This window comes from Hippopotamus amphibius, chromosome 5 (assembly GCF_030028045.1).
Source record: "Hippopotamus amphibius kiboko isolate mHipAmp2 chromosome 5, mHipAmp2.hap2, whole genome shotgun sequence".
Taxonomy (NCBI): domain Eukaryota; kingdom Metazoa; phylum Chordata; class Mammalia; order Artiodactyla; family Hippopotamidae; genus Hippopotamus; species Hippopotamus amphibius.
Genome location: NC_080190.1, coordinates 223,357 through 286,405, shown reverse-complemented (window position 1 = coordinate 286,405; position 63,049 = coordinate 223,357). Strand labels below are relative to the sequence as shown.

The following is a 63,049-nucleotide window of genomic DNA, read 5'->3' as shown; positions in this document are numbered from 1 at the left end:
GCAGGAAACAGCCGCCCGCGGGGGTCTTGCAGGAGCAACTATTCCTGGGAGGCTTGGGCCGGGGTGGGGGTGGGGGCTGTCTGTGGTTTGTGGGGTGTCATCGCCCCATTTACAGAGGGGAACCGGAGGCACAGGGCGTCTGCCAAGGGCACCGAGTGTCCAGCGAGCCCAGCGACGGGCTGGACCCTGAGGCAGGTGCAGCTGGGCTGCGGGTGAGACGCGGCTCCCAGGTAGAGCCCCAGGGCAGGAGGCCCCTCAGGACGCTGGAGGCCACCCGGGGTCACCTGGGGCCCCTCCCCAGCCCCCAGGGCCCGGCTCTTGCCGGCTGCATGATTGGCTAGAGGGTCTTTGCAGGCCTGAGCCCCAGGGAGGCCGGGTGGAGGCAGAAGTTACGCGAGAGCGCGAGGCCTGGGCGCGGGGCTCTCCTCCCTGCTGTCCCCGGGCGGCCCAGCGTGGGGCATCCTCCTCCCCGCCCTGAGCCGGGCTTGCTGTCCGAGCTATGAGCTGGAGTGCCAGTGGTCTTGCCCCCGGGCTCCTGGCCCGCATGTGCGCCGACGGCCAGCGGGGCTCCGCGGAGACACTGCTCGGGGAGAGGCGGGGTGGCCGGCGCCCTTGGCCGTGCTTTGAGTCACGGACGGCAGCCTGAGGGGCCGGACCACGGCAGGGACGCCGCCGCCTTCCTCCCCTCAAGCCTGGGGCCGGGCCCGTGCTGGTCACCCTGAGTGACCGGCGTCAGGGGGGCGTGGGCAGAGCCGTCTCGCAGACGTGGGGCCCAGGCAGTGGGCCCGGTGTGGGGGGTGGTCAGGGCGCCTTCCCTGGCAGCCGAGACCCACCTCCCGGCCGTTGCCGTGGACGTGCGGGGGCAGCGTGGACGTGCTGGCTGCTCCCTGGGGGTCCGGGGCAGCCCGCGACCCCCGTTCCTCTCGCCGCGTGCCCAGAGCAGGGGGCAGCGGGAAGCAAGCGGCTCAGCCCACAGGGGACCCTCGCAGGCAGGTCCGCTCCAGCCTGCCAGAGGCGACCCCCAGCCCGGGACTGTGGCCCCCCGGAGGGTCCTCAGTGTCCTCCTGGTCTCCAGGTGGCTTCAGGGGAACGTGTCCTGGAGCCTCCTCAGACCCTGGGTGAGTGACCCCACATCACCCCTCGTCTCTCCTGCGGGGAGACCCCCCCGTGGCGGACTCACAGTGGGACCCCTCCCCCCCACGTAGTCCCATCTTCCGAGCCCCGGGGACCCTTGCCGGACAGGGAGGCGCCGCAGGCGCGGGGGGTCCTCGCTGCGTCCACCACACGCACAGACGGTGGGGGAAGCAGGCCAGCTGTCCGCACGTCCAGGGCACAGGAGCGGCTGCCCACAGGTCACGGCGCCTGGAGACATTCCGGGCTGGAGGGTTCTCAGAGGCCCAGGCAGCGTGGGGCTTGCCGAGGTGTCTTCTCTCGGTCTCTCAGTGGTCACCTTCAACAGAGGACGCCTCCCTAAATGAGACGCTCGTCTGAAATCAGGGCTGAGAAAAACAGGAGAGGGTAGCGCCACTTCCCCAGGGCCAGGACCCCGCACTACAGGCGGGCTGCAGCGGTCGGTGCTCAGGGAGCACTCTGGCCCTCCGGAGACCTTGTCACGCCCGGGGGTGGGGGGCCCTGTCCTCCCAGGATGCGGCCCGTGGTGGTCCCGCTCCCGGGACCTGGCGGGGGCGCTGGCCTCGTCTGCACGGCTGCAGACGTGCCCCTGGAGGTCTGCTCCTGTCTGAGTGCCCACCGCACGGCTCTCGGCCGCAGCACGTGTCTGCGGGTGTGGCTGGAACACAGGCCATTCTGTTGGGCTCTGATGGAGGCCAGCTGCCCTGGCTACACCGTGCGGCCGGGGAGGGGAGCACAGCCCAGCGTGTCAGGGCCGTGGCTGGTGCGTTACGCGTGCGCAGCGTGTGCCCTGCTGGCCGAGGGGGCCCAAGCACCCTGGCCTGGCAGGTGGCTCTCCCAGTATGCGAGCCCCCACCGTGGGGATGTGAAAACCCTGCGCCTTTGTGATGAAGGCGCAGCTTCCATACCTCACACAGAGGAAGCAGAGGCACAGGGCTTACTGCTTTCGCACCCCAGACCGGGGGGCAGGGAGCCGGGGCTGGGCCGTCCCCGTCCAGGCTGCCGGTAGCGTTAGGCCCCTGCTCCTCAGCAGGCGGCTGGGGCAGGCGCGAGGCCAGCGCGCGGTTATTCATGTATGTAAAGGTGCCCCGGAAAAGCAAAGCTGGGTGTGCGTCCAGACCCCGGGTGAGCAGGGCCATCACACTGTGAAATGGTCACGTCGGCCGTCTCCTCGCCACACCGAGGGCCTCCAAGTCCGTCAGCAATGGCGTGCGTGCTCCGGAGGCAGAGGGCCGGGCCCGGTGGTGCGCGTGTGCGCTGTGTGTGCAGCGTGCGTGTGGGGTGTGCAGGGGCGGGGGAAAACCTCCACCCGAGGCTGTGGCTCCTGCGGCCGCCCCGCCCCCAGCCGTCCAGCATGTGCACACGTCGGGTGAAGCCTGGACCGGCCGGCCCACCTGCCTCGCCGCAGCCGCGGCTGCTGGGCTCTGGGCTCGTGCGGGTGGGGTCGCGCCCCGCCGGGTTCTGAGAAGGGGGGGCAGCGCCGAGGGACCCTTGGAGCCTTCTCCCCTGCCTTGGCCCCCACCCAGCGACCTCCAGCTGCTGGCGGGGAGGCGGTGCTGGTGACAGAGCTGTTCGCAAGCCCACGTGTCGGGCGCCTGGACTCCCAGCTATGGAAGAATCGGGGCGTCCGGCGAGAACAGGGCTCCCCGTGGGCTGCCTCGGAGGTTGTCGTCCTGTGTCGGGGTTGGGGGGCGCTTTACCAGGCACAGCAACAGGGATGCTTTGCTAGGAATCAGTCTGGCTGTTGGCTGAAATGCTAAGAATCGAGCCGTACGTAATCTCATTTGTGACAACCTGACACTTACTGTCCTCTCCCAGGCTACTTGAGTCTAGGATGAGGAAGACTCCCCCCCCATGAGAAGTCCAGAACAAGGACACCCCACCCCCCCAAATCTAGAATAAGGATCCCCTCCCCCAGGTGACAAGAAGCCTAGAATGAGGACTCCAGGTGACACGTGGCTGGGAACACGCGCCCACACAGGGCTCCGCGCCGCTCGCGGTCGGGCCCCTCCCACAGGGATGTACGGCCGGCCTGGCGTCCTGGGATTATAGGACAAGGCGAGTAGGTCCCAAGGAGGCTGCGCGAGGGCAGCCTCCTTCCCTGAGCCCCCGGGGAGGGCTTCTGGTGGGAGGCCCCTCTCACTGGCCGCACAGTGGCCTGCGTCCCGACAGCACATCACGGTCTGGGGCCGCAGCCAGAATCTGTCCACGCAGGGGCCGTTCATCCTGCTGGGCTTCCCAGGGCCTCGGGGCCTGCACGTCAGGCTCTTCCTGCTCTTCCTGGTCATGTATGTGCTCACGGTGGCCGGAAACCTGGCCACCGTCTCCCTGGTGGGGGCTCACCGGCACCTGCGGACGCCCACGTACTTCTTCCTCTGCAGCCTCTCCTTCCTGGAGGTCCGGTTCACCATGGCCTGCGTGCCCAAGACCCTGGCCGCCTTCGCCTGGCGCAGCGGAGCCATCTCCTCCGAGGGCTGCGCCGTGCAGATGTACTTCATCTTCTCGCTGGGCTGCACCAGGTACTTCCCGCAGGCCGCGATGGCCTACGACCGCTACCTGGCCACCTGCCTGCCGCTGCGCCACGGCAGCATCAAGACGCCCGGCCTCTCCGCCCGCCTGGCCCTGGGCTCCTGGCTCTGCGGCTTCTCAGACATCACCGTGCCTGCCGCCCTCACCGCCCGCCTCTCCTCCTGCGGCTCGCGTGTCATCCACCGCTTCTTCTGCGACGTCACGCCCTGGGTCGTGCTGCCCTGTAGCGACACGCGGGCAGCGGAGCTGGCGTCTTTCGGCATCGCCTCCGGCGTCATCCTCGGCACCACGCTGGTCTCCTCCGCCCGCATGGTCGCCACCGTGGTCAGGATTCCCTCGGCCCCGGGCCGGCGCCAGGCCTCCTCCACCTGCTCGCCGCACCTCACGGTGGTCCTCCTCTGCTACGGCTCCACCCCCTTCCTGCACGTGAGGGCCTCGCTGGGGAGCTCACTGGACCTGACCAAGGCCGCCACCGTACTCGACGCCATCGTCACCCCGGTGCTGAGCCCCTTCACCTACACGCTGAGGAACAAGGATGTCGAGGACGCTCTGCGGAGGGGGGTGCAGGGGAAGTGAGCCCCTGGGGGCCACGCTGCACCGCTGAAAACGGCCCCCTGATGTCACCACGCGCAGGGACCCTCAGGCGGTCCGTGCAGGCAGCTTCCATCCTGGCCCCAGGCGCTCCTGTCACAGGCCTTGCCACGCGGTGCTCAGCCCCCTGGGCTTCCAGACACAGAACCCGAGAGAGAAGTGGGGCACGTGGTCCCCCAGAAGCAGCACATGGCCTTGCAGACCCACTGCCCGCCTAGTGCCGGGGCTGGGGCAGCCCAGCGCCCCTGCCCGCTCTGGCCCTCAGGGGCTGACGGCCGCTGTTAGGGAGGGGGCGGCCACCCCACGCTTCGGACTTCTCCCCGCTGCCGACGCCTGTGGTCCCCTGAGTCGTCCCTCGCTGGTGCCCTGGGGAGGGCATCCACCGAGAGGAGAACTCAGAGAAGTAGGCATACCCCTCTGCAGGAGCCAGGCAGCCAGTGGGGGCTGTTTGGGATCCGTGTGTGGGTTTGGGGAGCCTCAGAGCACACCCACCAGGTCTCACACCCTCCTGGGGTCTGGACAGGGGGACCTGCGGGCCTCAGAGGGAGGGGGCTTGGTGTGGTCACTGAGTGGGTAAGCCACGCGAGGTCCTGGGGGGTCCAGAGCCTCTGTGAGAGGCCTGGTCCGGCCCGGCAGCCCATCGTGACTTTTCCTGGGAGCGGCACATGTGGAGTTAGAAGCGGGCTCTGAAGCTGGGTGTTTGGATCTAACCCTCTGCTGGCATGACTTGGGCAACCGCTTGGGTAACCACTCTGAACCTCTGTGTCTTCATCGCTACTGGGGATTGTGAGGCTGCAATCCCATGCATCCCTTTGAATAGTAAAGGAGTTGACGTGTCTCAGGTACTGAGAACAGGGCCTGACAGGGAGCACATTGTTACTACTATGTTCATACTTAGTGGATGAAAGAGTGCAGGGCATCCCCTTGTGCCTGTCCTGTCACTTCACACACAGGTCAGGCAGAATGACGGACCGGTGCCCTCCCTCCTGCGTCCACCCTGATCGCCCAGCCACCAGGGACCCCTGAGAGGACAGGACTGTCCTGCCAACCGGACGGAGAGTGAGGGTGGCTGCCTGGACTTGGTGGCCCGGGTGGCACTGCGTGAGTTTCAGTCCTGAGCTGCCCAGGAGTTGTGGCCACAGTGTCCTCCCAGGGCCACAGGCCTGACGCAGTTGTCAGCCACGGAGGGCACGAGCGAGTTAGGCCAACCCCGCTCGGCGGCGGGCTGAGCCCAGCACCGCTGGGCAGCGTGTCCCGAGCCTGCCGGTGGTGCTGGTGTGCTCAGGGGCTCTGGGGGCGTTGGGGGTGCTGGAGCCCACCGCAGCGGGAGCGCACCAGGCCTTCCAGTGGGCCTGCTGCCCCTCAGTCTCGGCTGGGGCACTCCTCTGGAGCTCCAGAGGACCCCCCTGCTTAAAACTGCCCCCGGCCACCCACTCCTGGCCTGTGGGTGGGGAGCCAATGCCCGCGTCCCTCTTCACGGTTCACCATCTGTCCTCTCCTCCAGGAGGAGGCCCGGCCAGGGACTCTGATGGCTTCGTCTTGCTGCCATCCAGGGCCTACAACAGGTGGGCGCCCGCAGGAGGGGCTGACATCTGAGGAGCCATCTCCCACCCCTGGGAAGAAGCCGGGGTTCCCGGAGGCCCCCCTTCCCAGGGCCAGAGCGGAAGGACACGTTTCTCTGTCATCCGTGGCTACTGATGCGTGTGTGGTCTTTGTGCTTTTGTGAAGTTATTTTCCAAATAATGAGTTAAAGAGCATCCAAGTGGAATGGGTTCCTGTCCTTGTTAAGCTGATGGGGTAAGTTAGGGACATCCCCCCTTAGCGGGACGCGGCCCTCTCCGGGCCCCTGCCCTGGAGGGCCGTTCCTCCCCTGCCCCCTCGCGCCTCCCCGCACCCCCCAGTCCGTCCCCGTGCCCCCGCCCCCGCCCCGCCGCTCTCCCTTCGCGCGCGTCCTCAGCCACGCGTGCGGGATTTCTCTGCTCAGGGGCGTGGGCTCCGGCCCCTCACGTCCGCTCCCGGTGCGGCTCAGGGCCCCGGGGCGGCGGCCAGGCGCCCTTGTCTGCCGCCCGAGCCTGGCCTGGGGGCAGGTGTCACCGCCCACAGGGACCCGACCTGACCGAGCACCTCCAGGGGCTCGCGGGCCCTGAGGGGGGCTCCCCGCGTCCGAGGGCAGGCGAGTCCCGGGGGAGGATGCCTTCCGGCGCGGCGAGGGGCGCCTTCCCAGGTTTGGGAGGTCGGGGATTTGCGGCAGCGGAGGGGATGCTGAGAACCGCGCGTCTCAGGCCGCGGGCGGTGGGGGCGGCTTCGCCGCCGGGTCGGGAGGGCGTGAAGCCCCTTAGCGACCCCCGTCCCCGGGGCGCGAGGTCTGGGGGCCAGGGAGGGGGCCCCGCGTGCAGGCGTGTGAGGCAGCGCTTGGCGCGGAGGCGGGGCCCCTCGCGGACCTGGTGCCGCCCGCGCACCTTCCCGTGGCCACTCCGGGCTCCGCGGGGACCTGCGGGCCTGGCCGGACTTCCCGCCCCAGCCTGCGGAGGGAGGGTGGCCCAGGCCCTCTGCGCCCCAGCCCGCGTCCGGGGGGGCTTCTGGGTCTGCAGTAAGTCAACGCAGAGGAAGGAAACTTCAGCATTTTCTGTTTTTGGCCTTCTCTCTCCTTTCAGGTGAAAATAATTTTAATGATGTTTAAATTAATAGACTTTAAGAGCAGCTTTAGGTCTCTAGGAAAACTGAGCAGAAAGTGCAGAGGGTTCCCATGTGACACTCCTGCCAGTTCTCCTTCTCAAGGTCTTGCGTTGGTGTGGGATGCGCTTGTTACAGCTGGTGATCAAACACTGACACTCTGGCTAACGCACGTCCGTAATTTACATCGTCTCACTCTGAGTGACGTGCATCCCACGGGTTTTCTACAAATGCAGGTGTCATGTGTCCACCACCGCGACAACACACAGAATAGTTCCACTGCCCTAAAAATCCCCCGTGCTCCACCTGTGCATCCCCGCTCCTCCTCTTGCTGAGCCCTTGGCAGCCTCTCATCTTTTTACTGTCTCTATGGTTTCAAAAACTTTTTAATTTAAGTACAGTTGATTTACAATGTTTCAGGTATACAGCAAAGTGATATATATTTATGTATTCATATATATTTTCATATTCTTTCCATTATGATTTATTACAGGGTATTGAATATAGTTCCCTGTTGTATACAGTAGGTCCTTGCTGTTTGTTTTATATTTAGTAGTAAGTATCTGTTAATCCCAAATTCCCAGTTAATCCCTCCCGCCCTTTCCCTTTGGTAACCATACGTTTATTTTCTATGTCCCTGAGTCTGTTTTTTAAATAAGTCCATTTGTATCTTTTTTTTCAGATGCCACATATAAGTGATATCGTATATGCCTTTCTCTTTCTGACTTACCTCACTTAGTAGTATAATCTCTAGGTCCATCCATGTTGCTACAGATGGCATTATTTCATTCTTTTTTATGGCTGAGTAATAGTCCATTGCACATACACACACACACACACACACACACACACACACACGCCCCCACACCCACATATATATACATATGACACATCTTCTTTATCCAGTCACCTGTCTATGAACATTTAGATTGCTTCAATGTCTTCCTGTTGTAACTAGTGTTGCTATGAACATCACAGTGCATGCATCTTTTCAAATTAGAATTTTCATCTTTTCTGGATATATACCCAGGAGTGGGACTGCTGGATCATATGGTAGCTCTATTTTTACTTTTTAAAGGAACCTCTGTACTGTTCTCCATAGTGGCTGTGCCAGTTTACATTCCCACCGACAGTGTAGGAGGCTTCCCTTTTCTCCACACCCTCTCCAGCATTTTTAAAAAATAAATTAATTTATATATTTATCGGCTGTGTTGGGTCTTTGTTGCTGCACGCGGGCTTTCTCTAGTTGCAGTGAGCGGGGGTTACTCTTCATTGTGGTCTGCAGGTTCCTCATTGCTGTGGCTTCTCTTGTTGTGGAGCACGGGCTCTAGGTGTGTGGGCTTCAGTAGTTGCAGCACACAGGCTCAATAGTTGTGGCTCACAGGCTCTAGAGCGCAGGCTCAGTAGTTGTGGCACACGAGCTTAGTTGCTCCGCAGCATGTGGGATCTTCCTGGAGCAGGGCTCAAACCCGTGTCCCCTGCATTGGCAGGCAGATTCTTAACCACTGCGCCACCTAGGAAGCCCTTACTGTTGAAGTTTGAGAGTTCTTGGATATATTTTGGATAAAAGTCCTTTGTCAGATGTATGTTTTGCAAGTATTTTCTAGTTTGTAGGCTGTCTTTTCATTTTCTTAGCTGTGTCTTTTGCAGAGCAGAAAGTTTTAATTTTAATAAAGTCTGACATATCAACTATTTATTTCATGGATTGTGCTTTCAGTGTTGTATTTTAGAGAGTCACCACGAAACCCAAGGTCATCTTGATTTTCTCTTATTACCATGTGGAAATTTTATAGTTTTGCATTTTACATTTACTTCTGAGATTTCTTTCTTTCCTTCCTTCCTTCCTTCTTTCCGTGCTGTGTCAGATCTTAGTTGCAGCATGCAGGATCTTTCGTTGTGGTGCTCAAGCTTCTCTCTAGTTGTGGCGAGTGAGCTCCAGGGCATGTGGGCTCTGTAGTTGTGGCACATGGACTCCCTAGTTGTGGCACATGGGCTTAGTCGCCCTGCGGCATGTGGAATCTTTTTTCCCCGACCAGGGATAGAACTGGTGTCCCCTGCATTGCAAGACAGATTCTTAACCACTGGACCACCAGGGGAGTCCCCCGAGATCTCTTCTGAGTTAATTTTTTGGTGAAAGGTGTAAGGTCACTGTCTAGATTCTCTTTTCTTCTCCTCTCCTCTCCCCTACCTCCCCTCTCCCCCTTCTTTCTTTCTTTCTTTCTTTTTTTCGTTCGTTCGTTCATTTGTTCGTTCGTTCCTTTCTTTCTTTTTCTCTCCTTCCCCTCCCCCTCCTTCTCCCCCTCCTCCTCCTCCTTCTCCTTCTTGCATGTGGATGTCCAGTTGTTCCAGGACCATTTTTTGAAGAGATTATCTTTGCTCCATTGTATTTCCTTTGCCCCTGTATCAAAGAGCAGTTGACTACATTTATGTGGATCTATTTCTGGGCTCTCTATTCTGTTCCATTGATCTATTTGTCTCTTCTTTACCAATAATACCACACTGTTTTTTTAAAAATTAAGAGTCCCTTTTGGATATTTTATTTTATTTTGGCTGCATTGGGTCTTCGTTTCTGCACGCAGGCTTTCTCTAGTTGTGGCGAGTGGGGGCTACTCTTCGTTGCTGTGGTGTCTTGTTGCAGAGCATGGGCTCTAGGCACACGGGCTTCAGTAGTTGCAGCATGCAGGCTTCAGTAGTTGCAGCATGCGGGCTGCAGTAGTTGTGGCATGTGGGCTCAGTAGTCGTGGCTCGTGGGCTCTAGAGTGCAGGCTCAGTAGTTGTGACGCCTGTACTCAGTTGCTCCATGGCTTGTGGGATCTTCCCTGACCAGGGCTTGAACCCGTGTCCCCTGCATTGGCAGGCGGATTCTCAACCCCTGCGCCCCCAGGGAAGCCCCAATATCACACTGGCTTGATTACTGTAGCCTTATGATCAATCTTGACGTCGGCTAGAGTCATTCCTCCAACTTTGTTGTCTTTGCTGTTGTGACACTGAGCTTCAGAATCAGTTTGCTGATATGTACAAGTTAACTTGGGGTTTTGATTAGGACTTCACTGAACTTATACATAAAACCGGGAAGAGGTGACATCTTAACAATCTGAGTCTTCCTCTCCATGAATGTGGACGGTCTCTCCATTGAGTTAGATTTTCTTTGACTTCATTCACCAGAGTTTTCTGGTTTCCCCTCATATAGTTCTTGCACATATCATGTTATATTTATACCTCAGTATTTCAGTTTTTGTGTGTATGTAAACGGTATTGTTTTTCGTTTCCAATTCTAATTGTTTATTGCTGTTACATAGGCATTCATAAAAGCAACTGATCTTGTATGTTAACTTTGTATCCTGCAACCTTGCTGTAATTATTAGTTACAGAAGATTTTTGTCTTAAAAATATTTTTTCTACATAGACAATCATTTCATTTGAGAAAAAGCATTTTATTTCTTCCTTCCCAATTGATATACTTTTATTTCCTTTTCTTGTCTCAGTACATTGCTAGGACTTCATGTATCATGTTGAATATAAGTGGTAAGATGGGGCTTTTTGTCTTTTCTCCAGTCTCAGGATGGAAGGCATTTAGTTTTTCACAATTAAATATGACATTAACTGTAGGTTTTTGTTGATGTTATTTATCAAGTTGACGAGGCTCCCCTCTGTTCCTAGTTTGCTGAGAGTTTTGTTTTATTTTTAAATCATGAGTGGGTGTTGGACTTTGCCAAATGCTTTTTTTTTTTTACATCTAATGATATAATCATATGATTTTCCTTCTTTAGACTTTATAGATAGATTACATTAGTTGATTTTCAGATTTTCAGCCTTGTATACCTGGAATGAATCCCACTTGGTTGTGGTGTATACTTTTTTTAAAGACATCATTGGATTAGATTTGCTAATATTTTGTTTATGATTTTTGCATCTGTGTTCACGAGAGAGACTGATCTGTAGTTTTCCTTTCTTGTAATGTCTTTGTCTGGTTTTGGTATTAGGGTAGTGCTGACCTTGTAGAATGACGTAGGAAGAGTTAGGGACGTCATAAGATGGTGGCTGCAGAGATGGGGAGGAGACCTGGGGGTGAGGATGCTCTCTGGTTGCTGCCTGGGGGCTGGTGGGTGGCCCTGAGTGTCTCTCATCACCCTGGCCACGCTAGCACGCACTTGTACCATGATGTGTCTACCCCTAGTCCTGGCCTCTGGTGGCCTGTGTTTCCTCACCTCTCTGTGCCCTTATCATGCTGTTCCCACTCTTGAGAACACCTTTCCCGCTTCTACTGACTCCACTTCCTTTTTTTAACCTCAGCTTTTGGGTTGGCTCCCCTACCCTGTGCTCCTAGGAGTCCCATGTCCATTCCTGGGGCACCTGAGGCCCCCTACAGAGCTTCAGGGTCTCTCATGCTCATGACCTGCCCACTGCCTCCCCAGTGGGTAGCCTGTGGCTGCAGGACTCCACTGTCTTTCGAGGCACACTCTCCCCGCCGAGTGCAAGCTGGTGGCTTAGGTCTTGAACTGGACTCTTTGGCTGGTGGACTTGGCTATGTCTGGACTTGGTTTTGGTTTGGACCATCTGCAGGTGGCCATCTCTGTGCCTGTGATTAAGATGCCCCATCCCCTAGGCTGTTTTGGGTGACTCCTGACTATCCCAAGCTACCTATGGGGTGGGAAGCAATATGCAGTGCATCTTCTTGGCAAGAAGATGGCATAATATTTATCTGTCAGTGTCGATTCCCCCAGACTGTGAGTTCCTTGAGGGCAGAGGTCAGTGGCAAATATCTGTGTCCCTACCATCAGCACTGCCATCCACCTATCCATCCACCCATCCACCTGCCTACCCATTATCCATCCATCCATCCATCCATCCACCATCCATCCACCATCCATCCACCATCCATCCATCCATCCACCATCCATCCATCCATCCACTCATCCACCTGCCTACCCATTATCCATCCATCCATCCATCCATCCACCATCCATCCACCATCCACCATCCATCCATCCATCCATCCATCCACCATCCATCCATCCACCCACCTATCCATCCACCATCCATCCACCATCCATCCATCCATCCATCCACCATCCATCCATCCATCCACCCATCCACCTGCCTAACCATTATCCATCCATCCATCCATCCATCCATCCATCCATCCATCCACCCACCATCCATCCACCATCCACCATCCATCCATCCATCCATCCATCCACCCACCCATCCATCCACCATCCATCCACCATCCACCATCCATCCATCCACCCACCCATCCATCCACCATCCATCCACCATCCACCATCCACCATCCACCATCCACCATCCATCCATCCACCATCCATCTGTCCATGCATCTGTCTGTCCATCTACCCAGCCAATCATTCCCTCCTCTTCTTCTTTCTATTTCTTCGTGACTCCTTCCCCTCTCCCTTCTGCCGCTCCACACAGGGCAGGAGTATTTCTAGGGTGTTTGGGGAACAGCTGTGAAGCCTGTGTCTGGAGTGAGATGATTGAGGGGGTCCCGCAGGAGGAGGTGGGGTCCGAGGGGACCCAGGTTATGGGGGGACCTTGCAGGCTGGGATGAGGCTTTAGCTGTGCTCTGAGTGGGATGGGAGACTTTGAGGGCTGTGAGTGGAGGGTGATGTGATCCATCGGTGTTGGGAAGGCTCCTTCTGGCAGCTGCACTGAGAAGACAGTTGAACGGTGGAGGCCGTTGCCGTGACCCAAACGAGCAGTGATGGTGGGTGGGGCAGGAAGGCAGCAGTAGAGGGAGAAGCTGCCAGGTTCTGGATGTTTTCTGAGAGTGGATCCAGCGGGACTGCTGCTGGGCTGACGGGGATGTGAGAGAGAGACGAACCAAGGGTGATGTGGGTTTTGCTCAACTGGAAGGCTGGGCTCCGTTTATGGAGAAGGAAACAGCTGGGGATAGGAGCAGGTCTGGGGGTGTCTCAGGAGTTTCATGTTGGGCACATTAAGTCATTAAGTCATTAGGTGGAAGAGGTCAGGAGGCGCCTGAGTGCCCTGAGGGGAGGTGGTGAGGGAGCAGCTGGACACGGCTCGGGGCTTTAGGGGCACTTTCGGGGCAACGTCACAGTGAACACTACGGGACGGACAAGGCCCCAAAGGAGGGGTGTGGAGAGAAGAGAGACCTCGGGTGACAGGCCCGGTCCGATGCTAGGAGGCTGGAATGTGAGGGGACACCAGCCCAGGAGGCTGGAAGGAGCAGCCCCCAGGGATGGGACGAGCAGTGCTGCCCCTCCTCGGCCTGGCTGGGGGGTCACACGGCAGAGACGGAGAGGCTTTGGTGAGGCGGTGGGGCTGGGGGCCTGTGGGGAGGCGAGTAGCGAGAGCACATCAATACCGTCAAGGCGCCAGGAAGTGGTGAAGCTGGGGGAGTGGGGACACCTACGGGGACAGCCTCACACTTGATGGAAATGCCCCGGAACGAGGGCCGCCTCGGCACTTCAGGGACAGGAGGAATGACCTAGCGTCAGGTGAGAGCAGCCCTTGGACGAGGCCTCCGTGGTGCGTCTCAGAGTCACTGCACCCTGGGTTGAGGGGGAGGTGGTTGAGACTTTTGGGCTATGGCAGTCGTTCCTCCGGGGCCCGGGGGAAACATCTACGGACAGGAAGGTCCTGTGCTCACTCTCAGAGGGGTTTGGAGTGAGCCGCTTCAAGCCCACAGGCAGGAGCGCAGCTACGGCTTTCACCCCAGGTAGTTGCTGGCCAGGACACACCTGCTGAGGGGACACCTGCTGAGGAGATACCTGCTGAGGGGACGCTTGCTGAGGGGACACCTGCTGAAGGGACACCTGCTGAGGAGACACCTGCTGAGCAGACACCTACTGAGGAGATACCTGCTGAGGGGACACCTGCCGAGGGGACACCTGCCGAGGGGACACCTGCTGGGCCAGGAGGCACCAGCCCCTTGCTGGCAGCAGGGCCCTGGCCATGGCTGGGTCTCTGCCCAGCTTCCTGCAGACGTGTGTCCAGAGTGTTCCCACAGGCATCTCTGGGCACCAGGATGGCAGCGGTGTCCCTGTCAAGGGCCGAGGGCTGAGGGCAGGCTGTCCCCAGCCCAGCTCAGCAGCTTGTGCCGTTGTGTCAGGAATGTCTGCTCATCCGTTGCCTCTTCCCTGACCTGCTCCCCCCGAGGGAATGTCTTTGTTCTGAGTTCTGTTTCTGAGAAAAGTTTGTGTTCTTCAGGCACCTGGGGAATCCTTGATAACCCCCTTGGTACCCAATCAACTCGCAGTTGATGAAGGTTCCAGCCCGCGCTGACGGGAGGCGCTGTTAGAGCTGAGTGCTGAGGTGCTGCCCTCCCTGGGGCGTCATTAAAGAGGATGCAAGTGGGTCTCGGGGGCCGAGAGCCCGGGGCCAGCAGGTGGGGGCTTCCGGCCCGTTAGGCCTGGGCAGCGCTCCTGCGTGTCACCCTCAGGATGGTGAGAACCGTCCCAATTAAAAATGACATCACATCCCTCCAGGGCTCAGCTCGGAGGAGACAATTAATTTCAAACCAGCAATTGCGTTTTGGGCAGGCGCTGCACTTCCTGAGAGCCGGGGTGTCTGCAGGGAGGCAGAGCCATGGGAGGGGAAGGTTGTACAGAAACTTGGACCAGGTCTCCTCCTCCTCCCGGCTTCCCAGGCGTGGGGAGTGTCCCGGCCTCGGCAGCCACCTGCTCTCCTGGTCTCTGTGAAATTTTCCTGCAGAGTCTTGCTGCCCCTCCGAGTTCTGGCAGGTCTGCAGGCTGCCGCAGGGCACACCCGGGACGAGGACACGGAGACACCAGTGTGTGCAAATCACGTTTCCTCCACCTGTAACCTGAACACAGTCGAGTCGTTTGTAGTGTATTGACTTTCCTCCTTTCTGTCACTATCTATGTTTCAAAGGGATTAAATGCTTTTTTTTTGATGTGTAAATTTCAACAAATTTCTAGTAGGCTATTTTTTACAAGCCAGTATGTCACAACGTAAAACTTTAGGAGTCTTTTGCATTTTAATTAATTAATTGATGTTGAGATACAATTTACACATAACATTTTATTAGCTTTATGCGTAGCGCAGAATGATTTGACATTTGTATATACAGTGACATGGTCACCACAGGAAGTCTAGTTAACATCCATCACCGCACAGAGTCAAAAATTTCCTTTTGTGATGAGAACTTTTAAGACCTACTCTTGTAACAGCTTTCAAATCTACAGTGCAGTATTATTAACTGTAGTCACCATGTTGTACATGACATCGGGTGTGTAACCTTTTTCAAAAAAAAATTATTTATTTATTGGCTGCTTTGAGTCTTTGTTGCTGCGTGCAGGCTTTCTCTAGTTGCGGTGAGCAGGGATACTCTTTGTTGTGGTGAGCAGGCTTCTCATTGCAGTGGCTTTTCTTGTTGCAGAGCATGGGCTCTAGGTGTGTGGGCTTCAGTAGTTGTGGCACATGGGCTCAATAGTTGTGGCTCACGTGTTCTAGAGTGCAGGCTCAGTAGTTGTGGTGCACGGGCTTAGTTGCTCCGTGGCATGTGGAATCTTCCCAGAGCAGGGATTGAACCTGTGTCCCCTGCATTGGCAGGCAGATTCTTAACCACTGCGCCATCAGGGAAGTCCTAAACTTCTTATTAAAGTACGAAACACAGGTAGAAAAGCGGCCAAACCTTAAGCATATAACTTGATGAATTTTCATAAACTGCACGCACCTGACCAAGAAGCTGACGTGGCTGTAGCCCCAGATCCCAACCCCTTCTCGGCCACGATCTCGACCACCTAGCAGATTCATGTGCCTGTTTTTTATTTTTGTATAAGTGGAGTCACACGGAATGTGCTCTTTTGTGCCTGGCATTTTCCCCCGACTCCATGTTTGCGAGGCCCTCCCGTGGTGCTGTGTGTGGGGGTCCTTCACTAACCCTCCCCTGCACGGATAGGCCATGGTTGCTCCACTCAGCCGCTGAGGGTTGTCTCTGACGTTGGTTATTACAAATTATGCCACTCCGATAAGTCTCATGATGTCTTTGGGAAGAACATGCATGCAGTTCTGTTGGGGGTGTATCCAGGAGTGGAATTTCTGGGTCCCAGGTCGGTGTGTGTCCATCTTCACAGAGAACAGTCTTCCCCAGCGTGTGCCACGCGGTCCAGTCCCTTCAGGTGTTTGGTCATTTTTGTCATCCTCTCCAACGCTTAGTGTAGTCTGTCTTCATTTTGACCATCCCAGAGGGTGTGCATCGCATTGTGGTTTCAATGTGCATCTTCCTGACGACGAAGGAAGCAGGCATTACTTCTTGCTTGTTCGCCATTGGGATATAAGTGAGATGTCCCTTGATCTTGGATTCAGGACAGCAGAATGCAGCTTCTGTGGCCACCCGTTTATTCCCAGTGGCCCAAAGAATGGCCCTCGGCTGGTCCTGCCCGTGCTCAGCCCTGCCTGGGGCTGCGTGTCGCCTTGGAGATGGTGGACCAGGTGTCGCCCAACAGGCTGCCCCGGCCTCTCCATCTGAGGTGCGTGTGGTTGGCTGACAAGCACTCTCAGAGCGGAAGACGTTCTGGGTGGGCCTCACACCCCCGCAGTCACTGCTCCGCGGGACCACGTGAGGCACCACTGCCTGTGCCAGGAGCTGGGGTGGGGTCTTGCTCCTCCCCCAGGCCCCTCTCTGACCCTGTGCGCAGCGCCATCCACACAGTGGGTGTGGCCACCTCAGCCACCCCGTAGCACGGTGCAGACTTGGTGTGCTCTCTCTCTTGCCCTCTTGGCAGGACGAAGCAGGAGCAGAACCCACTTTGCAGAAGAGGCTCATGGCCACACGGTGAGCACAGCACAGACCCAGGGTCTGAGCCTCTGTGCTCCCACCTCCTCACTCGTGAATGAAAGCACTCAGCCTGGCCTCTGTGAGGCAGCCAGGCAGGTCCCTGTGGGGGAGGGGGCACCACACTGTAAAGCAGTTACACTGCAATAAAGATCTAAAGAAAAAAAAAAAATATTCCCTGCAGCTCCAAAAAAAAAAAAAAAAGAAAAATCACTGCATGATTGAATCCTATGCCATCTATGGAATCTTCTGTATTTGTTACCTATGACCCAGGCATTCTGTAGAAATTCATAACTTTTTTTTAATATATTGATATATACAACTTTCAAAAAAATTAACTAATTATTATTGAAGTATAGTTGATTTATGTTTTGGGTATACAGCAAAGTGATTCAGTTATACATACATACACGTATGTTCTTTTTCAGATTCTTTTCCATTATAGATTTTTACAAGATATCGAATATAGTTCCCTGTGCTATACAGTAGATCCTTGTTGTTCATCTATTTTTTTAAGATAAATAAATAAATTTATTTATTTATTGGCTGTGTTTGGTCTTCGTTGCTGCGCACGGGCTTTCTCTAGTTGTTGTGAGTGGGGGCTACTCTTCGTTGTGGTTTGCAGGCTTCTCAGTGTGGTGGCTTCTCTTGTTGCGGAGCATGGGCTCTAGGTGAGCATGAGCTTCAATAGTTGTGGCACTGAGGCTCAGTAGTTGTGGCTCGCGGGTTTGGTTGCTCTGCGGTATGTGGGATCTTCCTGGACCAGGGATGGAACCCATGTCCCCTGCATTGGCAGGCGGATTCTTAACCACTGCGCCACCAAGGAAGCCCCGTTTATCTATTTTATATACAGTCGTGTGTACCTGTTAATTCCAAACTCTTAATTTATCCCTCCCCCTGCTTCCCCTTTGGTAACCATATGTTTATTTTCCATGTGTGTGACTCTATTTCTGTTTTGTAAATAAGTTCATTTGTATCATTTTTTAGATTCCACATGTAAGTGATATGATATGATATTTATCTTTCTCTGTCTGATTTACTTCACATTGTGTGACAATCTCTAGGTCCATCCATGCTGCTGCAAATGGTATTATTTCAGTCTTTCTTACGGCTGAGTGATATTCATATATATCTATATCTATATCTATATCTATATCTATATCTATATCTATATCTATATCTATATATGCGCCACATCTTTTTTGTCCACGCATCTGTCAGTGGACATGTATGTTGCCCCCACGTCTTGCCTGTTGTAAACAGGGCTGCTATGAGCAGCGTGGTGCACATATCTTTTCGAATTTGTGTTTTCGTTTTCTTTGGATATGTGCCGAGACCAGCTCGGCGACTCGAGGTGAGTGACGGGTGCCGCAAGCTTGAAGAAGACACAGACACAGACTGAAGAGAAAAGTGGGACCGGGGGGCTCAAGACCTCTGGGATCAAGAGCCCTGCTGACTCATCCCAGGTTGCTTTTATTGAGTTCGTGGGCTAACATTCTCAGGTTACACCCATAAACAATCAAAGGCCTCACATGACTGAGGCAATTATCTTTGCTTCCTGGGTCCAGTTGAGCAGGTGTGGGTTTGAGCTGGGCCTGGAGAGCAAAACAGCCCTGGGGGCAGGAGACCTCTCTCAGACATTGGGGGTCTGTGCCCCACCCCTGCTGGCCCCTCTGCGACTGTGCCTGTCTTAGGTTGTTCCTCCCTTGAGGAATCATACCCGTCTCTGGCTAACCAGTCATCCTCCAGGGCCAAACAGGGTGATATAAGGAAGGCTCTATGCACCACCCCTGTTGGCCCCTCTGCGGCTGTGCCTGTCTTAGGTTGTTCCTCCTCTGAGGAATCTTACCCGTCTTTGGCTAACCAGCCATCCTTCAGGGCCAAACAGGGTGATATTAGTCTCCACGCCCCGCACCCTCAGCTCCTCCACTGCTCAAGCAGGACATTCTGAATCCCATCGCTCGGCCCACATACTTTAACATTTTCAAGGTTTCAGAAAGGTTCCCGAATGTCTTCCCACAGATATGTACTCAGGAGTGGAATTTCTGGATCACATGGTAGGTCTGCTTTCTGTCACTGTTGGTCAGTTAACATCTTCGAGAATTTTATATACGTGAAATCATATGGTATATACTCTTTCAAACCAGACTTTTATGTATTTATTAAGAATTTTTTTGGGGGGCCTCCCCATGTGGCATGTGGGACCAGGGATCGGACCAGCATCCCCTGCAGTGGAAGCGTGGGGTCTAAACCACTGGACCACCAGGGAAGTCCCCAAATCAGACTTTAAAAATTCAACCTAATCATTCCGAGATTCGTCTATGTTGTTGCAGGTGTTGAGAGGTCATCCTTCTCGCTGCCGATCATCAAGTATGTGGATACAACATCATTTGTTTATCTATTCACCTGTTGGTGGGTATTTGAGCTGTTCCCAGTTCTGGGCCATTACAGATAAAGCTGCTCTGAACACACACTCACAAGTCTTTGCAAGGATATATACTTTCCTTTCTCTTGGGTTAATACTTAAGAGTGAAGTGGCTGGGTAGGTACGTGTTTAACTTTTTACCAAATTCCCAACGTGTGTTCCAGAGCAGTTGTGCCTTTTGCGTGTCCAGCAGTTGTGTGGGAGAGGTCCAGCTCCTGTGCATCTTTGCCCAGATCTGTGGTCAGTTCCGTCAGGTGTGCGGTGGCATCTACCTGGGGTTTGATCTGCACCACCACTTCCTGACGTTCAGCATCTTTTCACGTGTCACTCGTCACTCCTGTAAGTTCTTTGGTAAGGAGTCTGTTCAAATCGTTTGCCCACTGAAAAAATCTAAGCTCTTTGTTTCATTATTGGGCTTTGGATACAAGTTACTGAGCTAAAGGCTATGAGGTTGGAGAACATTTTCTCTGTACAGTCTGGCTTCTAACTGCCTTTTGAAGAGCAGATTTTAATTTTGATGAAGTTCAATGGATGAATTTTTTTTCTTTTATGGATTTTGGTGTTGCTTTCTAATCAAAGAAAAATTTTGCCTGTCCCAAGGTAAACAATTTTTTCATGTTGTTTTTCCTAGAAGTTTCCAATTTTATATTTAGGTCTATGATCTATTTTGAGTTTATTTTTGTATAGTGTAGGTATGGATCAAAGCCCATTTTGAGGAATCTGGGTTTCCAATTTTCCCAGCACTATTTACTGTAAAGACTCTTTTTCCTCCTTTGCATCTTTGTCAGCAGTCACATGTCCTCATACGTGTGGGTCTATTTCTGTCCTCCCTCTGCTCCGTGCCATGATGTCTGTCTTCATGTCCGTACTGCTCTCTCTTGCTCACTTGACCTTATAATAAGACCTGAAATCTGGTGGTACTTTTCCAACCTGTTGGTCTTTTTCAACGTTGTTTTGAATATCCTAGGGCCTTTGCTTTCAATATAAGCTTTAGAATCAGCTTGGCAGTGTCTAAGAGATGCCCGCTTAGATTTTGGATGCGATTGCGTTGCGGCCCAGACGAGTTGGAGGGGGTTGGCATCTCAACAGTACTGAGGCTTTCAAGGAGTTCACATGGTGTATATCTCCATCTCTTTAGGTCTTTAATTTTCCCCACACCATTTCGTAGTTTTCAGTGCACAGCTCTTGCGCATCTTGGTAAGATTTACACTTGGCTATTTTGTATATTTTGACATATTTGAAAACGATTTCGACTTCCTAGTGCTCCTGCTGGTATACGGAAATGAGCTGGTTTGGAATGCTCATCCTGCAGCTGCAACCTTGCTGTTTGCGTTACCGCGGATTTCATTACCTTCCTCCTTCTGCAGATGTCCTTTGTCAGACCGAGGGCTTCTCTCGTGTTGGGAGTTTGCTGGGAGCTGTTCTCAGGGATGCACGTTTTCAGGAGTGAATTTTGTCAAATGCATTTCTGCATCTGTTGAGGTGATTATATGGTTTGTTCTTTAAAATCCGTTGTGTTGATATTTTTGTCTGTTTTTATTTTAAAATCTGTAATCAGTCACATTGATTGATTTTCAAAGTGTTAAGACCACCCACGCTTGGACGTGATATATTACGCTTTGTGTATATCGTTGGATCCTATGGGCTAAAATTTGTTTAGAAAAATTGCTTGTATATTCATGAAAAATATGGTCTGTAGACTCCTTTTTTTTGGTAATAGCTCTTTTTTTAGTTCTGAATCAAGGTGATGCTGGCCTCATAGAATGAGTTGGGCAGCATTGTCTCCTTTTCAGTTTTCTGGAGGATTTTGTGCATTATTATTTCCTTAAATGCCTGGGGGAATTCACCAGTGAAGCCATCTCTCCTGAAGTTTTTTACGTTTATGGGGAAGTTTTTATTTGCAAATTTAATGATATAGGGCTATTTAGTTTACCTATTTCCTCTTCTTTTTTTAAATTATAATTTTCTTTTATTTTATATATATGTATTTTATTTTTGGCTGCATTGGGTCTTTGTTGCTGTGCGGGCTTTATCTAACTGTGGCGAGCGGGGCTACTCTTTATCGCCGTGCGCAGGCTTCTCATTGCAGTGGCTTCTCTTGTTGTGGAGCACGGCACAGGCTTAGTAGTTGTCATGCACGGGCTCAGTTGCTCTCTGCAGCATGTGGGATCTTCCCGGACCAGCACACGAATCGGTGTCCCCTGCATTGGCAGGTGGATTCTTAACCACTGTGCCACAAGCGAAGTCCTGCCTATTTTTTTTCTTAAGTGAGCTTTGGTTTTCCAAGCAATTTGTTTATTTAATCTCAGGTGTCAGATTTATTGGCATAAAGTTATTTGTAATATTTTCTGACCCTTTTAAGGTCTGTAGAATCTGTAGTGATATCACCACTCTCTATCTCGATAATTGCAATTTGTGTCTTATCTTTCCTGATCAGCTTGACTAGAGGTACATCAACTTTATTGATGCTCTCAAAGAACCAGCTTTTGGTTTCATTGATTCCTCTCTCTTTTTTTCCTGTGTTCTATTTCATTGATTTCTGCTCTGATCTTTATTATTTCCTTTATTCTGCTTATTTTGTGCTTAGCTTATTATTATTTATTATTATAATCTTAGTTTCTTCCTATGGAAGCTGATATCATTGATTTAAGGCCTTTCTAACATAGCTGTTTGATGATATGAATTTCTCTCTAAGTACTGCTTTAGGAGACCCCCACAATTTTTGATATGTTGTGTTTTTATATTCATTATTTTTATTTATTTCTTACTTCTCTCTTGATTTCTTATTTAATTAACAAGTTATTTAGAAGTATACTCTTTCCAAATATTTGGAGATCTTCCAGATATCTTACTCTTTTATTGATTTCTATTTTAATTCCATTATGATTAGAAACATACTTTGTATTTCTTTTATGTGTTTTAAATTTGAGACTTGGGGACTTCCCCGGTGGTGCAGGGGTTAAGAATCTGCCTGCCAATGTGGGGACACAGGTTTGAGCCCTGCTCCAGGAAGATCCCACATGCTGTGGAGCAATTAAGCCCCTGTGCCACAACTACTGAGCCTGCGCTGTAGAGCCCGTGAGCCGCAGCTACTGAGCCCATGCACCACAACTACTGAAGCCCACGTGCCTAGAGCCCTGGGCTCCACAATAAGAGAAGCCACCGCAATGAGAAGGCTGTGCACCGCAACGAAGAGTAGCCCCTGAACGCCAGAACTAGAGAAAGCCTGCGCAGCAACGAAGACCCAACACAGCCAAAAATAAAATAGACAAATTAAAAAAAATTGAGACTCATTTTACAGCCTAGAATAAGGGCCTATCTCGATAAGTGTTCCATGTGCGCTTGAAAAGCATGTATTCTTCTGTGTTGTATGGAGTGTCTTCTAAGCGTCAGGTCAAGTCGATGGTTGTTCAGTCTTCTGTGTCCTCCCACTTCTATATGTTTTACCTCCTTGGGTCTCGTAAATACAGTTATTATTTTTTCCTAAGTCCAACACTAGCTGTCACTCACGATCTTTAATTTATTCATGTGCCTTATTATCTTTGACTTTGTGCTGAAGATCATATCTGAAGCAATATTCGAAGGAATGATTGGCACTTACTCTGATCTCTTCCTCCAGGAGGAATTTTTGTTGGTTTTCGCTTCTTCCAGACACATAGTGGTCTGGTTATCTAGAATCCTGTGACCCAAGTTCGAAGTCTGCACCTTCATGCTCTGGTGTCTGGTGGTTGTCCTGGGCCCCAGAGAACTGGGTCTTGTCCGAGTCACCCTCATTCCCAGGGTCCAGCCCCTCCCCAGGCAGGCTGTGGGTTTGCAGGGTCACCGTGTCAGTGGGGTCTGTGGGGCCTCAGCTGGCCTGAGAGCCGAGTCTGGGCTCCCCACGCTGGACACCAGTGGTCTCCGTCCCTCAGCCTGGCAGTTCCTCACTGGTTCTTGTCCCTTTGCTGCTTTTAGGATTAAAATGTGATTCACTCCCCTTATCTAGTTGTCCTCCAGGAAAGGGTTAATCTGAGGTGCTCAATTCTCCAGCCTGGGTCTGGAGATCCCCACGGTTTCCTCTGAGTCTCTGATACTCTTGCTTAGATATCAGATCTCCGGGCCAGTTTCCGGATCTGAAAACATATTTGGTATCCATTTTCCACGTCTTTCTTGGCTTGATTTTCTGAACGATTTCTTCAATTTGCTTCCAATCCTTATTGAGTTTTTATTTCTGCCATCGTATTTCCAGCTCTCTCTCTCTGTCTCTATTTCCCTGAATTTTCCTCTTCCTTTTTCCTTTAGTCTCTATTGTTTCAAGGATGCAATCCATCCCTGGAATGGGTGAAACATTTTCTCATGTCCGAGGATATTCAGGAAAATCTCCCCCTTGGAGCTCTTCTTCCTCGGACTTCCTGTCTTTCCTTAGTTTTGCTCCATCTTTCCTGCTAGAGGCTCTCGGCAGATGTCTGGTGACCCTCAACTCTCAGCCTGCATGGAGAGGCCCCAAATGCTGACTGTGCCCAGGAAGGGTCACAGGGCTGGAGCGCCCCACTGTCAGTGTCCTTGGTTCTGGGCATTCGTGGGAAGGTTCCTCAGAGAAGTTCCATCCAAGCTCCCGTCTGGAGGGACCAGGGTGCAGGGCTGGGGTCTCGCCCTCAGATATCTGGGTGTGTCCTCCCTGGGCCTCTATCTCTGGAGTTCTGGGGGTTCAGGCTGGGCTTTGCTGCCTTCCATAACCCCCCATTTTCAGCCTCATGTGAGCCTGGAGCCGGTGAACACCTTACTCGCTTGCCTCGCCCACCGCGTCTTCACTTCGGTCCCCTGCTCTGCCGAACGGGCCCCATTTGTCCCCTCTGTCATTACCCTTGTTGGGGGGGGTCCCTTTATCATGATTCTGGGGATATTTAAGGTGGGAGCATGTTGTGCTCAATCCACTCTTTACCTGGAGGCTGGTCTTCACTGGGGGTCGGTAGAGGAGGAAGGAAGACAGGAGACCTCGAGGTGGGGCGTGGTCCCCAGGCCAGGGGGCAGGGGAGCGTGGTCACCGGGCTGAGGGAGGGCATCGCGGGCAAGCGTTAGCCCAGGGAAGCGCTGCCTCCTCACGGCTAATGGGGTGTCCTGCCTGCTGGGGGTGGGGGCACTGGGCACGACCCCCAGCGCTGCAGGCCCAGGGCGCCTTGGCTTCTGGCCGCTGCTCCCACAGGCAGGTGGGGGCCGGGCACACAAGGTCTCCTCCTCTGCGGCAGCGGTCCCGTGCTCACGGTGCGGAAAGAAAGGAGTAGCCACTGGAAATACACGTGTTTTCCAAAGTCCCAGAAAACAGGAAAACGGGGAGTCAGGTGAGGCAGACGGCGGGGCAGTGGTGGCTCAGCTGAGGGGGGGCTGCCTGGACGGCAAACTGCCTGCCTCCGCTCCCCCGGCAGCTGTGCGGGGGGCAGGGAGCACGCGACCACAGTGGGTGGACAGGCCCTTGTGTGAACCGTGCTGGCCTTGGGGCTGTTTGGCGGGGTCTCTGTGCAAGTCCTGATCCGAGACAAGCTGGTACGCGAGGGATCAGGCGGAGGGGACTGCCCTCCTCGGCCCTCTAGGGAGCGGTCTGGGCCCCACGGGAGCGGACAGGGAGAGGTGGGGTGCGGCGCTGGGGACCCAGTCTGGGAGGTCGGTAAGCGCCGGACCGCAGGCTCCTGATGAGGATTTGAGAATGTACCCGTGGCTAACGGGGGTTTGATGAGGGTTGTGAGTGGGTGGGGGAGGGGCTGGAGCCGCGGGTGGTCCCAGCAGGGGTCCCCACAGGAGGAGGCGCAGAGAAGGCAGACTCACACCCCTACAGGCCCGGTGGTGTGGAAGGAGCGGAGGAGGATGCCAGGGGCTGGGCCGAGGGGTGGAGGGTTGGCTGCGTCCCGTCTGGAGGAGGAGGTCGTGCTGTCTGGTGGGAGGAGGGGGCCGTGTGGGGGGAGGGCCGGTCGGGGGGCAGCAGTGGGCCTGGAGCCCAGAGGAGGGTCCCCGGGCGGTGCGGGGTGCCTGTTCAGGACGAGTGCAGTCCTGCGCAGAGTCCGGAGCCCCCGGCTGGGGCCTGGAGGGGAGGGGCCCACCCAGGGGAGGCCTGGGAGCACCTCCTACCGCTCTGCAGGGTCTGGCAGGGAGACCCCACCAGGGTCCTGGGGCTCAGAACCGCGAGGGCTTTGTGGCCTCAGCAGGAGCGGTGAGGGCGGAGACCACCGCCCGGGCGGCGTCTTCCTTCCCAGCTGAGGCCAGCCGGCCTGTTCCCTGCACCCCGTCCCTGCCCTGAGCCCGAGTCTCCGCTGGCCCCTCTGTCCTCCCTTCTCTGAGCCCTTTGCCACCAACGTGGCCGCTTCGACGGGCGGAGGACCTCCCTCCCCGCAGCCCGCCCTCAGCGGCCCTTTCCTCCCCTCACCCCCAACCACTCCGGCCCTGGAGCCTGGGCAGGAATGCAGCGGGAACTCTCAGGCCTCTCGTGCACGGGGCCTCCATGCTTTCTCTGGGGGCAGTGTCTGGCCTCTTCCCTCTGGCTCTGTGTCCTCCCTCCCTCCTGGCCTTGACTTTGGTTGCCTGCTGTGCACTGGTGACTCCGAGGGCTCTGTTCTGGTGCCCTCTCTCTGGAGCCCCAGGTCCAGGCGCTGCACCGTCTGTGGGACATTTCCAGACCTGAGCTCAGCCCGGTCTGGGGATCTGCTCCCCCTTCTCTGCCTCCGGTCACTGCCACTGCCCTGCAGGGCCCCCCTGTCTCGCGGGGACCGACTCCACCGTCACCCCCCGAGCATCCATGCCCCGCTGGCTCTCTCGGGACTGGTCCTGTGGCTCCGGCACCTTGAAGACCCCACTGTGTGGCTGGCCCTGATCAAGCTGCACCTGCTACCCAGGTGTGTCAGCCACGTGTGAGTTCCCTGACCCACCTGGTCTCAGCAGCACCCGGCAGCACCCGGCAGCACCCTACAAGGGGCTGGCACCAACACTTGCTTTGTTAATTAAATGACAAACCAGCGACCCAGTATTTTCACTCTGCTTTTTGAAAAGGTCACTTACAGAAGTTTGATTTGGAAGTACACCCGTTTTGAAAGGGGGACGTGCCCACAATGTCTGACATAAGGCACTTCTCATGGGAAATCTGTTCCATCGTAGTGGTTGCCATGGCAGCTGAGCGGCTGGACTCTCGGAACCTGGAGGTGATGCAGCGATGGGCGACTGGCGCCAGGTCTCCCAGCACACGGCCCCCGGAGGTGCTCTGCCCACAGTCCTGGCTGCAGCGCACAGTGCGGACTTGGCCCCCAACCTGCGTCGCTGGGCTCTGTTCCCCCTCACCCTTCCCTGTGGGTGGCCCAGAGACCCTCCCTCCCAGCCGCCCAGGTGCCCCGGGAGGTGCAGAGGACAGAGCTGTCTGGTTTGGACGGTGCTGGCCTCACTCACTCCTCGCACCTACGTCACACGTGACACGGTCCTCACCTTCCGTAATGCCCTGGTCGGGGGTCATCGGTCAGCACAGGGGCTGTCAGCCACTGAGCCGGCTGCGTGAATGCTGAGCGACGGGGGCTGATGAGAAGGGTTCCAGGGGCGGATGGGGGGTGCGTCCTAGGAGGAGGCGCCCGGGACCTGGGCCGCCCTCGGCACCACCCTGTGCAGGGCCTCCTTGGTCTCCCAGTTCCGCAGACAGTAGATGACGGGGCTGAACAGGGGCATGAGCTCTGTGTAGACCACGGACACCAGCTTGCTGAGGTCGAAGGAGTAGATGGCGCGAGGCCGGGCGTAGATGAAGAGGGAGGCCGAGTAGAAGAAGACCACCACGGCCAGGTGCGAGGCGCAGGTGGAGAAGGTCTTGCGCCGGCCGGCGGCAGCCGGGATGTGCAGCACAGCGCGGAGGATGGCCGTGTAGGAGCAGACCGTGGGTAGCAGCGGCCCCAGCAGAACGAGCAGCCCCAGGAGGAGGTCCACAAGCTCCACCAGGGACACGTTGGAGCACGCCAGGTTCAGCAGCGGGGACACGTCGCAGAAGAAGTGGTTCATGACGTTGGGGCCGCGGTTGGTGAAGACCTTCCCCACGGAGACGGAGAGGCCCGAGAGCCGGGAGCCGGCGGCCAGGAGGCTGCAGAGGCGGGGGCTCCTCATGGCCGGGGAGCGCGGGGGGCTGCAGGTGGCCACGCAGCGGTCGTGGGCCGTGGCGCCCGGGAGCGCGCGCTCGGTGCAGGCCAGTGCCGGGAGGAAGCACAGCTGCGCCACGCAGCCCGCGGAGGAGATGCGGAACGCGGGTGCCGCCAGGCTGAGCAGCATCTTGGGCGCCGTGACGGAGACGTAGCACACCTCCAGGAAGGACAGGTTGCCGAGGAAGACGTCCGTGGGCTCGGCCGTGTGGGGCTGGCGCGGGTCCCGGCAACGACCGGCAGGTCCTCCGTGGGGGTCGGCAGGTGGGCCAGCGGGCACGGCACCAGCGGGCGCGCGCGCAGGCCCAGGGAGCCCGGGAAGCCCTCCCGCGTGACCTCGCTCACCTCTGCCTGGCTGGCCCCTGTGGACACGGCCTGGGGGCAGAGGTGGCCGGTCAGGCACTGCGCCTCCCCCGAGGCCGTGTCAGCCGCGGTCCCCACAAGGAGGGGTCCTGACACTCGTCTGCGTAGGTGGGCTCTGTCTGCTCTGGGCCGCCAGCCTGGCCTGGCTGCAGACGGTAGACGAACGCTGTGTGTCGTGGGGAAGGCGGGCAGGGCTCCAGGAGGACACCGTGGAGGCCTGACTTGGGGACCTGCAACCAGGCTTCCTGGGGACCGGTGTGGGCCGTGGCCCAGGTCCCCCAGGTCAGGGTCAGGGGGCACACGAGCCAGGGCAGAGGGGGAAGAGCCAGGCCTGGAGCCAGCCTCCTGCTGTCTTCCCAGGTGAGTGGCAGGTCCACCCCACCCTTTATATGCAATGACAGCCTTGCCAAGTTTACCAACCCCCCGCACCCCTCCCGCCCCCAGTTGCGCCGCGGCACTCAGCAGGCTTCAAAAAGGGTGGCGCTTGTTCCCAGGAAGAATCAGGCTCTCCAGGAGTTAGCGGGACCCAGGAATCCAAGTGCCCCCACCCTGGGTCCCCTCGCAGCCCTGGGCGAGCAGGCTGTGACCCCAGAAGCTGAGTCCTGTCCGCGGCCCTCAGGGTCCAGCCCGCAGCTGCCCCACCCCCCCATGCCAGCTCCAGCCCAGTTCTGTCTGAGCCTGGGCCCTCGGCTGCGGCTCTGCAGGGAGGTTCTGGGGGCGGGGCCTCCCTGTGCGGATCTCAGCCCCCGCCCCCAAGTGACAGTCAGGGGCTGCGAGGGGGCAGGGCTGGTGGCAGCTTCCTCCCTGTTACAAGAAATTGTTCTCACAGACTCGAGAGGACCGGATCCTAAAGACAGACGTCAGCTCCCCTCCCCCACCTCGCTGGGCAGCTGGGTCTCTTCCCTCCTGTTGGGCCCCTGCCCCCCCGCCCCACATCAGCCTGTCCCTCCGTCCCAGGAACGGGCCCTCCACATGTCCCTGCGAGCTTCCAGGTCTCCAAAACCCATTTAAAAGTCAGTCCAGGGAATTTTCCTGGCAGTCCAGTGGTTAGGACTCCTTGCCTCCACTGCAGGGAGCGGGGGTTCCATCCCTGGTCGGGGAACTAAGATCCCGCGTGCCTTGTGGGAGTCAGTCCACCCATTTGCAGTGTGGCTGGGGTTTTAGCTTTTCGTCTGCACTGTACGCGGCCTCAGAACGCGGCCCTGCGTGTGTGCACACCCTTGACGTTGACGTGGCAGCCAGTCAGTTGCTAGAACAAGCGGGGTCGTGTGTGGGGGGTTATCTGGAGAACAGAAACCCCAGCCTCGTCTCTCTGCCCCCCAATTTTCATCCTGCAAGCACTTCAGGAGGCAGCAGAGCCCCAAGCTCCAGGGTGTGGTCTCTGGGACCGGCGGTGCGGGCTCAGACCCCACCGTCCCCGGGCCACCTGCGCCTGGGACGGGACACCCGCCCTCCCGGCACCTCTGATCTCTCAGATGTCCCGTGGGGTCATGACAGGACCCTGGCTGGGCTCACCGGGGGTGGGGATGAGCTCTGAGGACCCACAGCTGGTATAGACTCTGGGGCGCCTGGTGGCCCACGGGGGTGGCAGTGACTCCAGGCAGGGAAGGGAGTCGGGTCAGACCTTGGCCGTGTGGTGTCGGCCCCCGGTGTGGCCAGGGCCTGGGCAAAACAAGCCCTGGGCCCCTCTGTCTCCGCCTCCCAGCTATGGCTCCTGGTGGCCTGACAACCACGTCTGCTCTGCTCTGCGGCTGACCGGTTGTGGGACTTGCAGCAAAGGTCGGTCCTCACCCAGCTCCCATGTCTCTGTTTGAAAGATGGAGCCAAAGTGCCGCTTCTCTGATGGGTTGGGAGGTGGGCGTGACAGCAGGAGCCCGAGCTGTCATCACACGGATGCAAGGTCCAAACTGCAAGGTCCCGGGGTCCTGTGCTGAGATGGGCCAGTCAACACCGCTGCTCCCCACGCCTGCCGCGAGTGCGACGCACACGCCGTCCCCGAGGCTCAGACTGGCTCGCAGGCGCCTGCCCCCGCCACACCCAGCCCCCCGCCCTGGAGGCTTCCGTGCGGACACTGCACCCCCAGGCAGACGAAGACACACAGACATCCCTGCACACACGCCGCCTGTACAGAAACGTGGACAAACATGGCTTTGACACAAGGGTCCACCCCAAACCACACACACGCGGCCTTCCACACAGGCGCCAGTCAAGACGCAGACCTGGCTGCCGACGGCCCGGGCGGGCTCGCTGCCCGGTGCTGTGGACACGGCACCCACAGGTACGCGCTCGGATGCGGGATGCAGACACACGGACCGTCAGCGCCCCCTGTGCTGAGAGACAGGGGGTTTCAGGCGGTGGAGCTGGGCTCACATCCCAGCCCTGCCCACACTCTGCACGCGTGTTGCGGGGGCCCGCAGTGCTCTGGGGCAGGGGCCTGGCAGCCGTGGCTCCGTACCTGGTCCTGAGCGCTCAGAGGGACCCGGGTTCTACAGGGATGTGAGGCCGGGTGCGGGCGGGCGGAGGATGACCAGGGGCCCCCACAGGGTGTGTCCTGCTCTCAGCCGAGCCCAGCTCTGGACGCCGGGCCCTCAGGTCCCCCTTCCCGGGGCTGCTGCACGCACTGCGACCATCTAGGTGCGTCCCTACCAGGACAGAACTTCGAGGAAGCGGAAGGGATGAGCCTGGCTGCAAGGATCTGCTTCTCAATCGAGACGCCTCTAGTCGGGCTCCGCAGTCACGCCCGAGACGGAAGCAGGTGCCTCCTGCCACGTCCCTGCTTCATGGGAGCAGGAGTCGGGTCTTTCGGGGGAAAGCACAAGGGACCCCAGGGCGCTCTGTGTGGGGAGGGCGGCCGAGGGCCGGGCAGCCCGCACCGCCCCCTCCCCAGGCCACGGCTGTGTTTCTAAAGGACAGCAGAGTCTGACATGGGAGGCTGGCCTCAGTCCTCACGCACACCTTCTCTCTGAAGAGCCTGCAGAAGAGAGGGGCAGGCGGGGGAGGAGGAGCTGGAGGACAGGGCCAGGCTCCTTCCAGCTCTCGCCCAGGGGCCAGGGCACAAACCACCAACACAGCCGCAGCTCCTCCCGGGAGGCCCGGGCCTCTGCCCAGGGACCCCCTCTCCTGTGATCAGCTCTGTCGGCCAAAGTGGCCGGATTCAGAGCCCAGAGGGAAATCTGCCCTCCCCCGCTGTCCTCGTGGGGCCACAGCCAGTGTGATGGGGGTGGGATGTGGGTGCAGGTGGGCACCCTTGCCACCCAGCAGCCACTTGGTGCCGCAGAGTGGGCTCAGGTAGAAACCACTGCCCACCCCGGCCAGAGCTGGGGGCGCAGGAGTGGCCTGGGCCATGCCCCAGACCCTGCTGTCCTGCGGGGGCTCCACCCTGCCCGCTCAGAGGGGCTGGGGCTCCAGGCTGGCCTCAGGGCCACCTGCCTCCCGGTTCTGCAGGGGTCCACGTGAGGGTCGCGCGAGGTGGACAGAGAAACCCTTCAGTGAGGCGCGAGGGGTGCAGGCACTAGGACCCTCTGCCATGGGAGGCGAGGGGAGGCGCCCAGGACCCCACGAGGGGCCTTGGCCGCTCCCTGGCACCGGGGGGGGGGGCACAGACCTCGCCATCAGTCTCTGCTGAAACAGAGCAGGGGCCCCACGGGCTGCAGGGCACAGCCGACCGGCTCCCCACCCCAGTGGAGACCAGGCCTCTCGGGTGGCCACGCCAGGGCCCAGGGTGGGGGCCGTCGGCTGTGTGTCCGTCTGCCCCAAAGTCATTTTATAGGATGACGTTATGGGAGTCATTCCTCATTCAGTGGTGCTTGCGGGGTCCTTACTGCTCTCGGGCTGGGCTCTGCAGACAAGTTCCTGCCGCGCGGAGCTCAGGTGTCGCAAGACACAGATGACAGGCCGGAGGACAAGACACCGTGGGGCATGTGGACGGTGCCCGGTACCCGGGGTGCAGGGCAGGGCGGTGGCTCGTACAGACTCCCGAGGCCCCAGGGGCCCTGGAGACAGCAGGGAAGGGAGTGCCCGGCGGAGGGAATGGAGACTGCCAAGGCCTCAGGGTGCTGGGGGGTGCGGCTCAGGGTGGGGGCGGGGCTGGGGGCAGAGCCGTGGCGGAGCTCAGAGGTGGTGCCCCTCAGTGGTCAGCGGGCATGGCCTGCTGGAGTCCTTGGTGCTTGGCTTTCTCAGGGGAGAAATGCAGGGCTCTGACCAGAGGAGGGGCCGGAGGCGACTGTGCTTTAAAGGACCAAAGTGTGGAGGGTCAGGGCGGTGGTTGCAGGTTGCAGGGTGAGTCTAATGGTGACAGCAGTGGGGCCAGGATGTCACAGGGTGGATTCCGGGGCAGAGCCAGTGGAACTGGCTGATGGATTGGACGTGGGTGTGGAAGAGCCAGGGGTCTCAGGTTCTGGGATCAGTGGGATTTGAGAGGCTGGGGGGAAGTCGGAAGTAAGGTTTTGGTGTGCTTCTTTGGAGATGAAGGGGCAGTCAGGAGGAGATGTGGACGTGTGAGACTGGAGTCCAGAGCTGTGCTGGGGGTGGAGGGGAGCCTTCCTGGGCCCAGGGTGTGGGATGGGAAAGAAGCCTGGAGTTGGGGGGGGGGGGTAGGGGGAGGAGGAGGAGTCGGCCACGGAGAGTCTGGAGAGCTGGTTTTCCTTTGCTGTTGGTGACTCCTTACCTCGCCCAGCACAAGAGAATGCTGGAGCTCATCTATTCAGGATGCAGTTTTAAGCGACAGAGAACGTGGCCAGCCCCGATGGCCCCGGGAGGACACTGAGACACGCTGATGGCGTGGACGCCGTGTCCACTCTCGTCGCCACCGTCTGACGCCCTCTCTTCCTGTTGGGCCTGCACACGGGCGCAGCTGTGGGCTCCGGGGCAGGGCCGCCCATCCTGCGGGCCTCGGCCTGCGGCCCGGAGGCCGCGGCTTCCCCGGGCGCTGCCCGTGCGGAGAGGCGGCGAGGACCCTCCGGGGGCGTGGCTGCGGCCCCCCAGTCCGCAGACCCCGGCCCCCCCAGCCACGGGTCAGCCGTCTGTCCCGGAGGCCCGCTCCGCGCGGGCGGCCTGGGGCTGCAGAACTGCTGGGGCTCCGCGCTCGTTTGTGGAAGACCTTGGCGCGTGGCTGCAGGTTTTCTTCTTGGGAGCCCGGTGCTCCGTGGGCAGCCCTCTCAGCTCCCGGCCCTGGTCGCCCCGCCTCCACGTCCCAGGGCCCTGGCCCCCACGCCGCCGTCGGCCGAACGGCGCCTCTTGTCCGAGAGCCCGGTGCTGCCCGTGTCCGGGGTCCCTGCCGCAGCGCGCTGGTCCCGCCGCAGCGAGCGCCTCCCCTCCCCGCGGCCTCGGGGCTGGCGCCCGCCCACGCCCGGCAGAGCCCCCGTCTCTGTCTCTGCCGCGGGAGCTGCCTTCCCAGAAGGCTTTCTAGGCGCTACACCCCCACCCCTTCTCGGGAAAACAAGCCCCACGGCAGGGGCCGGACCTCCTGCTTCCCGGCGGAGACCTCATCTTCATCCAGGACTTCCTGGGGGCTTCCCCGGGATGTGCTGAGCTCTGCGCCGCACCCCCACATCCCGAGGACCCTCAGCCAGCTTTGCTCCGGGGTCTTCACCTGATTTCTCTTCTGGCTTCTGACATCAGCGTGGAAACCTCCAGCCCCTCTGCCTCCCCTGCCTCTGCCCCATCCCCACTTCCTCACCCTGCTAGTCCAGCTGGGCAGGGAGGCCTGCGGCTGGCCCTCGGAGGTGCCTGGCGGTATCTGCGGGCAGGAGGGATTCCACTCCTAGACGCTGCTCTCTGCCTCCGCCTCACGCGTCCCAGCCGGCCCACGTAGGAGGCCCCCAACCACATGGACCGCTCATCCAAACCGGGCTGCTTCACGCCGCTTGTGGTTGACCTGGGTGCTGTTCCCACTTGTTCGGGTTCCATGTGAGTTTTACAATCATTTCGTCAATAGTTTAATTTGGGAAAATTTTACCTCTTTGCAAGACTGAGTCTTCCAACCTGTGAACTTGGTGCATTGCCTTCCTTCCTTAACTTTCCTTTAGTGTCACTCGGTTTTCTCATAAAGCCTCCACCTCTTTCATTAGAGTAATTCTTAGATATTTAATATTTTTGTTGCTTTTATAAAGTATATCTATTTAAAAGAATTCATTTTCTGTTTATTCTCACATGTAGAAAAATAAGTGACTTGTTTATCGACAAGTTACCCAGTTATCTTGATAAACTTTCTTCTGAGTTCTGCTAACCTATCTGTAGATTCTTCCGGATTTTCACGTTCCCAGTGGCCTCGTCTGTGAGCGTGACAGTTTCCAACCCTTACAGCTTTACTTCTCGTAGCTACTGCGCTGGTTAGGGCCTCCAGGGCAAAGTCGGCGGAAGCGGTGAGAGTAGCCTGTTCCTCGTCTCAGAAAGTAGGACGCTGGCTGCGAGCTGTGTTCCGGTGACACTTCTTATCAGATTAAGGAAATTCCCTCCTCCTCCTAGTTTGCAAAGACTTACCTTATTTATTTATCATCATAAATGGATATTGAATTTTATGTCCTTTTTTTCCTTTCATCTCTGAAGATGATAGTGTGATTTTTTCCCCCTTCGTATTTCAGTGTAGCAGGTTACAGTCATTTTCTAATGTTGAACCAGCTCTGCCCTCCTGGAGAAAAGCCAGCTTGGACATAATTGGTATGTTTTGTACACATTGCTGATTCTACTAGTTCTGGACCTGGGGTTTTCTCTTTGGGAGGCTTTTCTTTCTTTGAACACAGCACTCTTGAGGTGTAACTGACACACACTAAATAGCACATATGTAAAGTGTACAGTTTGGTCAGTTTCGACGTATGTACACACCCAGGAAACCCTCACCACGACCAAGAAAACGTGCATTTCCACCCGCCCAGAGCTTCCTCCTCCCTGCCCTCCCCCAGCCCTCCTCTCCAGACAGCACAGATCTGCTTTCTGTCCCTGCCGGTCAGTTCTACATAAGTGGGACCACGCCATGTGGCGTGTAGGTCACGCCTTCTGTTCCATTGTGTGGCTTTGCCACAGTTGCCTGTTGACGGCCATTCCAGTTGCTTGCGTTTTCGGCTGTGGTGGATAACGCGGCTGTGCACATTCCTCTGCGGGATGTCTCGTGCACACAGGCTTTAATTTCTCCTGGGTGACTACCCAGGAGTGAGATGGCAGGGTCGCGTGTTGGGGTGTCAGTAGCTAACTTGCTGTGAAATGCCCCACCCCCCGGGGTGGCTGTAGACTGGGGGCCCCAGCTGCTCCACGGCCTCGCCGCGACCCTTGGCCGGTCTTTGAAGTTCAGCCTCTCTGACAGGAGTGCAGGGGCCGCATTGCTGTGTTAATTTGAGATTCCCCAGAGAGTTATTTGCCATCTATGTTTCTTTTCTGGTGAAGTTCAAATACTATAATTTGTCTATTATACCATTGGGTGGTTTTCTCATCCTTGAGTATGAGAGTTCATTATATCTTCTGAATATAAGTCCTTTATTAGATGTATAGTTTTCAAATATTTCCTCCTGGTCTGTAGTTTGTCTTTTTATTCTCTCTATTTCAAAGAAAAGTTTTAAATCTTGAGGTAGTCTGTTTATCTATTGGTTCTTTTATATTTTGTACTTTGGGGTCATAGCTAAGAAATGTTTGCATAATCCCATGTTTTCTTCTAGAAGTTTTATAATTTTAGATTTTACATTTAGGTCTATGATGCATTTTGAATTAATTTCTGCATATGGTATGAGATAGGGATTACAGTTCATTTTTTACTACTGAGTTACCTTTGATAAAAATCCATTGTCCCTGTATTTGTGGATCTATTTCTGGTCTCCCTATTCAGTTCCATTCATCTATTTGTCTGTCTTGATGCCAGTACACGTTCTTGATTGCTGTAGCTTTATAACAAATCTGAAAGCAGGTGGTGTTAGTCCTCCAAATTTGTTACTCTTTTTCAAAGTTGTTTTGCCTTTTCTGGGTTCTTTGAATTTCCACTTCAGTTTTAGGATAACTCTGTCAATTTCTACAGACAAGTTTTCTGGAGGCTTTGGATGAGATTACACTGAATCTGGAGATCAGTTTGGTGAGAATCGCCATATTAACAAGGCTGAGCCTTCTGGTCCTTGGACACAGAACATCTCTTGATTTATTTAGGTCTTTAATTTGCCTCAGCAGTCATCTGTATTTCTCAGTGTGTAGATGTTTTATATCTTTTGTTGGGTATATTCCTAAGTAGTTCATATTCTTGGTGATATCGTACATGGTATTTTCAAGTTTTAATTTGCAATTGTTTGTTGCTAGTATACAGAAGTACAGTTAATTTTTTGTACGTTGATCTCATGTCATGCAACTCACTTACTAGTCCAAAAAGTGAAGTAGAGACATGGAAGATACATAAAAGTAATTGTCGGGTTTCTCCACTGTCAGGTTACTCTTTCCACCGCATTCTATGTCTTACTCTTTGGTGGCCCACACACAAGGGAGATTATGCTCTCCCTCCTTGAACGCTGAGTATCCACACAAAATATTTGGAATTCTTCTGCATAGCAGATTTGCCTCTTCTCCCCCATTTGATTTACTTGTTGTTTATTATTGATTGACTCAGTATTTATAGCAGTGTGGCTCAGGAGTACTTGTGTGACACTTTGGGCTGTCATCCAGTGCTGCTTCGTTGGTTTAGTTGCTCACGTTGTTCCCTTTTTGGCCTTTGGGAGCTCTTTCAGTTTGCCCCCGTGTGCCTTTGGCATTCTTCCTGCAATGGCTTTGTTTGTTGTTGTTGTTGTTGTTGTTTGTTTTTGATCACGTCTTTACTTTTTGACACTGCAAGATGCTCCCAGCTCATCTTGTATTTTTTTTTTCTACCCCAGTCCTAGAATCGGCCATTTCTCCAAGGTCTCTGGTTCCTTTCATTGGATAATGGCATTAGAAACCTAGATGTGACCCTACGTATGCTCATTGCTACTGGAGTGTCTTTGCTTCTGGGCCTTCTCAGCTGACATGTGTCTGCACACATGTCTACAGGCATGTCTATAGATATATACACATATCTCATATCTATAAATACTTCCATGTGTAACTATCTGTATCTATATTAAGCTAAACATGAGATCTTACTGACGTCTCCAATTCTAGTCCCTCACTACACAAGTCATTCTGGCCTCCTTCCTTGCTAATCTGCAAATGTCTGTTCCAATGGAGGGAACTTTGGCTTCAGGAGCATTTCGATTACAAAAATTTAACTTCCTTAGTAGTTATGGGAGTATTTGGTTTATCTATTTCATCCTGGCTGATTTTAGTAGTTTGTGGTTTTCAAAGAAATGGTCCACTTCTTCTTTTTTTTTTTTCCACACACACATTTGGTTTTGTTTTCACTTCATTTTTGCTGGACAAAATTCAACTGCAGGATGATGTTTTGGGTTCACCTCTAAGTTGTCAAATTTATGAGCTTAAAATTGTTCATAGTATTTCCCTAGTATCCTTCTAATGGCTGTAGGATCTGTTGTGATATCACCTTTTAAAATTCCTGATACTGATTTGTCTTTTCTTTTCTCTTTTTAAAAAATTTTTATTGGAGTGTAGTTGATTTACAATGCTCTTCTAGTTTTTTGTGTCTTCCTTTTTAAAATCTTTGTCAATTTTGCTAGAGGTTTATTAATTTTATTAATTTTTTCAAAGAATTGTTTTTTTGTTACATTAATTTTCCTGATTGTTTTCCTATTTCCAATTTCACTGATTTATGCTATTATCTTTCTAATTTTTTTTCTTGTGTGTAGTTTGGCTTTATTTTTTCTTTTTCTAGACTTTTGAGGCTGGAATTTGGATCAGTGATTAGAGAGTTCTCCTGTCATGTAAGCATTTAGCAGTACAAGTTTCCCTTAGTGTTTCTTATTATCAGATGCATCTCGCAAGCTTTGATATGTCGTATTTTCACTTTCATTAAGCTCTTTGTGTTTTTAGAATTTCCTTTGGGATTTCATCTTTGATCCATGGATTACTGAGTTGTGTGTTTAATTTCCAGACGTTTGCTGATTTTTTAGTTGTCTTTCTGGTCTTTATTTCTTGTTCGATTCCATTGTGGTCAGAAAATGTACTCTATCATTTCAGCCCTTTAACGTCTGTCAAGGTTTGTCTTATGACCTACGTTATCATCAGTCTTGGCGAATGTTCCACGTGTGCACAAGACAAACGTGTATCCTACTCATATTGTATGGCGTTTTCGATAAATGTCAACTAGATCCTGTTGGTTGATGGTGTTGTTCAGTTCTTCTAGATCATTGTTGGTTTTCTGTCTGGTAGTTTTATCGATTGCTGTGAATGGGGTGTTGAAGTCTCCAGCTAGAATTGTGGACTTGCGTATTCCTCCTTTTAGCTCTGTTCATTTTTTTTTTTCACATGCTTTGAAGCTCTGTGGTTTGGTGCAAACACATTTATGATTGTTCTTTTTGGCAGGTTGGTCTTTTTATCATTATGTAATGTCCCCCTTTCTCCCTAGTAATTTTCTTTTATCTGAAATATTTCTCTGACATCTTTTGCTTTTTTTGATTAATGTTTACATGGGATATATTTTTCTATCCTTTTACTTTCAACAGATCTATGTTATGTTTGAAAGGAGCTTTGTGTAAACAACACATAGTTGGGTCTTTTTTGGGTATGTTCATTTGGTTTTTTGGTTTGTTTGTTTTGTGTTCACTCTGTCAATATCTGTCTTTTAATTTGTGAATTTATATCAGTTACATTTAAAGTGTTATTGATATGTTAGGGCTTAAGTCTGCCATCTTATTTTTTGTTTTCTACTTGTTTCTACTGTTTCTCATGCCTCTATTTCTTTTCAAAAAATTGTCTCCTTGTGAGTTATGTGAACATTTTTAAAGTTCCATTTTTGTTGTATTTATAATGTTTTTGAGTTTTGAATAATTTTATTTTTTCCTTTTTAATAGAAGTATAGTTGATTTACAATATTATATTAGTTTCAGGTGTACAGTATAGTGATTCGGTACTTTTACAGATTATACTACATGAAAAGATATTACAAGATAATGGCTGTAATTCCCTATGTTATAAAGCTATCCTTGTTGCTTATCTATTTTATACATAGAAGTTTGTATCTTTTAATTCCACACCCCTAATTTTCCTGTCTCCCTTCCCTCTCTCCTTTGGTAACCATTGTTTTGTTCTGTTTTTTCCTATATCTGTGAGTCTGTTTTGCATATATGTTCATTTGTATTATTTTTTAGACTCCATATGTAAGTCATTTCATATAGTATTTGTCTTTCTCTGTCTGACTTATTTCACTAAGCATAATATTCTCTAGGTCCATCCACATTGCTGTAAATGGCAGAATTTCTTTTTTTTTTCTTTTTTAATATTTTCTTGGTCGCACTGAGTGACATGTGGGATGCTAGTTCACCAACTAGGGATTGAACCTGTGCTCCTTGCATTGGAAGCTCGGAGTCTTAACCACTGGACTGCCAGGGGAGTCCCATGAATTTCATTCTTTTTTTGGCTGAGTAATATTCCATTGTATATATCCACTTCTTCTTTTTTTTAAATAAATAAATTTATTTATTTATTGGCTGCAATGGGTCTTCATTGCTGCACACGGGCTTTGTCTAGCTGCGGCGAGCAGGGGCTACTCTTCAGTGTGGTGCGCGGACTCCTAATTGCAGTGTCTTCTCTTGTTGCAGAGCATGGGCTCTAAGCACTCGGGCTTCAGTAGTTGCAGCACATGGGCTCAATAGATGTGGCTCATGGGTTCTAGAGCACAGGCTTGGTAGCTGTGGCACACAGGTTTAGTTGCTCTGCGGCATGTGGGATCTTCCTGGAGCAGGGATGGAACCCATGTCCCCTGCATTGGCAGGCGGATTCTTAACCACTGCCCTACCAGGGAAGTCCCAATCCACATCTTCTTTATCCATTAATCTATTGATAGGCACTGGGTTGCTTCCATATCTTGGCTTTGTAAATAGTGCTGCTATGAGCATTGGAGAGCATGTATCTTTTCAAATTAGTATTTTATCTTTTCCTGGGTATATGCCCAAGGATGAAATTGCTGGATCATTTGGTAGTTTTATTTTTAATTTTTTGAGGAACTGCTGTACTGTTTTCCATAGAGGCTGCACCAATTTATATTCCTACCAATGGTGCACAAGGGTTCCCTTTTCTTCACATCCTTTCCAACATTTGTTACTTGTAAACTTTTTGATAGCCATTCTGGTAGGGGTGAGGTAATACCTCCTTATTTTTATTTGCATTTCTCTAGTAATTATCAATGTTGAGCATCTTTTCATGTGCCTGTTAGCCATCTGTATGTCTTCTTTGGAAAAATGTCTATTCAGGTCGTCTGCCCATTTTTTGATTGGTTTGTTTGTTTTTGTTTTTGGCCACACCTTGCGGCTTGCAGGATCTTAGTTCCCTGACTAAGGACTGAACCCAGGCCCCAGCAGTGAAAGCACTGAGCCCTAAACGCCAGGGAATTCCTGGGTTGTTTGTTTTTTTAATATTGAGTTGTATGAGCTGTAGATATAGTTTGGATATTAACCCCTTGTTTGTCACATCATTTGCAAATATTTTCTCCCATTCCATAGGTTGTCTTTTCTTTTAGTTATGGTTTACTTCGTTGTGCAAAAGCTTTTTTAAACTAGGTTTCATTTGTTTATTTTTGCTTTTATTTCTTTAGCCTTATGAGACAGATACATAAAATATATTGCTGCATGTCACAGATTTTGGAGTGTTGTGTTTCCATTTTCATTTGTCTCTAAGTGCTTTCTGATTTCCTCTTTGATTTCTTCATTGACCCATTGGTTTTCTAGTAGCATGTCATTTAGTCTCTACGTGTTTGGTTTTTCCCATTTTCTTCCTATAGTTGATTTCCAGTTTCATACAGTTGTGGTCAGAAAAAATGCTTGAATATGTGTGTATCTTTCTCACAGCTTCGGTTGTACAGGAGTTTCCAGCCAGTTTTCAACGAGAATTGTCCCACACATAGATGTGTTTTGGATGTGCTCCTGGGGCGAGGTGCGCTCCACAGCCCCTTACTCCGCCATCTTGCGTGAGCCCCTGAGATTTGTGTAGTTTTCTTATTAGTTGCTGTAGCTATTATACACACCAGGAACTCATCACCACTTGCAGATGTTGACATTTTACCACCTCAAGTGAAATATAGAAACCGTACTTACATTTAGGTGCCTTTACCCTCCCAGTTTAAAAATATAATTTCCTAAGTATTTTCTCTATATACACTGAGCACCACTTCAGATGTTATAACTTTTGATTCAGTCATAAAATATGATTAAAGAAACTCACAAAGTGAAAGATAGTCTATTATGTTCACTTCTACTTTTACCCGTTTCATTGTCCTTCTTTCCTTTCAGAAAGCCCCATCTTACTGTGACCATTTTCTTTCTGTTTGGAGGGTTTCTTTAGGCATTATTTAAGGGTCGTCTACTAACAACAAATTATCCTAGTTCTCCCTCATTTGAGGATGTCTTTATTCCTGCTTAGTGTCTGGAGGACAGTTTCACTGATACAGGACTCAGGCTGGGTGCATCTTTTCTTCTAGCACTTAAAGCCTGATGCTCCGCTACCCACTGGCCTCCATTCAGGCGAGAAATCTGCTTTCACTCAAATTGGTTTTCCTTTGTAGGCGATGAATCATTTTTCTCTGGCTGTTTTTAGGATTTTTTTCTTTGTCCTTAGTTTTCAAAAGTTTAATTATGATGTGTTTTTGTGAAAACTTCTTTGAATTTATCCTTCTTGGGGTTTACTCAGCTTCTAGAATCTGTAAGTGTATGTCTTCCATCAAAGTTGGGAAGATTTCAGCCATTATTTCTTCAAATTCTTTTTTAGTGTTACACTCTCTTTCCTCTCCTTCCCAGATCTCCAATCACACAAATGTTAAATCTTTAGTTATTGCCCCAGAGCTCTCTGAGGCTCTATTAATTTTCTCCTATTTTTCTCTGTTTTTTTTTACACAGAGTAAATTCAGTTTATTAGCCTTCAAGTTCACTGACGCTATCGTTTGTCACGTCCACACTGCTATTGAGTCCACTGAGTTTCTAAAAAAAATTTCATTTATTGTAATTTCAGTTCTGTAATTTCCATTTGGTCCTTTAAAAAATATAACAGCTTTATTGAGATATAATCCATATGCCACGAATGCATCCTTTAAAAGTGTATAATCCAGTGGTTTTTAGCGTATTCAGAATCGTGCAACAATTGCCACTGGCTGATTTCGGAACATTTTCACGATCCCCCAGGAAATCCCGTCCCCATCAGTGGTCATTTTCCATTTCCTCCTCCTTCCAGGCCCTGGCAACCACCAATCCGCTTTCTAGCCTATGGACTTGCCTGTTCTGGACCCTTCGTATAAACGGAGTCACGTCTGCGGTCTTTCGTGGCTGACTTCCCTCACTCAGCACGATGCGTCCAAGGGTCCTGCCTGTTGTGCTTGTCAGAATGTCATGCCTTTTAACGGCTGAATAATATTTCCTGGTATGAATTGCCACGTTTCGTTTATCCATTCATCAACTGACATACATTTAGTTTCTGTTTTTCTATTATGAATAATGCTACTATGAACACCATGTACAAGTTTTAATGTTGACATAACTTTAAAAAACGTAAGTGTAGTTGATTTGCAGTATAGTGTTAATTTCAGGCGTGCAGCACAGGGATTTTGTATTTTTGCGGATTATACTCCGTTATAAATAATTACGAGATGCTGGCTGCAATTCCCTGCCTGTACAATATATCCTTGTTGCTTATCTTAGATATAATTTCTCATTTCTCTTTGATATACAGAATTTCTGGGACATAGGGTAGCTCTGTGTTTAACATTTGGAAGAACTGCCAGACTGTTTACCAAAGTGGTTGCACTATTTTCCAATCCTGCCAGCGAAGTATGAGTGTTTCAATTTCTCCACATCCTCACCACTGGTTCATTTGTATAACTTCTGTTTCTTTGCTGAAATTTTTTTCCTCCTCAGATGATTTCGACACCTAATCCTAATCCTCGGTATTGGCATTAGCTGATTGTCTTTTACCACCAAAGTGTGGTTTCCCTGGTTCTTCACGTGGTGAGCGGTTTTCAGTTGTATCCTGGACATACTGGTTGTGATGTGAGGAGACTCTTGATTCTATTCAAATCTTCTATTTCAGCAGGTGGTCACCGTGTTTAGGTTCAAGGTGTAGGTTCCTGTCTTCTTCTGTGGCTTTAGTTGCAATGATCGTTTGGATCTCGGAGCCCTTGCAGAGCTGTGCCGGCCTGTCTTGTTCTTCTGTGCTGTGGGGCTCCTTCCTCACCCCTGCGGGTCCTCCGACGTCCAGTGTCACCGTGTCACACCACGGTGGAAAGCTGAAGCCACTGGCCTGGGTGGATGGCGGGCCTTGGCCGCCGCCGTGGCTGTGGGCAGATCGGACCACCCGCCCGACTGTGGGGTCTGAGTGAAGCTACCCGTCAGCAGTTATCAGCCTGGAGGAAACCCACAGCCTGGGCCCCTCGCTCGTGTCTGGCGGTGCTCAGGGCCGCCAAGGCCATTGGCTGCTCTGCCCACAGACAGAGAGACAGAGGCTCTGATAGGCTGTGGAAAGGCCCGCGCTGCCCCATTGGTCCCGGGAGGCCCTGCTTCTGTATATCTGGACTGTGACCTCCGTCCCAGCTGAGCGGCAGGAGCTGGCTGAGGCCCTGGGGCTGCGGGCCATGAGGGCAGCGCTCTGGGCCTTGGGGCTGGGCGCCCTTCTCCTCACCGTCAGGGCCGTCCCCACCGGTAAGTTTCCCCTTCCTCCACCCACGGAACCTTCTGGAGGCAGGGGCTCCACAGACGCTGAGGCCCTGGGGCGTGAGGACCGCTGTTGGGACCAGCTGTCTGCGGGGTCTTGTTCAGTCCAGAGGAGGGGCACGTCTCAGGGCAGGGCCAACGTGCAGACCCCCAGAGACGCTTTCCCTACCCTGACCGAACAGGTTCAATCCCAGCGTGAGCCCAGAGCTCCCAGCCCCGCCGCTCGGGTCCAGGGTGCAGGGCTGGGCCAGAACCCAGATGGAGCGAGGGGACACCCCAGCATCGGGTCCCAGTGACCCCGATCGACAGGGGATGCTGACGGATTCTGCGGGGGGCTGCCCCCTCCTTCCCCTGGGGCGGGGCAGGGGGTGGGGGGGTGTGGGAAAGCCGGTGGCACCTGGCTGGGAGAGTGGGCACGCAGCCTGGTGCTGGGCCCAGAGGAGAGCCGCTGTCCCGGAGATGCCACGTCAGGGTGGGGTGGGGGCCGCGGGTCCAGAAGCCGAGATGCTCAGTCGCGGCAAGAAGCTGTGGAGGGGGCTCCTGCCAGAGGAGCGGCGTGGAGAGGCTGGAGGTGAGAGGGCGCCCGGCGTGTGGCCGGCGTGTGGTGGCGTGGGCGCTGTGACGAGTGGGTGAGCGTGTGAATGTGGAGTGTGGGCAGGCATGCGTGTGGGAGAAGGGGTGAGCCATCGTGTCCGTCCACGTGTGCGTGTGTGACAGGGCCGGGGGGCAGGCCAGCATGGCAGCGAACGGGGCGCCGCGGGCGGATGGAGGGAAACGTCACTCGGCGGGCCGGCCCGAGGCCCAGCAAGGAGGTGGGTGCGAGCTGGACGGAGGGGTGCGTCAGCGCGGGAGTGGGATCTGGGCGGTGGTGCTGGCGGGTGTGAGGGGCTGAGTTCTGGAGAAGACAGGGGTGTGTGCGGCCGGAAGGGGCCTGTTTGTGTGAAAATGGCAGAGGCTGTGCACGTTTCTGTCCAGAGAAGAAGGCGTGGGGGGACCAGGGGCTTTGGGCTGGGGCAGCAGTGACGGGTGAAGGCCCTGGGCGGGGGGTGGGAGGAGTGTGTCTTCTTCTGTAGGGGGGGCGGGGGGTGGGGGCCGTCCCTCCCTCTCCGCCCCCCGTGAGGCCAGGGCGGGCCCGGAGGTGGTCTGGGGTGGCCCGGTCTGGGACACGCGCGTCCCCATGGAGGCTGGTTCATTTCCCCCGTGTCAGCCCAGGATGCGGCGGTGAGGACAGAGGGCCCGGGGGCCGTGATGAGGCGGGGGTGGCCTGGGGCTGTGCAGGAAAGACCCGGGTGCAGAGGCCTAGCAGGGATGTGGTTAGGGGGATGCGTCCCTGGTCCCGGTGGGCTGGGACGTCAGGGGAGGCTGAGAGCCTCGGAGACTCAGGAGGTGGCCCCGAGGAAAGGGAGCTGGATGGGTGGTGGGCAGCCAGGTGCGCGGGGCAGGGTGAGCAAGGAAGATGGGGTGCGGTGGGGCACAGGGCCTCTGGTGGAAGCTGGGAAGTGACCTTTGGCTGCAGGCTGGGGTGGGTGGTGGGAGGACCCCTGGCTCCAGGCAGAGGACGACGAGGGGACTTCCACGCCTGGGCGGTGAAGTCACCCACGACGTGGGGGCTCCGGAGGGCCGAGGGGGGTAGGGGAGGACACACAGGGCTGCATGGGGTGTGCAGGGGCCCCGTCCCGTCACCGTCCTGGGCGGCTCCGCTGGGGACCCGGCTTCGCGCTGAGGCCTCGGAGCAAGGCCTTGGAGGTGGCTCCAGGCAAACGCAGGCGACCTCACGACCCACTTGCTGCTGTCACAGTCCCCACCGGCCTGTCCTGTCCATAGGTGGACCCAGCGGCCTGCGGCTGGCCTACAGGCACAGTCTGTGTGACGGGGTGGTGCTGGTCCGGCACGAAGGAGAGTGGGGACACGTGTGCAACCAGGAGTGGACGCTGAACGAGGCATCCGTGGTCTGCAGGCAGCTGGGCTGTGGCCGTGCTGTGGGCGCCCCCAAGTACGTCCCGCTGCCCGGAGAGTTGGCACAGCCCTGGCTCCACAACGTGTCCTGCAGGGGTGATGAGTCCTCCCTCTGGGGGTGCAGCCTGGGGGCGTGGGCACGGAGCCCATGCCCCTACGAGTGGGTGGTGGTTGCTCTGTGTTCCAGTAAGTCGTGGGTCGGGGCCGTGGGGAGGAGGGGGAGGGTCGGGGGGGGCTCTCTGGTGGGGGCCCCTAGAACCGTCCGACCCCTTAAGATGGGCCAGCCCTAACCTCTGCGTTCCTCTTATGGTAGCAGCCCTTTGTGTCTCGCTCAACAAATACCTTATTTACCAGGCAGTGCTCTGGGTACGGGGCAGGCAGCTGTGAATAAACCGTAGAAAACCCCGCTGCAGGGGCCACTGTCCAGGCAGAGGCCGAGAGGGAAGGAGGCGGCCGCTGGAAGAGCGGGGCGGGGCGCAGGCGCAGGCGCGCGGGGCCCCAGCGGCGGCGCAGACGCCCTCCCTGCACGTCTGCCTGGAGGGTCCTCAGCTGCGTCCGGGACGTCATGTCCCGCCTCTGAGCTGACCCGCGGCGTGGTGTGTGGGGCCCGGAGCAGAGCGGGCACGCGGGCGCCTGTGTGCAAGAACCGAGGAGGGTGTCACGGAGGAGCAGGCAGGGCCTCTGAGCCTGCCCAGCGCCGAGGGGTCGCGGGGCGGGTCTGGGCTCAGGGTGGGGCGCCCGGTGGGGGCGGCTGGCCATCGAGGCCGCGTGTGCTTCCCAGACGGCACTTTCCGGGAGGTCCGGCTGGTGAAGGGCCGCAGCCCCTGCGCAGGGCTCCCCGAGATCAGGAACGTGAACGGCGTGGACCGCCTCTGCGGCCTGCACCAGGAGGAGGCCATGGTGTTCTGCCGGGAGCTGGGGTGCGGCCCCGCGCTGCAGGCTTCCCGCCAAGATGCCGGCGTCACCAGGAAGTACATGACCTGCGGGGGCAGCGAGCCCACCATCCGGAACTGCAGACTGAACAACAAGTTCCGCAGCGGCTGCGACTTCCAGCACGACGCCCAGGTGGTCTGCGCAGGTGAGGCCGTCCCTCCGTCGGGGTGGGGGCGGGGGGAGGCAGCGGGGCGCTGGGGGTGCCGGGCGGCCGCAGGGGCGCGGCCCCCACCCGAGGGTCTCCCGCAGGCGCAGTCCTGCCTGAGGCCGGGGGTGCCGGCCTGGCGGGGCGTGGGGGGCGGAAGGTGGGGAAGGGAGAGCGGGAAGACCCCTTGAAAACCTGGCTGGCTGTAGCTCACACTCGCTTTGGACAGAGCTCTGGAGGTGAGAGCGCAGAACGGGGGTGGGGGCCTCCCGGCAGGTGCCTCGGGGGCAGCTCAGCGGTGCAGGACCCCGAGGTGTGGGCTCAGCAGCCCCGGGCGGGCCGGGGGGGCCCGGGCCGGGAGCGTTGTGTGTCTCACGCGAGCGTCCTTCGCCGCCCCACCCCCCGGCCCCCGCGTCTCTGGTCTGTGAGGGTGAATCAGGCCTCTTAGATCCGGGCTGCCTTTTGCGTGAAATCGAGGTAAACGGTCCACTCTCCTTGGTGTCCCGAGGCGGCCATGCTCTGTGGCCTGAAGGGTGCCTCGACCTTGCCCCTGAGACCTGGAGGGCCTTGATGCCACCGCCCTGGGCAGGCAGAGGCCGTGTGGCACCCGTGAGCTCTGTTCTGGGTGGCAGCCGGGTGTGCCTCTGGCCACCAGTTCCTGCCCAGTGCTCGGCAGGCCCACTGTCGGATGCAGACGATTCCCTCTGGCTGGAGCCTCTCAGGGTCCGCGGTGGGGCACCAGGCTGAGCCGCTCCCTGAGTCACCCGTCTCCTCCTCCAGGGCACACAGAGGCCCGGCTGGTGGGCGGCGAGCACCCCTGTGCCGGGCGCCTGGAGGTGAGGCGAGGCCTGACCTGGGGCACCGTCTGCGACACCGACCTGGACCTGGCCACGGCCCACGTGGTGTGCCGGGAGCTGCAGTGCGGTGTGGCCGTGTCCACACCCGGGCGCGCCCACTTTGGCCGGGGCTCGGGCCCCGTGTGGACGGAGGCCTTCCGCTGTGTGGGGAACGAGTCCCTGCTGTTCCACTGCCCTCGGGGGCCCGGGCGCCAGTGCGGGCACGGCCAGGATGCCGGGCTCCGGTGCTCAGGTGAGGCCAGGAGGGTGGGCTCTGAGGCTGGGCCCTACCTCCTTCCTGCCAGCTCCGTCTGTGACTCCCCCATGCCCCGCCGGAGGACGTGATGGTTCTGTGGGTTGAGGGAGGGAGGAGGGGGAGTCAGGCCCTCTGGTCACAGAGGGATGTGACCCCCAGGGCCGTAGCACTGAGCCTGGCCCCCTGAAGAGCAGCATGAGCGGGAGGCTGAGGCTGAGGCGGGTGGGGAGCTGGCGAGAGCCGGAGCTCTCCAAGGCCCCACACCGGGTGTGAAAGGAGAAAAGCGCCATGTGCTGGGCCTGTGGGTGGAAGGACGCTGACAGCTGCTCCTGCCCCCAGAGTTCCGGCTGGTCAACGGCAGCGGTGCCTGCGAGGGGCGTGTGGAGCTCCAGATTCAGGGGGCCTGGGCGCCCCTCTGTGCTGCCCACTGGGACTTAGCAGATGCCACGGTCCTCTGCCACCAGCTCAGCTGTGGCAACGCGGTGGCCACACCCCCGGGAGGCCATTTTGGGGACGGGGACTCAACCATCTGGCCCGACGTGTTCCACTGCGTGGGGACAGAGCCCTATTTGTGGAACTGCCCCCAGCGCACCCTGGGGGCCCCAGCCTGTGCCCCCGGCGACGCCGCCACTGCCGTCTGCTCAGGTGGGTCTGCAAGGGCGCCGGGCAGAGAAGGGGGCCCAGAGTGGACCGAGCTGTCCTGGGAGGTGGCCGTCCTCGCCCCTGTAGAGGCCAGGGTCCCCCCTGCAGACAGCCCGCCGGCCCCTGCAGTGTCCCGTGTGCCTCCCCAGGTCTCCCCAACGCCCTGCGGCTGAGGGAGGGACAGAGCCGCTGCGACGGCCGCGTGGAGGTATCCCTGGACGGGGTGTGGGGCCGCGTCCTGGACGACGCGTGGGACCTGCGCGCCGCGGCCGTCGTATGCCGGCAGCTGGGCTGCGGAGAGCCGGAGGGCGCCTACGAGGCGGCGGCGCCCGCGCGCGGGGCCGTCCCGCTGGGGCTGAGCCGCGCGCGCTGCCTGGGCCCCGAGACCCGCCTGACGCAGTGCAACGTGTCCGCGTCCCCGCTGGTGCTCGCGGCGGCCTCGCGGGACGCGGGCGTCCTGTGCTCCGGTAGGTGCAGGCCCGGCCCCCCGCCCTCCCCGCGGGGTCGCGGCCGCCCTGACTCTGTCCCTCCCCCCCGCAGGGGGCCTCCGGGTGCGGCTGGCCGCCGGACCCGATCGCTGCGCGGGGCGCGTGGAGGTGCTCCGGGGGGGCGCGTGGGGCACCGTGTGTGACGACGGCTGGGACCTGCGGGCCGCGCACGTGGTTTGCCGGCAGCTGGGCTGCGGCCAGGCTCTCAGCGCCCCGGGGGCCGCGCACTTCGGGGCTGGGGCCGGGCGCATCTGGCTGGACGAGCTGGGCTGCGAAGGCCACGAGCCTGCGCTGTGGCGGTGCCGGTCGGGGGGCTGGGGCCGGCATGACTGCGGGCACAAGGAGGACGCCGGCGTCTACTGCTCAGGTGGGTGCTGGGGCCCGAGTCCGCTCCCAGGGCAGTTGGGCCACGAAGCAGTGCCCGAGGGCGTGCCTTGGATTCCACAGAAACCTCCAGGGCTGTTCTCTTCCCCCTTTGGAGGACTCCACACCCCACCGCTTCCCTGCCTTCTTGCTGCAGAGACGCTGCCTGACCAACACCCTCTTTGCACTGGTGGTGGCGGCGAGGGGACCCTGGGGTGGGCCGAGGTCTGCTCCCCCGGCTGCTCCTGGTCCTACAGCAGCACTGCCTGGGGTCTCTCTCACCTGCTCACAAGCTCATCTCACATTTGTGCTTGAGGCTTCCCTGTCTTGCATTCTTAATTCTCACCCAAGGTTTAGTGTACGAAACGACTTTTTCCAGAGTGCTTTTAAGGCAGTGCACGAAGGCTGCTGGTGTTTCAGCTCACGTATATCTGAGGCTTTCTCTGTGGATCTTGTCTGGGTGTGATTACGCGTAACGATGGGGTTTTGTCACATGTTGGGGGCGTCTGTGTGGTCCTGCCTCCTCTGGCATCTCCAGGCAGCCCTCCAGGGCAGGGTGGGCATCCCAGGGGGGCCTCTTCTCACGGATTCATATTTTTGCCTTAGGAAGGTTTTCCTCAGCTTTCTCCGATGTCTTAGATGATTGCATCGATTTCAGTCATCGTGTTTCTCTTTTAGTGACAGGCTCATGGTGTTGGCTCTTCCCCATCCTTTTAATTCACTGGGTGGGGGGGGCCCTGCTCTTTTCTCCTGCCTCCTGGGAGAGCGTCTCTAGGTGCTGTGCACATCGCTGCTTTGCTTCACTGTCAATTCTGGTCTTCCTGTTCCTGGATGTGCCTTTTAACTTCTGCTGTGTTTTCAGTTTCCCCGAAGTTCTTCCTTCTTCTGTGTTGTGGGCTCCTCGGGCAGCTAACAGGCCTCTGCTGGGGGTGGGGGTGGGGACACTGGCTGTTGGCAGGGGTGGGGACACTGTTATTACCATGCAGCCTGGCAGCTGGGTTCCAAAGGTGGGAGCAGAGGCAGGCAAGGCTCTCCTGAGGCTCAGGCACGGGGCGGGCTCCGGTCACTTGGTCGGCCGAAGTCCCGAGCGAGGCCAGCCCAGGTTCAGGGCTGGGAAACAGACCCAGTGCCGGGGGCACGGGTACAGGCAGGGACTTCAGCGGCCATTTTTGTAATCTATCACGGAGGTAGTTCCTTCCGTTGTTTTCTCTAAGCTTATTTTAATTGGTTACAATCCTGTCAGGTGCAATTCCTATCCGAATGCCTCGACTGATCCCCGTAAAAGCATTTTCGAGGTATCACAGGCCCTTGTGACGTGATGTTAGAGGGCCGGCTCATCCTCTGCCATGTGGCGACACTGCAGTCTGCTCCACACATCACTCTGGCGCTGGGCACCGCGTGGGTAGCGTGAAAAGACACTACTTGTGCACGGACCAGGACTCAATGCTGTGTCCACACTCGGACATAGGGCTAACTCCTGTTTTTCTGTTTTTTTATTTTTAAATATTTATAATCACTGCTAAATTGACCATGTTGTGCAAAAGGGTTATTCTGTATTTTGAGTGATTTTCAAGGATAGATTTCTGGCCAATCAGCTGATGTCTGCTGACTAAGGCATTACAACTGGGGATTAACTCTGGTTGTCTGTGGTCCGCTGCCCCCACCTTTGGGGTGGAGATGGGTGGGGACGTAGGTCCGTGTGAGGTGGCGGTATCATCAGAGGCTCTGCGGGTCAGGTGCCCTTGTCCGGCATCCGTCTTGGTGCTGGGACCCCCAGGTTTCGGCCTCCTCCTGCAGAGATTTCCCTGGCCTGAGTGTGCTTGTCTTCCAGGATCTGTGGCCCTGAGGCTTCGAGGTGACGCCGGGCACTGTGTGGGGTGGCTGGACGTGTTCTACAATGGGACGTGGGGCGCCGTGTGCAGTAACGCGCTGAAGGACACCTCCTTGTCCGTCATCTGCAAGCAGCTGGGCTGTGGGGCGCAGGGCTGGGTGCAGAGCAGGCCCGTCCACACTGGCCTGGGCACCTCCTGGGTGGACAACGTCCAGTGCCGCAGGCTGCGAGACTCCACGCTGTGGCAGTGCCCCTCGGCTCCGTGGCACCCGCGCTCCTGCGCCCGCGGGGAGGAGGTCTGGATCGCCTGTGCAGGTGCGCCCTGGCGGTCTCTGGGGGCCCTGGTGGAGACTTCAGTGTCCTGACGCGCCATCCGCAGGGGCTGCCGCCGTCCCGGGGCTTGGGCGGTGGGGTCCCCCTGGCTCCACAAGCTTCATTCTGAAGCTTCTCGGGGCGTTTACACTGGGAGGGGCGCTGTGTAATGCGACAGGATCCTCGGAGCAAACGACACAGGATTCCGGGGAGGCCCTCCATTGCTCCTCGACCGGCAGCTGCCCAGGTAGCCCGCCCACCGCCTCCCTGTCCCCTCCCCACCCGGGCCCTGCCCCGCGGTGACCACGGCCCCCTTCGCAGAGGAGGGCGCGCTGCGCGTGCGCGGAGGGGAGGCCCGCTGCTCGGGCCGCGTGGAGCTCTGGCACGCCGGCTCCTGGGGCACCGTGTGCGACGACTCCTGGGACCTGGCGGACGCCGAGGTCGCGTGTCGCCAGCTGGGCTGCGGCCGGGCTGTGAGCGCCCTGGCGGGGGCCGCCTTCGGGCCGGGCTCGGGGCCCGTGTGGCTGGACGAGGTGGGGTGCCGGGGTACCGAGGCGTCCCTGGGGGGCTGCCCCGCGGAGCCGTGGGGCCGCGGAGACTGCGGGCACAAGGAGGACGCCGGCGTGCGCTGCTCCGGTGAGTGCGCGGGGCCCGGCTCCCTCCGTGCCCTCCGTCCCCTCCGTGGGGTGGGGGTGGGGGGTGCGGGGTTCCTGGGTGCCGGGAATGGGGGGCCACGTGGGTTCCTTCGGAGGTCCCCTCCTCCTGGGTGGTGCAGAGCCCAGCCCTGAGGCTGCCCGGTGCCGGCCCCTCTGGGCGCCGAGGTACAGGCTGCGTCTGTGGGCTCTGTCTCGCGGTGAGGGGCTTGGCTCTGCTCCGAGGGTCTGGGTGAAGGTCTGAGCCGCCTTCAGCCCCCTCGGATCCCGCCCGTTTCTCCTGCAGGCGACGGAGGGGCCTCGACCCTGCCCCCGGCATCAGGTAGGTGTGTGCTTCCTCGGGCCTCAGCTCACGCCCGCCTGTCCCGCCCCACCCAGAGGGGCCCTGCCGGGGGCTCTGCCCCAGGGGTGCCCGGAGTCTCCAGTGGATGTGGGGCCTCAGTTGGCACTGGGCTGCCGGGAGGCAGGAGGCCCAGAACCACCGACTGGAGACGCCCTTCTCTCAGGGTCCCCCTGTGCCAGGCGGGTGGAGACCCTGGGGAGGGACAGCAAGACCAGGCGCTGCCAGGCCACTTCTCTGGACCTTTCCCTGCCTACTGGGGGCTTGGCTCTGGTACACTGTGTCGTCTTAGGTACTGGCTCTGAGTCCAAAGCAGCCAGGACTCTAAGAGCTGCCCTCCTGGACGCCCCCTGGGCTGCACCCTGTGACCTTGGGGCTGTCTCCGGGGGGCAGGAGCAGCACAAGGCCCTTTTCTCCTCTGGGTGCCCCTCCCCCTCCTGAGAGGCTCAGGTAGTCCAGCCCAAGGTCACAATACCCCAGGCACCCCACCTCTCACTGTTCGTACAGGCCGTCCTCCGGCCCCTCTACCTGCCGCTGAGGCTGGGACTCTGCCCATGACCTTCTGCCTGGTCCTCGGCACCCTCCTGCTGGTCATCTTACTGGTCCTGGGGACACAGTGGTTCCGGGGCAGGGGAGACTGCGGGGGTAGGTGGGCATGGTGGGCGGGGTTAACCCTGGGGCCCTGGCGATGGGGAGCTTGGAGGGCAGGGAGGGATGCTCTGAGACCCTAGCCCATGGCAGTTCCTCTCTGTCCCCTCTCCTGTCCCCCCCCCATCAGTCCCCCCACCCCCTCGGCCTGTGGTGACTTCCTGTGAAGTAGACCCTTGGGCTGTTGATGATGGAGGACCCTGGGCCCTGCTTTGCTTCTGAGAGGGGCTGGATGGGAAAGACTGCAGTCCAGAGGCAGCCTGGCTGTGAGAACAGGGCTCCAAGGGTGTCCTGTCGCTCTGCTGTCTGTGTAGCTTGGCACCTTGCCCCTCCAGGACCTGGTGTGCCGGGGCAGCACGTGGCCCCTGCTGGGGGACGTTGCTCTCGGCGGGGAACTGGGCAGGGGAGCCTGGCTGCCAGCGGGCCCTGGCGTGCATGAGACACCCCTCAGGGGCCCTGTGGGGGGGCTTAAACTGCTGGGAGTGTCTCCGCTAAGAGGTCCTGGTGTGGCTTCTGCAGGTTCCGGAATGTTGGGGGATCTGCCCTCAGAAGGTGTTTACGAGGACATTGGAGCTGTCCCCGTGGGGGAGAAGGACGCGGGGCCTGGAGTGTCCCAGGCCCTGGTGCTGGAGGAGCAGTACGACGACGTGGGGGAGCCCGAGGATGGCCCCGAGGAGGGGGATGCGGAGGAGGGGGCCCCCCTGAGCTCCACGGGTGTGCACCTCTGCGCCTTGGCGTCCCTGGCGCTTTTCCTGCTGTACTGCTGCTACGCCCAGGGCTCTGCTGCGGCCAGCCCCTACATCTAAGGACCCTGAGCCACGCTCTGTGTGTCTGTCCCCCTCCGTGCTGGCAGAGGCTTGGCGCTGGGATGCTCGGTGGTCCCTTTCAGATTGTTCCTTAGGCGGGAGTTTTCTCATGCGTAGACTTGCAGTTCAGGGAGGGTCCTGGGTTTTGCTTTGGGCTTCTTTTCGTGGCTGAGCAGAGCCTCCAGCACCTTGTGTGCGTGGCTGCGGGGGCTGAGCAGACGGGTGGGAGGAGATGCCCCCTCGCTCCCCCGCCCCCAGGCCCACCGCCCAGTCCTTGTCCACCCTGTGGCCTTGAGGTGCAGCAGGAAGCCTGGGCCCAGAAGTCCTGGGGGCTCTGAGGAATAGCTGAGGGTCCCCAATGCACGTTTCTCTCCTTCAACACAGGCGGGGCTCCTCACAGCCTGGGCCTCCTCGCAGCTCAGGCTGGGAAGGAAGACCCCGGAGGCCTCTGCCCTGGGGCACGCTGACCGTGAGCCGGCCACAGGGGACGTCAGCGAGACGGAGGCAGGGGAGAGGCCAGTGTGCCTGGGGGCTTTCATTTTCCTCGTGTCTTAGAGATTCATTAAATCTTTCATCCATAATGAATCTCAGACATTCCTCAGATGCCCACCATGGCCCAGGGCCTGTTTCTGGCCCCCTCTCTCCCTTGCCCTGGTCTGAGGTGGGCTCTGAGTGTCTTCAGCTGTCTTCAAGCACGGCCTCTTGCCTGCCTGGTTCTCCCGGGGTGTGTGTGTGGGGCGGGGTGGGTGGGGGTTTGGTCCTTGATGAACCAACTCCTGGCCACCGTCCTTTCATCTGCAGACGGTGCTTGACCTGGCTCAGGTGTCATGCCAGGGGTTCCCAACACTCACAGCGGTCCTGCCCTGATGCCCTCACCAAGCCAGTTGTGATCACACCTCCCTGACCACACCCTCCGTGCCCACATCCTCTCTGGGAAATGTTTCCCTACATCCTCTTTCCTGTGTGGATCTGGTATCTGTTTGCAAATGACCAGACCCACCCATATCTGGATCTTTCTGGACTCCACTCTCCCATCTCAGCATCCTGGGAGAGACCAGGTTTAACTCTCCTGTGAGTCCCTCCTCCGTAGGGTCTGTCCAGTGCTGCCGTCCATTACCACCTACCCCTCCGCCTTTACCCTCAGGGTCTGGCCAGTCTGCTGCGGCCCCCATGGTGCTGGGCCCCTGGAGTCTCTCTGAGGTCCCAGCCCTCACCCTGTGTCCCATCCCCCTGGGCTGTAGGAGAGATGCTGCCTGTGGTCTCAAGGACCACGAGGACAAGGCTGGAGAAGGTGAATGTGAAGGTCTCGCTTGGATCAGGGTCGTGCTAGGGAGGCTGGACCAGGGCTCTGGGGTGAAATGCAGCGAGGAGGGCAAGTCACCAGGTCCTGGAGCAGCTGCTGACAGAGCAGCTCCTGTCCCCTTGGGGGACAAACGGGTTTCTTGGACGTCTGAGCTCACCCTGCACCCCTGTGCGTGTTTAGGGCCTGCCCACTGGCCCCAAGAGTTGGCCAAGCTGGGTTGACGGTGCATGCTGGATGCCCCGCGGGCCTGGGGGTGCGGGAAGGTGTGCAGGGGGAGGGTGTCCCTGGGGTTGGAGGAGGGCGTGAGCTGGCAGGAAGTGGGGTGAGGGTCTGAGCAGAGTCAGGATGTCAGCCCAGCCGTCAGAGAGGGTCCGGGCCTCAGGGAAGGATGCACTTGCCCTGGCTCCGCCCACTTCTCCCTCCCTGCCCAGGCATCCCGGCTGCACCCCCATTCAGAGCTGAGGGCCGAGCCCTTTCCCAAGGGCTCCCAGCCCTCTCAGTCCACTTGGAGGGTACTGATCAGGTATCGTGGGAGGGAAGGGCACCGGGGGTCCCCTGAGACCGCCGCAGGTCCCCGTGCCCCTGAGGTCCGAGCCGGGGGTGCGGATCCGTGCGCCGCGGGGGCTGCGGTTTGGGCGGAGCCGGAGCTGCTGCACAGAGGGTCCTGCTGGAGGGGCCCTGCCTCCGCCGGAGGCCCCTCGTTTCCTCCATAGTCACCTGAAGACCCGAGCTGCCCTTTGTGAGGCTGGTTCTCCGGCAAATCTTTTGGAAAATAAACTTTTTGATCTTATTCTGCTTACGACATAATGCACATTCAAAACCTCGCAGAACCGAGAAAGAACACCAGGCAGCCCTCGAGGCGGGCCGTCCCGCTGGGGCAGAGCCGCGCGCGCTGCCTGGGCCCCGAGACCCGCCCGACCCAGGGCAACGTGTCCGCGTCCCCGCTGGTGCTCGCGGCGGCCTCGCGGGACGCGGGCGTCCTGTGCTCCGGTGGGTGCAGGCCCGGCCCCCCCCTCCCCGCGGGGTCGCGGCCGCCCTGACTCTGTCCCTCCCCCCGCAGGGGGCCGCCTGGGGCGCTGGCCGCGGGGCCCGGCCGCTGCGCGGGGCGCGTGGAGGTGCTCCGGGGGGCGGCCGTCGGGAGGCCGGGGCCGCCACGACTGTGGGCACCAGAAGGAGGCCGGCGACTGCTGCGCGGGGGGTTAGACCTCTAGCTTGCTACCCGCACCACTCGGGGGTGGGCATGACTGGCCTTTCCCTCTGCAGGGCTCCTGGATCTGAGGCTGCAGGACCGCAGCCAGGCCTGCACTGGGCCGCTGGGAGTTTCCTACAGTGGTTCTTGGAGATGCTAGGCCCTGAGTGCTGCCTCCCTGGGGGTCCTGTGTGGGCACCTGCAGGCAGTGCTGGTGACCCAGCCAGCCCCTGGGGCCCTCTGGGGGACCTCCACTCAGTGCTGAGACAGGCATGACACGTCCCTGTGGCAGTGCCGGTCAGCTCCCTGGAACCAGCATTCCTGCTCCAGCCAGGAGAAAGCTTGGGTGGTGTATGCAAGTGGGTGGGGAAGGGGCTGTGCTGGGCGTGCGAAGGGCCTGTGAAGGCTGTCCCTCACAGCCTGCATCCTGTTTCCACCACAGGGAGCACCAGCCCTTTTCTCTGTGGGATGAAACTTCCACCTTCACTTCAGCTTGTAATCTTGGGGCTTGCTGGCCGAGCAAGGGGAAGTGTCCATGCTGAGGGTCTGAGCTGGTGTGGGTCTTCTGGAATCTTCCCCAGCCCCCTGGCTCCCCACAGCGGGGAAAGCAGGGCCCCTGGGATGTGTGGGCTTCCTGCGGAGAAGGGTCCACTTGGAGGTGTGGATACTCCTTGGCTAAACGTAGAGTTCTCTTCCTTTGGAAGCAGAAATTTTGGGTGATAGGATGAGAAAGAAAAATGAAAAGAAAATAAATATTTCATAAAACTTGAAACTGCTGAGCTTGCAGATAGAGGGATCCTGATTTCCTACACTGGAAAGGCCGGAGCCACTCCACAGGGCCCTGGGGAGACTCTCAGCTGCTCGGCCACTCAGCCCTGCCCATGTGTGTATCTCGTCCCCTCTCTGTCCCCGTCCAGCTGCCCTGCTGCCCTGGGCCGCTCTGTTTGCAGAGGAAGGCGTGCTGGGCGTGCGCGGGGGTGAGGCCTGCTGCTCGGCCGCGTGGAGCTCTGGCACGCCGGCTCCTGGGGCACCGTGTGTGAGGACACCTGGCACCTGGCAGATGCCGAGGTCGTGTGCCACCAGCTGGGCTGCAGCCGGGCCGTGGGCACCCTGGTGGGGCTGCCTTTCAGCTAGGCTTGGGGCCCATGTGGCTGGACAAGGTGGGGTGCCTGGGCAGCGAGGTGTCCCTGTGGGGCTGCCCGGGGAAGCCGCGGGGCTGCAGAGACTGTGGGCACAAGGAGGACATGGGCGTGCGCTGCTCCGGTGAGTGGGTGAGGTGGGGGGATGGGGACTAGGCCAGGAAGCAGGGGCCGTGGATGGGTGGGAGGGTCCTACACAGGATGGTCTGTAAGGAGGGCCAGCGATCCTTCCCACTGTTCTGTGCCCCTGCCCCTGGGTAGCTTCCAAGTGGCTGTGAGGGGTGCTGGGGGCTCTGGTGCCCGCCTGGAGGTCTGGGGGCTCAGGGCTGGCGCCACAGGGTGGGGCCCAGGAACCCACTAGGCCCTTGTGCCTGCAGTCTCGCCTGGATGGTGGGTGTGGTGCACGTGGGGCCTGCTGGATGCTCTGTGTGAGCGTGGGTGGGTGAGCCCTGTGTGCAAGTGTGCATGTGTGCATTGTGTGTGGGTGTTGGATTCTCGTGCTGCCAGCCAGGCGAGCTGGCTGGTCCATGGTCCATGCAGGCACCCCCACACGCTCTGGGCATAGAGGCGGCAGTGCAGGAACCGCAGGGGCGGGGGAGTGGGGGGCTCCACTGGGCTCAGGGCTGAGGGCTTTGCAGACCTGGGAGCTGGCAGGTGGGCTCCTGGCACGTGGCTGGGCCAGCTCAGCCCTGACTCACGCGGGGGCCTGCCTTCCCTGTGAGCTCATGTGCCTGCTAGAACCTGGCTGAAACCCGTGTCGGAAATGTCCACTCAGCCCACCCACAGCGCGGTCTTGCTGGGGCAACACCAGGAGCTCTGAGGCCCGAGGAGCTGCGCCGTCTGCCCTGTCCGGGGGGGCCCTTCTTTCTTATAGGAAAGGTGGGTGTGGGAGGAGGGGCCTAGGAAAGCAGGATCTCTGGAGGGTCAGGCCAGCTGGGTGCCATCAGCAGTCTCTTAACTGGTCTTCCCACCTCCGCCCCTCCCCTGAAGCATGTCCTCAGGGCCCGCGCGGGGTCATGTCCTCAGGGCCCGCACGGGGTCATGTCCTCAGGGCCCGCGCGGGGTCATGTCCTCAGGGCCCGCGCGGGGTCATGTCCTGTTGCTCTGTGGCTCCCCTGCTGGAGCTGGGCTGCTGTCCAGCGCCCAGCCTGCCTTCCTGGCCTCTTTCCCAGGCACTGACCCAGGCCCCAGGACTCTGCTCTGTCACTGTGCAAACCTTTCTCCAACCCCAGCAGAACCAGCCGCACCTCACCTGTGCGCCGTAGATTACTCACGCCCACACACACACACGCACACCCACCCACAGCATATACACACGTGCACACACCTCTCACCTGCACTCCCACCGCCATCGGCTGCCTGGCTGAGCCCCCTGAGCTCCTCCCAGGTGGGGCCCTCCTGGCTCCACGCCTCTCACACCCAGTGCTCCACCCACGGCCACACTGAGCTGGACGTCTCCCGCCAGGACCCATGCAGCCCAGCCAGGCATCCCCCCAGACTCCCAGGGGACTCCCTACAGTGGCCCTCGTCATCCTGGGGTCATTGCTCAGCCTTGTCCCCAGCGGGCTGGCGGCGAAGATGTTGTCTGGGAGGCTGGGGGGCAGGGGCGACTGTCCTGGGAATTCAAGAAGCTCTGGCTCTTCGGAGTGTGCTGGGGATGGACCCAGGCCAGCGCAAAGAGGCAACCCAGGGAGAAAATGGGAGATGGATGCACGTCCGCCCCACGCAGCGTGGGAAGGCTGGGGGCGGGGGTGGGGTGGGGGGAGGAAGGGTGTGGAGCTGCTGCAGTGATCCCGGAAGCCTGCGTGCCGTGGACCAGGGCTCCACCACCGGGGTGGGAGCTGGGTGACTCCCTGCTGTGGCTGCCCTGTGCAGCGCCCCGGCCTCCACCCAGAGGCAGCGCGGCACCCTCCCTCCCTGCTGGGCAACCAGAATTGTCTCCGAAGCTGCCCGCTGTCCCCTGGGGGCGAAACCGCCCGGGCTGGGAGCCCCTGGGCCCGAGGCAGGTTTGATAGGATAGTGAACATTTTTCTAAACCACCACCAGCCTGCAGCACCCGACAAAGGAGGCTCCTTACTTGTGAATTTATTTGTGTAAAAAGCCTTAAAATATGAAGACATTAACTCCTTAGTGTTTATACTTATAATGCATCATCTTTTTTGTTTCATTTTGTTTTTATTGGGGCATAGTTGTTTTACAACGTTGTGTTAGTTTCTACTGTACAGCAAAGTAGGGTCCCCTGTGCTCTACAGCAGGTTCTCATTAGTCACCTGTTTTATACATATTAGTGTATACATGTCAATCTCAGTCTTCCAATTCATCCCCCCGCCCCCCGCTTCCCCCCCTTGGTGTCCATATGTTTGTTCTCTACATCTGTGTCTCTATTTCTGCCTTGCAGACCGGTTCATCTGTACCATTTTTCTGGATTCCACACGTATGCATTAATACACGGTGTCTGTTTTTCTCTTTCTGACTTACTTCTCCCTGTGTGACAGTCTCTAGGTCCATCCATATCTCTATAAATGACCCAATTTTGTTCCTTTTTATGGCTGAGTAATATTCCATTGTCTATATGTGCCACATCTTCTTTATCGATTCATCTGTTGATGGGCATTTAGGTTGCATCGTCTTTATTGAAAAGAACATCACATAGAAAAAATGTAAATTTTAGCAAAGTTATAACATGGAGAAGGCTTTGCTAACTGGGAACCTGAGTGGTGACTCAGCTCACTCAGCGATTAGTACTCTTGTCAACCTGTCAATGGCAAGCCTCCGAGTCCTTCATTTACACTCAGTATCCACTGATGGTTTTACTCACGCCTGACATTGTTCATGTCTGAGACTTTCAGCGGCAGCACTGGAGCCTGCACCGGGAAGCCGGTTCAGGCAGGTTTGCCTTATCTTGTACATTCCTGTTATAGGAATTCTCCCTTGCGTTACCATCTGGTACATTTATCCTTGTTCATTTGATGAGTTAGCATTTAAGTATGATCTAAGGAACAGAATTCATTATAGAGACTGAACTACGAGAAAGAGGGAGCACGGTGCCTGATCTGTGGCCTTAGGAGCCCAGGGTGGGTGGAGGAGACCTCTGTGAGCAGCTGTAAATGTTCACTTGGACACAGCCAGTCAGGACTTCCCTGTCTCTTAGGTTCTGATGGGGGCACACATGGGTGGTGTCAGGGTCTGATATGTCTCAGCCCCCATTTGGTACGTTAGCAGAATTATAGCACCCTGGGCTCAACCAGAGGTGGATCCAACTAAGGGTGTGAGGTTGAGCCCCAGCCTAGCCATGCCGGAGCCTCGTGGCTGCGGTTTTCTCACCCTCACGGTGCCATCGCAGTTAAGTCAGAAAACGTTTGAATGTGCAGGTGACCAACACGTGAGGCATTATTACTGCGCCCTTTAACCATAACTGCCGATAATGGCAATATGATGATGGTGCAAGTTTTCACCATCCGTAGCAATTAACCAACAGTCTCAGGAAGAGATCCTCAATTTTGAATATTTGGAACTTCTACAGTAGTGCTGATGCTGTGTTAGACGCTTCCAGAGTCTTATCAAGAAGTAGGCAGATGCTGCAGAGGTGGGGGCAGCTGTGGCTCACCGAGGAGACAGGGGCACTGGCAGCAGGGATTCTGAGAAGTGCTCATTGGTGTGAGCCCTTCCAGAGTCCACCATTAGCTCCACCAAAGAGCCTGTAAACTCCAGGGCTGGGTCGCCTCAGGCCAAACGACCACCAGGGTGGGAACACAGCCCCATCCATTAGCAGACAAGCAGATTAAAGTGTCACTGAGCTCCACCCACCAAATTGGATTAAAGTTTTACTGAGCTCCACCCACCCAGCCCAACCCACCATCAGTCCCTCCCATCAGGAAGCACCCAGGAGCCTCAACAGCAGAATCAAGCAGTATCAGCAGTATTTCATCTTGTGGAACTGAAAACCACAGCCACAAAAAGAGAGAGAAAATGAAAAGGCAAAAGACTTTGTACCAGATGAAGGGACAAGATAAAACCCCAGAAAAACAACTAAATGAAGAAGAGATAGGCACTCTTCCAGAAAAAGAATTCAGAGTAATGATGGTGAAGATGATCCAGGACTTTGAAAAAAGATTGGATGCAAAGATCGAAAAGTTGCAAGAAAAGTTTACCAAAGACCTAGAAGAATTAAAGAACAAACAAACAGAGATATGCAACACAATAACGGAAATGAAAAATACACTAGAAGGAACCAATAGCAGATTAACTGAGGCAGAAGGCTGAATAAGTGACCTGGAAGACAGAATGGTGATCATCACTGATGCAGAAAAGAACAAAGAAAAAAGAATGAAAAGAACTGAAGACAGCCTAAGAGACCTCTGGGACAATATTAAGTGCACCAACATTCGCATTATAGGGGTCCCAGAAGGAGAAGAGAGAGAGAAAGGACCTGAGAAAATATTGGAAGAGGTTATAGTTGAAAACTTCCCTAACATGGGAAAGGAAATAGCTACCCAAGTCCAGGAAGCTCAGAGAGTCCCAGGCAGGATAAACCCAAGGAGAAACACGCCAAGACAAATAGTAGTCAAACTGACAAAAATTAAAGACAGAGAAAAGTTATTAAAAGCAACAAGGGAAAAACGACAAATAACATACAAGGGAACTCCCATAAGGGTAACAGCTGATTTCTCAGCAGAAACTCTACAAGCCAGAAGGGAGTGGCACGATATATTTCAGGTGATGACTGAGAAGAACCTACAACCAAGAATACTCTACCCAGCAAGGATCTCATTCAGATTCAAGGGAGAAATCAAAAGCTTTACAGACAAGAAGTAGGCAAATGCTTAGAAAAGAAGTTGTGGTTACTTAATTGCTGACCTCACAAACTGTCCAGCAATCTAATAAAAATATAACCACCAACACTGGGAATCCTTTTACATTTATGGACAGAAGGATGGAGTTAGGCAAATTCCTGTTTCAAATCTTCTGAGCATCTGAAGCAGGAAGTAGTTTTATTTACTGCTGCCTGGGTTTAGGCGGATGCTCCCAAAGGCAAGCAGCAGACTGCGTGAGGGTTGCACAAGCTCCTCACCCCTCACCCACCACGGATCTGGCCTGGATTCCACATCGTCCCCCTGAAGCCAGCTCCTTGACCTGTCTGACCCCGTGTGGGCACCCAGCTGCCTTTGCAGACTCAAAGGTGCAGAGAGCCGATGGCCTTGGGACATGACTGGACTCCAGCACCTCCATCCGGAAGTAGAGCTGGAGCTGTGACGAGTCCGGGACAGAGAGGGGAGGCGCTGGGGCCAGTGAGGACACTCTGAGTCCCCGGCGCCCAGGAGAGGGCGTCCACAGCTCCAGGGCTGCCGAGGGCCAGGGCGTCAAGCCTGTAATTGGGGATCCAAGGATCTTGTCACCTGCAAACACCCACCTTGGTCACGAGGCGGCCCTGGCAGGTCGGGCTGCTCCCCACGTGTGCTGAGGCTGTTTTTCCTTCTCCAGGACCTCCCAGGGCGGGGTCTCTCAGGGTGCTCCTTTGTAAAATCCCAGGGACATGGGGAAGTCTCCTCTGAGATCATCTGTGAGCAGGCCCTTGAAGACTGGGTGGACTCGAGTGGCGCAGACCTGAAGCCTGTGGACTCTCTGAGCAGTAAGTGTGGGGGCCCTTGCACCCCTGCCCTCAGGCTGACATCAGGACAGGGAGGCAGAGCCACCACGGCCTTCCCCAAAGCCCCCTGCCCACCGTTCCTGATGAGACTAGTGCCCACGATGGAGCGAACGGGCCGAGCCTGTCATAACGCATGGTGTGTGAGCGTCTAGCAGGTGCTGGCAACCTGGTTGTCTGCAAAGGATGCAGGG

General features: G+C 56.4%; 3 protein-coding genes across 3 annotated transcripts; 2 read left to right on the top strand and 1 right to left on the bottom strand.

The window, feature by feature from the left end:
- Window positions 1–2,335: 2,335 nt before the first annotated feature.
- Window positions 2,336–4,236, top strand: LOC130853341 (olfactory receptor 287-like). Its single transcript, XM_057735059.1, has 3 exons — window positions 2,336–2,569; window positions 2,658–2,795; window positions 3,304–4,236. The coding sequence occupies exons 1-3, from the start codon at window positions 2,336–2,338 to the stop codon at window positions 4,234–4,236; spliced, it is 1,305 nt and encodes a 434-aa protein (XP_057591042.1).
- Window positions 4,237–26,696: 22,460 nt separating this feature from the next.
- Window positions 26,697–30,970, bottom strand: LOC130853340 (olfactory receptor 226-like). The gene is given in 4 exon segments (XM_057735057.1): window positions 26,697–27,469; window positions 27,472–27,870; window positions 29,845–29,955; window positions 30,871–30,970. Coding segments are annotated over 4 exon segments (1,383 nt in total).
- Window positions 30,971–43,292: 12,322 nt separating this feature from the next.
- SCART1 (scavenger receptor family member expressed on T cells 1) lies at window positions 43,293–53,580 on the top strand. Its single transcript, XM_057735056.1, is given in 14 exon segments — window positions 43,293–43,359; window positions 45,196–45,513; window positions 46,109–46,405; window positions 47,186–47,494; window positions 47,837–48,142; window positions 48,289–48,642; window positions 48,680–48,994; window positions 50,822–50,959; window positions 50,962–51,117; window positions 51,312–51,380; window positions 51,455–51,769; window positions 52,073–52,108; window positions 52,634–52,771; window positions 53,294–53,580. Coding segments are annotated over 14 exon segments (3,105 nt in total).
- The last annotated feature ends 9,469 nt before the right edge of the window (window positions 53,581–63,049 follow it).

Bases quoted from the DNA above. Each gene is read 5' to 3' on its own strand.
- LOC130853341 (XM_057735059.1), top strand. From the start codon at position 2,336: ATGGCGTGCGTGCTCCGGAGGCAGAGGGCCGGGCCCGGTGGTGCGCGT. The intron at 2,570-2,657 runs GTGGGGTCGCGC...GCCCCCACCCAG, and splicing joins TGGGCTCTGGGCTCGTGCGG to CGACCTCCAGCTGCTGGCGG. The intron at 2,796-3,303 runs GTTGTCGTCCTG...GCGTCCCGACAG, and splicing joins CCCCGTGGGCTGCCTCGGAG to CACATCACGGTCTGGGGCCG.